The sequence below is a fragment of the Prosopis cineraria genome, unplaced genomic scaffold (genome assembly GCF_029017545.1).
Source record: "Prosopis cineraria cultivar Desert tree isolate PC_DT_omini unplaced genomic scaffold, ASM2901754v1 PC13, whole genome shotgun sequence".
In the NCBI taxonomy this organism is placed as follows: domain Eukaryota; kingdom Viridiplantae; phylum Streptophyta; class Magnoliopsida; order Fabales; family Fabaceae; genus Prosopis; species Prosopis cineraria.
Window position 1 is genome coordinate 7360196 of NW_026555344.1, and position 71242 is coordinate 7431437.

Consider the following 71242-nt stretch of genomic DNA (forward strand, 5'->3'; position numbering starts at 1 on the left):
TGCTAAGATCCTAATAGTAAGCCTCATGGCATTTTAATTATGTATATTTTGTAGATAATTTTGCCAACTAGGATTTCTTATAATTTTTGACTACTTGCACTACTTATGAAATTGATTGAAATTGTGTATTTTATGTCTTGAGTTATATACAATGTGGTTGTAAAGTTTAAATAAGGTCAAAATGCTAGTGCAAGGAGGGAGTTGTGTAAATGAATAAATATGATGATTTATATGTAGATTTGTGAGAATTTAGCTTGTCTCATGTTTTTGTGATCACGAGATTGAGCATTGAAAAAGTAATATATGTGTTGTTTGGTTGTTGAGGTGTGTTGCACAAGTTCATTATAGTTTATTGAATATAATGTAAGGTTTAGTGTGAACTTTTGGCACTTGAATTGATGATTAAACACCTGAGTTGTGCAATATTGTTATAAAGGAGTGAGTTTTAAAATAGGTGTCCAACTTTTGACTAAAAAATAATTTGGTCATGAAATCAATGTCATTAGCTAGGGTTAGGAGAAAACTCTATGTAGACACTTAAATCATCTCAATCGAATATTGAACGAGAAACGAAGCACATTCTAAGTTAGCCCCAAGTGCTAACAGCAAATCTACTATCATGAATCATAAAATGTGTTGCAGTAAATGACACAGAGGCAATGAGTGGCAGCACATTTGCAATGAGCTTCAACGTACCCCTATCTTTTATGCTAGAATGTGATTTTTCTCAATAAATGCAGATGTTTTAGTTTACATTAGATTTTCATGCTTCTATATGTTTTGTTACAGCGTACCTCTATCTTCAGTGTACCTCTATCTTCAGTGTACCTCTATTTTCAATGTTGTGGCTAATTTCTTGTTTACCTCTTTGTTCATCTTCGATTATGGGCTAAGGTGGATCTTCTTCTTCTTCATTTATGGTTACAGTGGTAGGTGGTGAACTAGTGATCCCTTCTTCGTTTTAGGTTGGAGCAAATTTTTTTTAGGGCGAGAACATTTTAGTATTTTTCACATTTTAAATATTAATATTGAATAAAAATAATATCTCAATTCCATAGATATATCAAACATATTTTTAAAGCCTATATCCATTTTCATCTTCATCTCTATTTTCATTTCCTTTTTCATTGAAATCATTTCCGATGTACCAAATAGGACATAAGTTCTAAACTATTTGAAAATAAGATACCCATTTAGTTTGTCTTTTATATTTGTATGATCATTTTGTTGCAAAAATTTCTCTAATGGATGCTTCCCATCAATGATGAAACCCAAACTTGGTGTGGGTGCTCAACAAGTGCTCATCACTGTGATAAAATATGAATCATTTAAAATTTGATCTGAATAGTTCAAATTTAAACTATTATTATATATTTTTATTTTATATTTATTAAAATAAAAATTTATACAATAATTTTCATAATTTTTTTATTTTTAATATGGTCTAGATTTAATTTGAAAGGTACAATTTAATATTAAAATTTTTATAATTATTATATATTAATTATTTAGATGTACTCTACATAGTTCAAATTAGATTTAATTTGATGTCAATATACATCAATTATAAAAATTTTAATATTAAATAGAATTTTTTAAATTAAATCTAGACCATATTAAAAATTAAAAATTTGTTAAAACTATTTTATAATTTTTATAAATTTTTATTTTAATAAATATAATATAATATAAAATAATGATTTAAATTTGGATCATTCAAAGATCCCATCACAATAATGAGCATCCAAACCAATCCGATGAAACCCTATGATTAACCCATGATGTACTGGGCCCCGCAACAACATAGTTAAGTGGAGCTGCAAGAGAACAGAGCCAGGTTTTGTCCATGCCGCTGCTTTCCAATTTGACTCAGATTTCTTCTATCACCAATAATCACCACAAGAACAAACTCCATCTTTAAAATGATGATAGCGATTAACATCTCTCACAGAGATTTCCCTTTCTGAGATTTTTGATATGAACTTGATAGCAACATGACAGTCCTCACAAATCTTGAGATTTTTTGTTATCAAAATCCTTGCTCCTGGCGACGTGCTTATGAGTCCAAATGCAACAGCTAGCCTTTCACTGTGACTGCACACCATGTTAGTTTTCTCATCTTCCTCAACATCATGGAAGACAGATCCTGTATCAGGGACATACCCAGATTCTCTCATCAGTCCTTCTAGCCTCTTCAACTCTGCATATATTGCGCCAGAATTTGGATGTGAAACATCCCCAGAAAGAAATGAATGGACTTTGTTTTTCACTTCAATCCAGCTACAAGCGGTGCTTTTCTTTATTCCTTTATCAATCATTAAATTCCTTAATCTGGCAACTCCTTCCCACTTACCTGACTGAGCATACATGTTTGATAAAATCACATAGTGTCCAGCATCTTCAGGTTCAAGCTCAACTAACTTCTCCAGTGCCAGCTCTGCCAACTCCACATTCTTGTAGATCTTGCATGAGTTCAGCAGAGCACCCCACACACCAGAGTCTGGCATTACATTCATCTGTGTTATAAGATCATAAGCCTCACCCAGTTGACCACAGTGACCAAGAAGATCAACCATACATGTGTAATGTTGGACTGTGGGATTGATACAGTAATCTCTCACCATCATGTTGAAGAAGGCTCGCCCTTCATAAAGCAAGCCGCTTCGGCTGCAAGCTGCAAGAACACCAACAAAGGTTATGTGATCTGGGCGAGCCTCGTTCCTCATTTTCTCAAATAAGTCCAAAGCTTCAATGGCATGGCCATGCATAGCATAACCAGCAATAATGGCATTCCAAGATACAACCCTTTTCTCCCTTAGACGCTCGAACAAATTACGAGCGACTTTCACAGAACCACATTTTGCGTACATATCTAGTAAGGCAGTTTTGACTCTGTCATTGGAATGAAACCCATTTCTCCAACTAAATCCATGGATTTCCCTTCCATGAGGAAGACAGGCAGTATCAGCTGAAGATGAAATAACGGTGACAAGCGTTGCCTCAGTAGGTTTCACGCCTCTTGCCGCCATTTCAATGCACAGAGAGAGTGTTTCATCGGGCTGTCCATTTTGAGCATAAGCAGCCAGCATGGAATTCCATAACACTGCATCTCTAACAACAATTTTATCAAACACTTGACGTGCATCTCCCACACAGCCACATTTGGCATACATGTCAATAAGAGCAGCGCCTACAAACACGTCTGTCTCCCACCCAGTGCGTAACACACATTCATGAATATTCCTTCCATCCCCAATCGCAGAAAGTGCAGAGCATGCCTTTAAAACAAACGGAAAAGTAAAATTATCTGGCTTTAGCCCATGATCAAGAATCCGGTAGAAAAGCGAAATGGCAACATCGTAGGGCCCATTCCATGCATAGGCCCGAATCAGAATGTTCCACAGAAACAAATTCCCTTGAGGAATTCTGTCGAACAGTTGATGGGCATAGCGAAGAGAATTGCAAACAGAGTAGAGATTAACCAGTTTAGTAGCTAAACCTTGATCATAACCAATGCCCAATTGACACAATCGGGCATGTATCTGGATCCCAGGTCGAAACGCCTTGCCGGCAATGCAAGATTGAAGGAGAGACGCGTAATAGGAGGGTGGTAGCTGTAGTGGATGAGAAGAATCGACCTGGAGTTTATGAGTAGAAGGAGTCAGTAGAGGCTTCGGGTCGTTGGCGAATGAGTGGTAGGACGACTCTTGGAAGAAACATGGAGAAGAAAGAAAGAGATTGAGCAGAGAAGAGAACGGAGAGCGGGAAGTAGCGATTCTGTCGATCTTATTATGAATGGAGTAGAAAGTCATCTAATTTCTGTAAGAAACACCAAAGATTGATGATAACAATGAAGCCTTGGCCCTTGGTCATAGCGTCACCACTCACAAGCTCACGACCTGGGCCGCTGGGCGGGAAACGACTTTGACCGTGTCCCATTGTCGTATCAAACACGTACTCCTCCCAAACTTCATTCCCTTATTTTTATTTAATAAAAATCAATTAAATAAAATGAAAATGGCTTACAGAACGTAATATGAAAAGAACCATAAAATGAAAATAAAATGAAAATGAAAATGGCTTACGCAACATAAGTCTAAGGAACCATAAAATAATAATGGAAAATAAAATAAAATCTATCTTAGAAAACAATACAGCAAACACTGTCATTTCCTAATTTCCCATGGCTCTCTTATCCGTCCGGCTTCTCTGTGAAATAATGTCAACTACCATTATTATGCTTCGTTGGGAGGTTTTGGAGGAGAGGGCACCCTCACCTCCTCATTTAGTTACGAAATTTTGGAGGGAAGAGGAGCTAAAATAATCCTCTCCTCTCATATTGCTCCTTTTTAAATTAGAGTTTTTTGGAAGAAAGTTAATTTTTTTAATTATTTTATTTTTATCTATTTTTAGTAATTTGAGTATATCTATAGCTTAAAAAAAATTTCCTTTATATCAGATTATGTTTCACTTCCAAACTTCGACTAACCCCATTAGATTTTTTTAAAAAAAAAATTGCAATTCATCATATTTTATTATATATTTAAAAAGTTATTTATTTTTTTAATAAAAAATTGCTATTATTATAATTATTTGTTCAATTTTTTTATTCACATATTGACAATATGATAAGATGAGAGTAAATTTTTAACAAATCATGCAATTTAAATTGAAGTATAGAATTATTTTTTACAAGGAAGAATTAAAAAAATTTAATTAATATATAAAGATATAATAGTAAATTAGTTATTATCTCCCTTTCTAAATCAATCAAAGGATCATTAAAAATCCCTTCCCCACCCCCTTCCCCCTTTGCCTCCAACCAAACACACCATAAACTAAACCTTATATTTAAAACTAAAATATACTCCTTTGATCCAAATTAAAGACAATTTAATTTTATAACCTTTTTTTTAAAATAAGAATACAAACTTTTAAAACGCCATTCATTTAATTAATATAATTTTAAGTATGCATATTTAATCATTACATTATAATCACTTTAATTCTCTCTCCATATGAATGGTAATATTGGAGAACTATCATTCATCAAACTTAATTTTAGTTAAATTATCTTATATTTTAAAAATAAAATGCTTTCAAAATTGTCTTATTATTGAGGACGAAGGGAGTACAAGTAATTATTAGATTGAGGGGAAATAATTCCCCTTTTTAGGTAAAATTAATAATATAAAAAATATCAAATGATTACCTAAAAACTAAGAAATTGTTTGTTTTTTTTTTCACTTTTTCTACTCTTAAAATATATTAGAAGTGATATTATCCATAAATTCATAAATTATATATAAACAGCAATATAGTTAATAAAAGTTAAAGATCCAACCTTTTTTTATGGTTAAAAAGTACATTGGTGCTAACGAGATTGGGTCTAACAAAAATTAAAAGGCTAATGGTCTATCACAATATAATCAATTAATGTTTAAATTGTTATTTAAAGATTTATTCGTATTTAGTGTTTGTCGGTTTCTCAAACAAAATTAATTACTTTCAATAAGAAGGCATGTATGCGTAATAAAAAAATAAAATATATTAGTAACGTTTGAATATGTAAAAGCAATAACTCCATGTATATTAACAGGCAGGAAATCAGATTTTAGGTATTGACAATATGACAATTTAAAAATTAAAATCCATGGTTAGGGGCCGGAGAACTACTTACTCGTTCCCTTTAGAGTTATGAAGTATTTTTTTTAATATCATGATAAAAAATATGTATAAAAGGATTTTTATCTTTCAAAATGTAACTAACAAGATTTTTTTAGAAATGCCTTTCATTGAGATGTAATTAATAAAATTTTTCTAATTGAAAATTGAATTAGGATAAATATAAAAAGAATGTATTATTTTAAAAGCTAGGGCAGTAACTAACTTATTAAAATGTAAATTAATAAAAAAATGATATATAATTTTAAACAGATGTGGCGTAACTTTCTTTGACATTCTGATCTTGAAGAGGTCCCTTGGAGTTTTGGTTTGGTCATAAACATCACGTATCGTTCTCTCTTGCCTCTTATATTAATTTTTTTCTCATAACACCCTATTACTTGAAACATTTTTATCTCTACGCATTAAATTTTAATCATTAAATAATAAAAATACTTTTAAAAAATAGAAAAAACATAATTTTAGATTAATACATTTTGCTTGAGTTTTGCTATAACTCTCTCTATTTTTTTTTCATCTATAACTCACGACCCTACACTTTTGTAGAGACAATAACATTAATGGAGTTAATTATATTGATGTGAATTTTAATACCGCTAATTGTGTGGTGACATGTAACTTAATTGTTTGTGTGTTTTTTAACAACCAGAAAACCAAAAAAAAAAAAGGCCACATGTGCGAAATGAAAAGGCTGACTTGGAGCCTCTTTCCATGGGCAGAACAAAACGATGTGGATAAGAAAAGCAAAAGGACCCAGAGACACAAAGCCACGTCGACGCTGGAAAAGGGTGTCGGAGGACGCTGGAAAAGGCCACACCATGCGCTCACCTGAAGAAGAGCGAACCCCCCTGAACTGAAAGATGCTGAAAATGATGCCCAAAGAGACCCTCATGAAATGAAGCCCGAGAAACGTTGAATTGAATGATGCCATGACATTCATTCACGGTCTTGAAATGAAGCTCGAGCTGCAAGAAAGAAGGGGTCCTTTTGTTTTTCTTGTGCCCTAGGAAATAAGGGGCTTTTGAATCGTCTTGTTCTGCTCATTTTGTTCGCACATGTGGCCTTTTTTTACGTTTCTAGTTGTTAAAAAATACACATTAGCAACTTAATGACATGTCATCACATGATTAATAGCATTAGAGTCCGCATTAGCATAATTAACACTATTAGTGTCACTTCAACCTCTCTCCGAAAGTATAAGGACCTAAGATGCAGAGGAAGAAAAATGTGTAAACTTGAAATATCAAAAAAAAAAAATATAGGGGTTTATAATAAAATTTGAATAAAATGTAAGAATCTAAAATTGTGCTGACTATCTTCACATATAACGGTCCGCGAGAGATGGTATTTTCAAAATCATATTGCAATTTCTTGTAATCTCCGTATGTCATTTTTCAGTTTCGAACAACTTTTACTTAAGTAGGTAATAAAAACAATCAATTTGAATTTAAATTCAGCAAATGGCCCAAATTTATTTACTCAACAAATATTTGAACTGTACTTATCAAAATTTTCATTAACACTTAAAATTATCGAGATACATTTTTTTAAAAAAAAATTAAAACAACTCTCATGATGTTGCTCCCAAAATTTGAGGGTGCCTTTTAAGTATTATAGAACAAAGTATCTGATTTTCATATATATTCAATTAAATCAAACAAGTATTATATCATACCATGTGTAAATGAGTGGATTTGTGTCACAGTGACTAAATCCACTCATTTTATGATGGCACTTTCTGAGTTTTGAAGTGCCTTCTCATGTATGGATAAAATTATGGGCAAAGGACAAATATAGACACAAACACCTACACAAAGTTATGCCCACATGATATGATGGAGAATATCCATGCATCCTTTGTTCCTCTTATGGCAGTGGCATCACACTTGTAATGAAAGTACAGTGCAGAGGAAGTAGAAAGAAGAAGAAGATGATGAATAAGACAACATACAGTACGTGGATTCCAGAGTAGGCAGACTGTACCATAACAAATAATCGAAGCTACATACACTCACGCACATGTATATGGGATCATTGGGGTCATCATATATATATATATATATATATAGTATACACAACCTACGGTTAATTCTAACGTGGTACATTAAGCGTATTTACTGTCCATCAGCAAAATTTAAGGACGTCTGTGAGTGTACTGTTTGGAGTTAGCTTGTTCCATAAGACTACATCTACTCTTCAAAACTAACTTTCATCCCAGAGTTCGTTGAGAGAGGGCTTCAAGTTATATTGTTGTATCTTTATTTCTAATATTTTCTACATACACTAGAAGGCCTCGCATAAAGTTGAAAATTAAATCTCAAAATTAAGCTCAGTTGGAGATCCTACAAGTATTCAAATCTTTCTCACTTTATATCCATATTTTTTTTCCATCAAGCCATATAAAAAATTATGTCTTTTTTTTATAAAAAAAAAACTGGGTTTTTCTCTAAGATTTCCATGTACTTCTGATCACATTGCTTCAATTCTTGTTACCATGTCAGTGACCGCCAGTAGTATCCGTACATACATACGTATAAATAACGCTTTAAAATTTTGAAATATATACTTAAATATATATCCATTATCCATGGTATCGTTTTTCTCACACACACACATATAGAGATGGAGATAGTATATATCAAATGCCCGGTGAAGCAACACTAACACTTGTTATTTCCTGAGATTTCGAGGTGTGAACGTGTGCTACTATAGTTCAATGAAATATGCGTGTCGTTTTTAAATTTACTGGTATGGCTTGTGGGGTTTGGATCAATCTCTTCCCTACTCTCTTTTAATACATTTTTTTATACTCAATCATATCCATTCAATTCATTACTTTTTTGATTTAATTGTATGAGATAGCTAATTATGATATTAAAATAAATGCTAAAATGTGAAAAAACTATCTTGAACTTTGAAGCAATTACATATGACCTGATCACCTTACAATAACCTCTCCTTTAGTTTTAAAACATATACTTTAATCCAATTGTTAAAACCATTAGGGATATTTCATTTAAGATTCTAAAATACTTATTATTTATTTGTAATTATGTTGAAAATTTTAAAATTATTAATTCGCCCTTAAATCTAATTGTTTTCTCTCTCTCTTAATTTAAAAAACTTTTAATAATTAAGTATATAGATATTTAAATAAAGAACTTTAAAATTATATTAAGTACATGACTAATTTTTAGACAATATTTATATTTAAATTTTAAAACAAGGTATTTTGGTATGAAAAATATAACTTAACGGTCAACTAACGGTTTGGTGAATGAAAAATAAAACATGAAAATAGAGGGGGTGTTTGTATTTTATAATTACTCACACCAAGAAAGGTTTGTATAAGTTTTAAAAATAAAATAGAAGTATATGTAATTAAAGTGAAATGGAGGAGAAGTTAAAGTATTTTACTCTTAACTCTACTATGTTATTAATAGAGTTTGCCTCAAATATTAATTAATAAAAATAAAGGTTATGGGGTTAATTTTAAACATTTAAAGTTGAGGAGATCATGTGCAACTATCTCAAAATTCAGAGAGTTTTATACATTTTAGCCTAAAATAAATAGATTATTCAATATCATTACTTAAATGCTTTTGAAAATAAGTTCATGATAATCATTAAATGAATAGTACACTTATTTTAATTTCATAATTAGCAATCTAACACTATGAAATCAAATGAATAATTAAATGGATGGATGTGATTGGGTATGGAGGGATATATTGAGGTAAAGTATGAAGAGAATTCAAATCCATGATTTGTGAAATTTATCATTTAATTTTTTAAAAAGTGATTAATTAATTCCACAACTCACACACACTTAAGTGCCAAAGCAAGGTTGATCCCTAGATCTTAAATTTATAAGAAGGTGACATTATCGCTAAGACAATTTGCCATTAGCATTTAATATTTTATTCAACTTCTATATCAGGCGACAGAATTAATTAATTTAAATTAAATCCTAATCAGTTTCAGAGCACCAACAAAGGTTTTTAGTTTTTCAATGGTAAAATATCAAGTCAAACAATTTTAAAAATTTGCAAGTTCAGTTTTTAATTTTACAATTTTGTTATAATTAATTTACAACTTTTCAAATTTTAACAAAGTTAAAGGACAATAATATTTATTAAGTCTTTATTTTTCAACATTAAAGATGAACTTTTGTATGTCTTGTTAAAATTTAAAAAATAAGTTAGAAATACATTATAATAAAATTACAAAATTGGGAACCAAGCTTACAAATTCCTAAAAATGTTATATTTAATATTTTTCAATATTAAATATGAACATTTATATTCTATATTAAAATTTTAAAAAAATTTCAAATTTGGACTAAAGATATTAACTTAATATTTTTCAACTGAAAAATCAAGGAACTTTGCTGGTATTTTTGAAATTGGTGGGAACTTAGATTGAATTATTTAATCCCCATGGCACTTAACTATCATTCTCCCTTCTCTATCAGATGCTCCTTTGGACCAAAATATTAAACATTGATAATGAATTTACTGTTATAAAAAAATATTAGTTGAAATCTTAATTTCTTTAAAAAATCCAAATCTTTTCAATTTTATTCTCATTAAATATCCTCTATAAGTATTTTGTTAATGATAGTTAAAATTTGAATGCATCATTTTTTAAAAAAGAGTGCTAATAAATGAAATAGGGACATAGTTAAAAATAATTATAAAATAACCTAATACCCTATATTTTGGACTAAGTAAGATTTATAAAAATATCTTATATTGTGTTGCAGAGAGAGTATGTTTAAGAATAATTTACTCTCCAAAATAGTTTAAAGTTTAAACCATTTGGTTACACATATTCCAAATTTTACATATTTATGATTTATTTTTTAATTTTCAGATGTGGGATCTCTTCTTTGCCTCTCTAATAATTATGTGGTGAATTGCCATTTCGGTGCATCACGATCAAAATTTTGACAATTTCATTAAGATGTATATCTAGGGTTTTGGATTTAGTAAGTGACATAAATCTACTCATTTAGCAAATATTTTAATTAAAGCTATTATATTCCATCAATACATGAAAATTATTAAGATATATTTTTATTTAAATATTTAAAACAATTCTTACGGTCAAAATATTTTTTACATACACTGTCCTTTTCAAGAATTTAAAATTTAGTATTTTCTAAATATTATGTGATAAAATTCCCGGACAATCGTTTGAATAAATTGATTATTGTCATCATGTAATGTGAGATATTTAGTTGGATAAGTAGTGGATTTAGGCTACACAGAATCCAAATCCCGCATATGCGTGCGTACATTCTTGCATTTATTAAGTGACGTAGATGAATATGCGCTGCCTGCAATCTCACTTTCGTACGTGACTCCGCCTTCACTCCATATATTCTGTTTTTTTTTTTGGGTAATCACTCCATGTATTCTTATCATAAAGAACTACAACCAACTCTACGTTGATCAAAAAATATAATTAAAATTAATTTATACTTTTAAAGTTTTAAAATTATCCTTAATGACGTTTATTAGTAAAAAATTGTCTAGTTAGCCAGGAAAATATCAAATCAAAGAACATTTGGAAAAAAAAGTTAAATAATTTAGACAAAAACAATTGTACTATTAAAAACCATGGAAAATATATTGTAGTATACTAATTAGTAATTAATAATAGCAAGGTTTGGGATTTAAATTCAGTAAGGTTGCATTCGGATGAGTCAATTTAAGTTAAAAATTTAAATTTAAAATCTCATATTTAAAATTTATAAATTCTAAATTCTTTATTTGAATGATATAAAAAATTTTAAATTATAATACTAAAATCTTTTCTTTGAATTTAAGTAAAATTTTATATTTTATATTTTATATTTGAATTTAAAAAAAAACTTGAATAAACTAATCAAAGTCATCGGTTTGAATGGCCAACTTCCATCAAGATTAGACAGTCAAGGCGACTAAGACAGTCAGTAGCATCGGCGATGATTGAGATAGGACGATGACTTTCACTAGGATCGAATCAACATGATGACGAGGGCCAAATGACTAACTTCCACCGGGATTAGGCCGATGGTAACTAGATAGCTGACTTCTATTGAGACTGAACCGACATCAACAATTAAGATTGGACGGCTAACTTTCACTGATATCAGACCAAGGGCAATCACTAGGACTAGGCGACCGACTTCTATCAAGATGGGACCTAGTGGAAGTTAGCCATCTGATCCTGATAGTAGCCATCAATTTGATCCCAATAGAAGTTGACCGTCCAGTCCTTGTCGTTGCCTTCAATTCGATCTCAGTGGTTGCTGTTAGTTTGATCCTCGTGGAAGTTAATTGTTTGATCCCAATTAGTATCGTCGATTTAGTCTCAATAGAAGTTGGCTATTCGATCCCATAGTCACCATTACTATCGGTCTGGTCTCGCTCAATAGTGATAGCTTGTCTTCGTCAACTTCAGCGATATGATCCATTTATTGCTGGTGTTTTTGTGGATCTAGGTCAATTATAAAAAAAAAATTGAGTTAGGATTTGAAATAATGGGGTTTAGAAAGGATTTTAAATATAAAAAGATTAAGATAGAACTTGAAAAATCATCTAAATATTAAATTTGGTTCAAATTTAAATTCAAATCCAAATTTAATATATATTATATATCAAGTATAGCATAAGTGACTTGATAATCATTCATGAATGTCTTAATTACAGCTAGTGATTTGATCAATATTTAAAAATTATGAAGATGTATCTCTCTTCAAAAATTAAAAATAATCCTCACCATCATGACATTATTCACATATGTTTTCTCTAAAAATTTAAAATGTAATACTTTATAAATATTATATAATAAAATACCTAACAGTTATTAGATTAGATCGAAAATTTATTATCATGTCACGCGCGCGAGTCATGGTTGGGTGATGAGCAGTGGATTTAAGCCCATTATCAAATCAAAATCCAAGGTTTTGGCTGTTCTCTGGTTGATTCATTACGTTCGCGATTACCTTTGCTCTTCGTTTAACCAACCACTCACGGAATTAAATAATCAATTTCATATTTTAATTAATAATAGATATATTACTGTACTCTATTAGTCTAATGCATCATTTTTTTCAACACCCGTGTGATCGATTCTGAAAATAGAAAAGATACAATTTGTCAAGATATAAGCTGAGTTTGTTATAAAAGATGTGAAGTCAGCTTATTATAATTAATTAAGATGGATTCAAGCTTTTAAAATAAAATTAAAAAACATTAAAAAACTCAAAGTACTCTGTTCGGTTTATTGTTTTCTCTTGTTCTTCTGATTTTTTCCCCTCTTGCCTTTTGTTGTCAGAGGAAAAAAATTAATATTTACTAGTCCAAAAATTAAACAATAGAAAAAGGAGTGACAGTTAATTTCTTTGGTTCGATTAATGATTTAATTTGTTATTAGGTTCGTGTTGGATCATGTGCTTGGAGTTATCTACCCTTCCTAACCACCAAACCGGAAAAATCTGGAGGATAATGCAAAAAGATTTAACTACCTTTTTTAATCTTTTTATTTTTTAAAATAAAAATTTATAAAATTTTAAATAAATATGTTTATTATTAACATGTACTATTCATATTTAATCAAATGAGTCCAAATTTAATATTAATTTTTATAAATTGACTATACAAATTTAAACTGTATTGTTCAAATTTAAAATTTTAAACTTATTATACTACTAGATTCAAAACAATTCAGAGTAAATTTACATTGTTAATTTATAAAAATTATAAAAAAATTAATATTAAATTTAAATTGATCTCATTAAATATGAATAGTATATGTTAATAATAAAATATATTTGTTTAAATTTTATAAATTTTTATTTAAAAAAAATAAAATAATAGTTAAATCTAGACTGTCCAAATTAATGATTCAGGGGTGATGAGCACATGGTGTTCATCACTCCTGATGAGCACTGAATGTGCTCCCATTAGCTTTCACACGCACACATGCATATTCTTATTTATGATAATAGTTTTAATCTATTATACTATTTTACAAAACGAAAGACTGATAGAAAATTTAATTTCTTGTCATCTGACAAATAAAAATTAAAATAACTAGTTTAATAAAATTTTGGAGGGTGGAGGAGGGTTCCTACGTCAAGACAATTTACACCCATTAATACAATTTCTACATTTTCTAATTCCACATGCTCCTTTAGTTATGCCACAAATTAATTAATTAATCATATCTTTTTATTTCAAGATTCTGATCGTAAATCGATATATCCATATTAATACAAAAGATTATGATTTAGTGTATTATGACCATTTTTCGAAAATCTATTCAAACAAGTTTTCGCTTTCACGTTTAAGTTTCTTTATCGTTTTTTTTTTTTTTGGCATGAATGTTCTAGTTTCTTTGTCAATACAAGCCTAAAGCTTAAAGGCTTTATTTAAATAAAGGTTTAAATTTTAAAAATTAATTTTTTTAATTAATCAAGTTTAAGGGCCTGACCTTAATAAGTTCTATGAAAAAGGACTTAGGCTCGAGTGACCGAGTGACTTTTTAAGCTCCGATAAGTCAAGTTTTCTTACACACACACATAAATATATTTGACTGATAATGACATAATTTGGTTTATATTTATTGTAGTGATGAAGAAGTTGTAGAAATAATTAACATTATATATTCACCTTCATCTTCAACAAGTGAACCTATATCTAATGATCTATATTTATTTTTAAATAATGATGAGGATGATTAAATTTACATTAATGAAGATTAGAAATCTTCATCTTAAATTTAAAATTTTAAATCTTTGTCAAATTTTATGTTGATGATTTTATGTGAGACTTTAGTTTATGTAGTGTTGAATTTTCAATATTTTATTTAAATTAAAATGTTAGATTTTTTTTTGGGAAAGAAGGCTTAAGAGTAGCCCTGAACCCTGTAAATAAAGACCAAGCTTCAGAATTAAATCAAATTTTAGGTATTTAGGCTTTAAGGCTGGAGCTTTTAAGGGCTGAGCTCATAAAAGACTAGGTTCATAAGGACTAAGCCCGCTTTAATTCTTGGAGTCGGCTTCTCTCCTTTGAGAGAAGCCTCCTTTGCCTCTATTTTGAGGTAGAGAAAAATCTATATCGTCCAAATTTAATATTTTTATTTTTATTTTTATTATATTTTTAAATTAAAATGTATAAAAATTTTAAATTTTTTTAATAACTATAGTTATTAATTTGACGGTCTAATTTTAATAAATGATTTAAAATTAATTTTAAATTATTTTAATAAATTTACTGTTCTGTTTAGAATATATTTACACTGTCTAAAATATATCTGAAAAGTTAATTTAAATTTTTTATATTTAATTTTAAAATATTATATTAATATGAACTTTTTAAATTGATTATTATATTTATTAAAAATTTAGAATTTTTATACATTTTTAATTCAAAAATATAACATCAATAAAAATTAAAAATTAAATCTGGACCGTTCACATTAAATTTAGACGGTTCAGATTTCTCTGCCTCAAAGGAGAGGCAGAAGAGGCTTCTCTCAAAGGAGAGAAGCCAACTCCTTATTCTCACCTCTATGCAAGCCTCTCAAATAATGTAGTAATTATCATGCAGTAAAAGATTATTGTCTCTTATTAATTTCCTGAAGTCAATACCTAATTCCTAATTTATTTATCTATCTAACATAAAATTTACAAAAAAAAAATAATATTATTCATTAGCCATGGTATAACTCATCTTAAACTCTATAAGTACGGAATACATACCGCCAACAATTTACTTTGCTTTTATAGTTGCTTTGCCCTATATATATATATATATATATATATATATTTGGTGCTCCTCACCAATTTTTTTCTTGGTGGATGTGATTATTTTTAATTAACTAGTGCGTTTGAAAAAAAAAAAAAAACTAGTGTGAATCATGTGCATTGCGTGAAGGTGAGAAATGAGTTATACTATTTATAAATAATTTTATTTTAATTTTTTTATAATTTTATATGATACATTGCTAGATTTATAAAGGGTCTAATTAATTATTTAAAGCTTGTAATTGGATAATATTTGAAGGGAAAACATTTGAATGACATATAAAAATTTAGTCTCAAACTAAACTAAAACAACAAAAAATATGATACCTTCAGAATATGAAGTACGGTGCTAAGTGGCGTGAAGTAAACTTAAAAGATAAGAATTAACGAAACTTAAACTATAAATATATTAGACTAAAAGAGAATACAGTGAAATTAACCCATTTTTGTTAATAAAGATTTGTCCATAATCTATCATATGTGTATTCAAATCTTATCGTTTATGTAAAAACATTATTAATGGGTGAATCTATCATATGTGTTTTCAAATCTTATCGTTTATGTAAAAACATTATTAAGGGGTGACCAAGTAAGTTACATCATATAAATTTAGAGAAAAAATAAATTTACAAACAAATTTAAAAAAATTGGTGTATAATTCATCATGCTAAGTCTTAAGGATGTTCATAAAAATAATTACTTTTCATGAGATGAGATAGGACTAAAACACCCCTGTCCTATGTCTCATCATAAAAATAATCAAAATTAAATTTTTATCACATGTCTCATTTGGTTTTGAAAGTCATCTTGTTCTATTAGGAATCGAGATAAGACTAAAACATCCCAATAAAGCTAACAATATGGGAGAAGACCTCAGATAAATAACATTTATTAAAATTTTAAATCACATAATTTATTAAATTTAAATTAAAACAATACAAGTACATAAATTGCAATACTTTAAAGGCAATTATTGAATTATATTAATCATAAGTACAAGTGTATAGTTTAAAATTAAGTATACATGAGGCATGATATATTATGATAGCAATTAAAAATTGATTTTTATACTATAAAAGCGATAATAACGAACAAACCAAGTATAATATTAAATAATTGTTCTTCTTCTTTATTGAAATATATTAAGTTATAACTCTTTCATGATATAAACAAAAATTATAAAATATATAAATATAAAAATAAATTATATTAATATATTGTACAGAAAAAGATTACTCTATAGTGGTTACCTTGTGGAATTGCTTGAAATTATAATTAATATGAGTATAAATTAATTAATATAATTAATACATTTAATATATATTTTTAAAATAAAAAATAATATATAAAAATATATAATATCAGGACGGACGCATGAGCACAATTTTATACTTGATTTTGTCTCGAATTCCTTTCTCATCCCTGTTCAACAAAGTTCAGTTCAAAATTCTGAATAATATCCATCCTGAATGAAACTAATTTTTTATACCCATCCTGATATAATTGAAATAGAGTGGGGCTGATCCAAATGGATAAAAGCTCAAACATCTGATTCTGATCCCTCATTAAACCCGCAATACGTAATAAAATTTTAAAATACCCACGATCAAAACGAGGACTTCGTGAATCTCAAATTTTAAAAATACCCACGATCAAAACGAGGACTTCGTGAATCTCATATGTGAATAGGCTTGCAATAACTGAATAGGCCCACTAGCTGAACACAATCGGTCACGACCACCAAAAAAAAAAAAAAAGAAAAGAAAAGAAACTTCCAACGGAGCAAAGGTAAGGGTTTTTGGATTTGGTATAGTGAAACAGTCAAAATCCAGCTTTACTCAATAAATATTATAATTACCGCAATTGAAAGATTTGATACAGATATAACCGTATGAGCCTCTTTAGCATCATTATGAGAATTTGATTCTGGTGTATACGAAGGGCATTGTTTGGAAAAGGATAATTCTTTTTAAATGATATTTAAATTTTTCAAAAAATAAATCTCATAGTTACTAATTGTGAGGATACCTTGGAAAGCTAACAAAAAAAATAAAATTAACGCCATTGAATTTATCAACACAGCCAGAAAATTATTAAGATGTATTTTTCTACAAAAATTCAAATAAATTATCATGATCTAAATACTTTTCATGTGTACTGTCCCTTCTAAAAATAAGATTTAGGGTTTTTTTTAAATACTATATGACAATATTTTTCTGACAACTCCTTGATTAAGTCGTGCCTGTGGAACAATTGAGTTTGATGAATTTGTTTACTTGCTGAATCCAAATTCAAATTCTATACTCTTGATAATGTTACTTATGCTTCTATTGTGATTGATTTGATCCCGACAAATATAAAAAATTATTAGATTATTAGATACTGTTGGTGTTGACATTTAATATTTATACTACGTTATTTATTTTTTAATTTAAACTATTAAATTGGAGCTTAATTTCTGAATTAAAACTATTTTTTTATACCCATAATACTAATTTATTGTTCAATACTTATTCTTTCTCCATTTTATCAGTTCCCAAAATGAAAAACTCAAAAATATAAATATAAACCTTTTAAATCGATCAACTATAATTCAAGAAAAATTAAAGTCTTCATGATAAAATAAATGTAAATATATAATATAATATAATTATAAAATATAACTTTGTTCGATTACATTCACTCTTCATGTATATTAATTATACATGTAACAAAGATAATCAATATGTATGTCAAAATTTAATTGTTATCCGATGGTTTCATCACTATTGTATTCAATTGACCTTTTGCTAATAAGAATTCCCTATAATTAATCTTTTTGTGATATTAGCCTTTCAATAAAAATATTAATGATACGAGTATTTATTAACTTAAAAAAAAGGAATTCACAATTTTAAAAGATTAGCTAATTGGGGTAGAAGATTCTTTTTTTTTTTAAAAAAATTATAAACTTTCATTTATCTTTTGAGGTTTCTTGATGTGAGGCTCATGTGTAATATATATATATATATATATAAAATAATTTTTCTCAACAAGTACATTATGTTTAAAACATTACAGTTTTACTTGTCAATAAAGTATATAGTAAAAAATTTATAAAGTTTTAATTAAAAAAATTTACATATTAGACATCTATTTTGTGACATATGTTGCCCATTGAGGCAGTCCTATCATTTAATAAACAAAACATAGTATTAATTTTTTTGGTCAAATAAACAAAAAAAAATAAATTAATATAAGAGCATGCACAACAGATTTTGTAGGATAAGTCAGCCGCCCCAACAAACTGTATAACACAACGGTAGCTGAGTGAGTTGTATGCTGAGTACCATTTACAGACCCCCTACCTGTCTAACAGTCAAACCCGACCTGCCCTACCTGTCTCCCAATATATCTATAAACCCACAAAACTAATAATAATTAATTTTAAAAATCAGATAATTAAAAAACGTGCCAACAGGGAAACGGGAATGATTAAAAATCCAGGCGAGTTCCTTCCGTTTGTTTTTATATTCTTTAATCTTTATCCTTTAATTACGAACCAGTCCCTACATCTCTCTCTCTCTCTCTCTCTCTCTCTCTCTATTACACACGCATTTTCACTTCGCTCTTCTTCCTCTCCAATCCTTCCTTACTCTCCTAACTACGACATCAGAACTAACTGAACATGTCCAACGATCCTCAACGCTACTTTCCCTCTCCTGCTCTCTCCCTCAGTCTTGTAAACATATACTTCCTTCTTCTTCCTTCCCACTGTATATGTATACATATATGTTTCCATATATCATACAAATTTGACTCTGCATATTTTAGCAGCGTTTTTTATCATGTCTCTCTCTCTCTTTTGATTTTTTTCTTTTCATTTGATTTGGATCGGAAGGCGGGCATCTTTCGTCGCAGTGATGCGGTGGTGCGGCGGTCGAGCAACCCTGAGGAGGAAGAGACCGGGGAGGAGGGCAGCGGCGGAGGAGGGGGCCGGAAAAAGAGGAAGAGATATCATAGGCATACTGCTGATCAGATCAGAGAAATGGAAGCGTACGTAAACTTCTATACATGCTCTCTATGTCTCTTTACTAATACAGCATATTAGCTTGTGTGTGTACGTCCTCCTCTTGTAATTCTTGCTTCTTAGTGTGATCGTTGAGTGAGATTGCTGCAAATATTAATAATCAGGTCGGTTTGATCCAATTAATTATAATGTCAATTAATTAATTATGGGCTGCCTGGCAGATTAATCGATGATAGGTCTTCCATATAGTCACATAATTTGCAAGCGGTCGTACTGCTTCGATTTTAAAATAAGTTGTTGACACACACACCACAGCATATTGGCTTTAAGTCATCAATGATTCAAGTTTGAAATTGGACAAAATTAGCATAAAATATGGTGAAATTTGTTTTTATTATAATTAAGTCAACAGTGATCTTTTGTTTTTTGACAGAAAGGTAGATTGTGTGTGTGTCTGCGCTTGTAGGAGTCATGTATATTATGTTATATAAAATTAGTTGGTTTGTTTTCTCCGGTGGGCATGTGAGGAGGTAGTTTTTGTATTCATTGACCTTTTATATCCAAATAAAGAACAAAAAGAAATTAAAAAACAAAGACTCTTGGACCACGTACTGCTCTACAGCAGAAGAATTTAAAATTAAAGTTAATAATAAATACATAAATCTGCAGCATATAGAAGCTGACATGGATATGAATGTGCTTTGTATAACGTACGTTGGTGCAGGCTGTTTAAAGACTCGCCACATCCTGATGAGAAGCAGAGACAACAACTCAGCAAGCAGTTAGGCCTCGCTCCTTCGCAAGTCAAGTTTTGGTTCCAAAATCGTCGAACCCAAATCAAGGTTAATCAATTCATTATTACTAATCCGTCCATTTAAATAAAATTTAATTAATTTCACCACACACACACACACACACCAGTGGTTAATGGTAGCTGGCTAGGGAATAGCCGATCAATATCCACAGACCAATCATATATTCAACTTACCGCACAGTATACATATTACGTAATTTTTTTCAGGAAAGCTTGCAATTACTTAACAAATTATGCATTACTTAATGTGATGGGAAGAATTAACAAGGCAATTAGAGGTAACTAATGACTAAGAATCGTGCAGGCTATACAAGAGCGTCATGAGAATTTATTGCTAAAGTCAGAAATGGATAAACTGAGAGAGGAAAATGAGGGCCTGAGAGGGGTCATAAACAAAGCTTGTTGCCCCAACTGTGGCGTGGCTACCATTTCCTCAGATGCTGCCATGCCTCCTGAAGAACATCAACTACGTGTAGAAAATGCCAAACTCAAAGCTGAGGTTTGTTTACTTCATCTACTTCTCATACCTCCTTCTTAATTATACACACACATAGATATAATCTTGAGGAGCGTCTATAGACAGATGCTAAGAATCATATGGACGCAGTTACATTTTTCAGTAGATTTATTAGATTTATGTCCCATATTTATTCTGTGTGTGTATATATGAAAAATTATTTATTTATTCTCTAAATTTTGATTCAATTGTACTTTAATTAGATCCCAAACTTTAGTTCGGTACAACCTAATTCAATAGTTTTGATTTAGTTATAATTTAGTTTTTATAATTTTAATAATTTTAAAAATTAATTTCTACTTTAAAGAAAGGACAACTTTAGTTTTTTATAGTTTTATTTTCTAAATAGAGGGATTAATATTTTAAAGTTTGAAAGAATGTCAATAAATGATCTCGAAAGAAATTTAATTTTTTATAAGAATTTTTAACAAAAAATATTAACAAATTGACAAGTAAAATTATTATTTTAACAATATTCTATCTGTTCAAAGTTCTTGTAAAATATTAAATTCTTTTAGAGATCTTTCATTGATACTTTCTTATTTTATTTTAAATGTTAAAATATGGAGATCAGATTGTATTGAATTATAGCAAATATTAAGTTTTAAATGGGTCAAAACTATATCTAGGTCACACTGAGTAAAAATTCAAGACCTGGATTATAACCAATTAAATCTATGACCCATTGGCAACACTTTTCATTAGATTTAGATTTGTCCCCATTCGTGTGTGCGCGTGCGTACGCATTACCCTTAACACAAATGATGCGTGAGACTTGAGACTTAATAATGAGTGGTATATATAGATCGAGAAGCTTCGAACAGCAATAGCGAAATGCCCACCGGGGTCGACAATGTCAGCTTCGAGCTCAGTGGGAATTGAGCAAATAGAGAACAGAAACTTTTGGAAATTTACAGTGGAATATTTGGACTCGACAAGACGAGGATCATGGAACTAGTTAACCAAGCAATGGAAGAGCTGGTGAAGATGGCCACTTTGGACGAACCACTTTGGGTTCGTAGCGTTGAGACGGTCGTCAAATACTTAATTACGATGAATATGTAAAACACTTCAACTCGAACACTCGACAAACAACAACAACAACAACATGGAAGGCCTACATCGTCAAAGAGACTCCATCGAAGCCTCTAGAGAACTGGGGTTGTTTTTCTGGATCTCCCTCGTCTTCTTCAAATCTTCTTGGACGTGGTACGTATATCCAAAGACTCGAGAAAACTATAACGTTGTAACTACATACTTGTTATAATTTTATGTTATAACTTTACAAGATATATATGTTGTATGCACTATTTATTTGCAGAATCAATGGAAGGAAATGTTTCCGTGCTTAATATCGAAGGCAGCTCTGTTGATGTTATTTGTAATGGTGAAGGTGCTAACAGAAATGGGGCGGTGCAACTGGTGAGAAAATTTTAATTTATAATAATAATAATAATAATGAATGGTTTACTTATTGGGTGCTGTAAGTAATTATTACTCCTTCTGATTCGTAATATAATGCAAATTTTATAAGCTTTTTTTTCCACAAAACTTTTGAATTTTTTTGAATCTTTAATACAAAATAAAGTTAAAGTAATTAATTATTTTTTTCTAATTTTTCCCTTGTTTATTTATTATAGCCTAAACTCCTAGAAAACAGTTTAATAAGAAGGCAGGCAATATTAAAAAGTTACATTTTTTAAAACAATTTCAAGAATATCTCCATTTTTAATAAATGTGAAGTTAGTTAACTTTAATTTGCCTTATACTAAAGAGGTGAGGGAGCATAATGCATATTTAAGAAAACGTCTCATTTAATTACTTCAAGATCGTATGCAGCCATTTCAATAAAGTAATATAAGAGCATCGATCAAGTAAGACTCGGGGTGTTGTTTGCTGCCCATTTCTACTGTCCCGATGCCCAAAATCTAAGTTTCATTTCAGCTTCCCCCAAACGAAGGGCTGGGATTTTGGATATTACAGGGCGGCAGGCACTATAAATCTGCTTACACACGCTATATTATAATACATGAATACGTGAATATATCATATGTGTGGTTTGTTTTATTTATAGTAAAAAACACTAATATATAATGTATTGATGAGACGAGTGCAGATGTTCAGCGAGGTGCAAATGCTGACACCTATGGTGGGGAGTAGAGAAGTGTATTTTGTGAGGTATTGCAAGCAACTAAAGGAAGAAGAGTGGGCCATCGTTGATGTATCCATAGACAAAGTGCAGGACAGTACTGAGGCTTCTCTCCTCAATTGCAGAAAACGTCCCTCAGGCTGCATTATTCAAGATACTTCCAATGGCCACTGCAAGGTATATATTACATGCATATATATATATAACGTACAAAACTGTATTGTTAAATTGCCAACAGTGCAATTAATGAGGAGGTGTATTGAATTATTCTGACGAAGGAAACGTACATTGGTGTCGTTAGGTAACATGGGTGGAGCACATGGAATGCGAGAAGAGCACAGTCCACACAATGTACCGAAACATCGTCAACAGTGGGCTGGCCTTCGGGGCAAGACGCTGGCTCGCCACTCTACAACTCCAATGCCAACGCCTTGTCTTCTTCATGGCCACCAACGTCCCCGTGAAGGATTCTTTTGGTCAGTTATTAAGCAGCGAAATGAGATCACATCTTAACTTTAAAATCAAGACTTGGCTTTATAATTAGCTATATATATGGAATGTAGGTGTTGGGACGATAGCTGGGAGGAAGAGCGTGTTGAGGTTGGGTCAGAGAATGACGAGAAGTTTCTGTCACGCGGTAGGGGCATCAAGCTTCCATTCATGGACCAAGTTTAGCGGTGAGAACGGGGAAGACATAAAGGTGAGTTCCAGGAAGAACTTGAATGACAGAGGAGAGCCTCTTGGGGTGATATTGTGTGCTGTTTCTTGCGCATGGCTTCCTGTCTCACCTAATCTTCTCCTCGATTTCTTGAGGGACGAAACTCGACGTACTCAGGTTCTTACCTACCACACTACTACTGACCAGGTCAAAATTTAAAATTTTTATTTTACGTAAATTAAAATAATAGAAATTAAAATGCAGTCAAAACTATTAGATCAAATGATTATTTTTTTAAAAAAATTAGTTTAGTATTTGGTGAATTCTAGCATTTGGGGGATCACACGATTCATCTTACGTTTATCCTTGTTATAGTGGGATGTGAGAACTGGTGGTGAGCACGTCCAGAATATTGTGCACTTGGCCAAAGCAAAAGATCGAGGCAACGCCGTAACCATCCAGGTTGGCTATTTTCTTTGTTTTTCCTAAATTATTATTATTTAAATAAGCACAAACGAAACCCAGGTAAAAGCTACCCAATTTTCATCTAATGTTTGCAAAATCATAAAGTATTTTTTTTAGCAAAATTATCCGTATCAATGAAGTTCATTAAATACAGTTTATAATTTTAATTTTGTATAAATTTTTAAAAATACAGAGAGGGAAATAAATTTATTTAAGGAATGAAATAATAAGGGATAGTATTAGAATAATTAGCATTCATGAAAGATTTTCTTTTCAAAAGGGAAAACACAATAATGGACACTATAGCTTGATCTGATTTTGCTTTTAGTCTCGATAGTTTTTTTAATACTTTTATTTTTTATAATTTCAGCAAAATTAATTGACGTTTATTCCCTAGATCTCCAATGATATTAAATTACATGAACTATGAGGATTAAAAATATTAAAAAGAAATTTCAGGGATTAAAAGCAATAGAGACTAATAATTGTGTTTTTCCTCCTCAAAATATCTTGTATTTGAAATTTCAAATTAACTCCAAAAATATTTTATAAAATTGGAACCCACGGAGTGTATATCAACATATAAAGAGGTCAGATGGTTGACTATGAGGAGTGTGTGTCTCATTCAAGTTAATTGGGCCCATCCACTGTTCTTGTCTCTCAACCAGAACACATTGATGCGTAGGAACCAAAGATCAGCTCTAGTTTTCCAAACTACGTACGTAAATGCTACAGTAGTCTAAAACGCGCCTTCAAAACATGCATGTTTCTATATATATATATATATATAATATAACAAAGAGCTACATATATAAACATCGGATATTTACCACATTTTTATATAGGCAGTAAAATCAAAAGACGATAGCAACAGCACGTGGATTTTGCAAGACAGCAGCATGAGTACATACGAATCGACGGTAGTGTATGCTCCGGTGGACATGGCTCGCTTGCAGTCAGTGATCGCAGGCTGCGACTCAAGCGACGTCCCGATTCTGCCGTCAGGCTTCTCCGTCGTTCCCGACGGCCTGGAGGCCATACGCCCATTGATGATCACTTCTCGATCAACGCCTGAAGAAGACGACGAAGAAAAGGTCACAGAAGGAGGGTCTCTGCTCACCATCGCCTTCCAGGTCCTCGTCAGCACTTCTCCTTCTGCTAAACTAACCCAGGAGTCTGTTGACTCAGTTAACACCGTCATGTCTTGTACTTTGAGAAATATCAGAACCAGTTTACAGTGTGAGGATACTTAGTTTAATTATGATATCCAATATATAGGTTATTTTTCACGTTTGAGCTGTGTGTGTGTGTGTATATAGGGAGAGAGAGTTTAGAAGAAGTGGCTTGTTTTAAATTCTCCACTTTTCATGGGGTTTGATTCATTTGTTATTCGTTCATTTGAAGTTTGGGTTTGCAGTAAATAATATGAATATACTTGTATCTGGATTTCCATATATACAACGATAGACAAATAATTAACGGTGTCTTACAATATCAAGGGATTTATGATGTATATTTTTCCATGTCCAGATTTATGCCAATTATTGAAAATAATGCTTGGTTGGTTGTGTTTGTTTAATTGTTTTGGGGATTTTTTTTTTTGGTGTGTGTAAATGCATGCAGTCTCTACCTCCCTCGTTATCTATATATTTTGTTTCATTAATGAGATATATCGAGTTAAAATAAAGATTAATGATTTAAATTTGAATAAGTTGAATTAAATAAAATGAGTGTGTCTGTATACCTATTGACGTTCTAGTATCTAATTAATCTGTTTAATTAACTTGTCATTTGGAGGTTTTATGATACCTGCCAAACTTGAAAAAACAAAGCACGGAATATTTATCTTGCATAAAACACATTGAAATCCTCAATTTCTAAGATGGATTTTACAGTAAATATATCCAAGTTTTACTTAAGATAATTAATTACCAACAGGTTGATTGACGATTGAGTTTAGTTATTAATAGATTTAAGAGTAATTAATTGTACAGAGCAGGATTTTAAAGTTATTTTTTCATTTAATTAATTATCATGGAATTTATGAAAATTAAAAAACCTGCAATTAATAAAAATAATCCTTTATTTACAAGTATTTAATAATTAATTAATTAATTTGCACTTATTCCTATAATTTAGTTTTTCATGCAGCTTTAACAAGTAACAAATGGCATCACAAAAGGAAAATGGAGAAACCACCTTTAATTTTACTCCCAAATTCAAATTTAATTATAAAATTGATCCATAAATTTTAAATTAATTTTCAAATGATCAAATGACCACCTAGTAGTAGGAAAAGGTTTGTCGTTGTTGTTTCAAATAATCAAATAAAATGAAAGCACGTTGAATCTAATTAACTTTTTGAATATAAAACACTATTTGAGAAAAAAATCTGTAACTTTAATTTTAACTAAGCCAAAAAATGACAATAAGAAATAAATGAAGTGGCTTTGAAGAAGTTAGCACTTAATTCAGTATAATTGTCGTTTTTCAGAGGAAATCACTTCAGTTGTCAAGCAACAAGTATAGATCATAAATATTTAGACAGATCCCACCAATAACTTATTCTCCAAATTTAGTATTTATAATGTAATTGGCTAAAATTGGAGCATGGGTTGTCTCTACTTCCTTTCTCTCTATTTCTCCTCCATTCAATCTCTAAAATGGTGCAGTTTTGATCATAAAAAGTATAGAAAAAAAAGAATAGAAAGCAACTAAAAGAAAGAACCTTGGTCTTGTTAAGCCTGACATTTCTCCTCTCACCTTTCCCTGCACACGGTCTAAATTAAATGTTATTGTTATTGGTTTTATTTTCATTTTATATTTATTAAAATAAAAAATTATATATTATAATTTGTTTTTTATATATTTATTCCATTAAACTTGTACTTTCAACAATCAACAACAAGTATTTATATGTGTTTTGATAACAACTCATTTGAATTAACAACAATTTATTTATGTTTTAATGAGTTGGAAAAACGAAAAAAGACAAGCTTAACCATATAAATGCTAGTTTTTTATCAACAAATATCTATTCAAATTTTCATAACAATTTATTTAAAATTAACAATAATTTATTAGATTTTAACAAAAAAATTGATAGGATAAATTTAATTATACAAGTATTAACCATGTATTAATAAATATTCATTTAGTTTTTATAACAATATATTTGTGATTAAAATAATGCATTCATCTTAGTAAGTAAAATGTTTAAAACTTTAAAGCTTTCAATTTTAACTGATCATCTTAAATTAATAAATAATATTAATAAAATAATTATTTTTTAAAATTAATAAACACACTGTTTTGTTACAGCGTAAAAGTAGCTTAAAAGCTCAAGTTATTACATGTAAATGTGTATATATATTACCATATATGATGAAATAGGCTTAGTTTAAAAACTATATTGAATTTTTAAAATCTCATTTTCCTTTACTAATATAAATATGCTACACCTGCCGTGCACTTTGAGTGATATTTTCCCAACAAGTAACGGAGAAGCTGGCGATAGGCTTATCCAATTCCGAACCACGTGGCAGAGCGTTAATGAATTCCCAAATCTGCGAGTGACGTGGCATTTTCTGGCCAAGTAATAATATATTCTCATTCTCACTGCAGCACCCAAACAGGGAAGAAGAGGAGAAATAATAGCGAGTTAGTGACCATGGCTTCTCTGGCAACCTTAGCTTCCATCCAACCAGCTTCTGTCAAAGGCCTCGCCGGAAGTTCACTTTCTGGAACTAAGCTCTCTATCAAGCCCTCCCGCCAGAGTCTTAGACCTAGAAATTTCAGGTTTCATACTACATTTTCTCTGCTTTTGTTTTTTTAAAGTTCATATGAAATTGAAATATTACAATTAATTTAGCTTCAAGAATGTTTTATTATTTATCGGATTCTGATTCTGATTGCAAGTTCGTGTGTAACTCAATAGGAGTGGAGCTGTGGTGGCCAAGTATGGTGACAAGAGTGTGTACTTTGATTTAGAGGATATTGGCAACACTACAGGGCAGTGGGATTTGTATGGATCTGATGCACCTTCTCCTTACAACCCTCTTCAGGTTTGTCTCTTTAATTTCTTCTTTTCCAAGCTATGGAGTATGGAGACATTGGCGAAAACTTGAACATTGACAGTTTCGAACTTGGAAACACCAAACTTAAGAATTTGAATCAAAAAAGATCTCCATAGTGAACAAATATGCATATGATACAAGATGAAAGTGGTAGTTTAGAAGAATTTTGTTAACCTTAGTTCGGATGGTTTGCTGATTGACAATATGAGATTATCTTGACTGGAGACAGAAGATCAGCGTGATGTGTCAAGCGTATATATGTAGGATATCTGATATGTTTCTTGCTGTGATTTGTCTCACAAATTAGAAATTCTACAGTTATGCAGTCTTGTGAGAGAGTAATACATAAGGGGGCGAGACTTTGTATTTGTGTGTGTACATGAGACTTACTTTCTCAATTTATATTCACCATTTTTCTGTCTCTCTCAAATATAGTCACAAAGGATCTGATAAGGGTCGAATATGTCACTTGGTTGCTTGCTATCTTGTTGGGTATTTATGTGTATGCATCCATAGCTATTTTGAATGGTAGGCGGGTCAAGCCATGTTAATAAATTAATCTAGGTGAGAAATTATTTTTCTGCATGTCCATATATTGCTGGCATATGTCACTAGTAGGAGAAATTCTTGGGTAATCACCAACTACTTCCCAAGATAAATATTCTAAATCCTGAAGCGGCAACCTTGTGAACATTCAGAGGTAAGGTCTTGCAATTTTATGAACACATCAGAGGTGAGGTCCATGAGAAGTTACTAACATGTCAAGTTATGCCTCCTTGGTTGTAGTTAGATTATGTATCTAGGAACTTGCTAACATGCGAAGGCATGGCTTTTCATTTTCACTGAGTCTTTGTTAGGTGTCATCTTTCAATTTGATCATTTCACCATCCACCTCAACGAATCAAAGATTACACAACATGTGAGTCTAATTCGTTGACATGGATTTGCAGAGCAAGTTCTTCGAGACATTTGCTGCTCCATTCACAAAGAGGGGATTGTTGCTCAAGTTCTTGATATTGGGAGGTGGCTCTACTCTCGCATACTATAGTGCCACAGCTACAGGTGACGTTCTTCCAATCAAGAAGGGCCCGCAACTTCCCCCTAAGCTTGGTCCACGTGGCAAGATCTAAGCTAGTTTCAGAATTACATGTTTTTAGTTTCCTTCTTCTGGTTGAATTTTATCTGTTTTTATAATGTGTATTTATGTCCAACTTTGCTATTCAAAGATGTTAATTTCCATTTTAACCTAATGGCATTGCTCTGATTTTTAATTGAATCAGCGACCTGTTAGTTTGGACTATTTGATTGTGATTTTAGTCTTAATTCAGAGTTGAGGTATGTCTAGGAGCAAATCGGGCGACTTACGCCTTTTGAAGGAAGACTCTGTACTTATTAGCCAGAGTAAAGAGGCTTTAAACGATAAGTTGTGTCCGTGCCAAATTAGAAACTCGTATTAGAGACACTAAGACTAAACCTTCAGGTTCTGGCAAACATTTTATATTTTATAGCCACTTACCCAACTTTTGTTTCTTACTCATTGTTTTCACTTCGTGCGGGGCTCATAAACATGGCAAACAATCAGTATTGGATATAAAATATAAAATCTACATTATTCACAATTAATGAATGAACAATGCAACCTTTTCTTTTCAAACCCCTTGTATATCTAGTTTTGTCAAAGTTGTGTGTTAGACAGCTTGGCCTATATAATGTCTTTAGCTGAAGTATTCTAACATAATACAGGACAGAAAGGGATTTAAAAAAAAAAAAAAAAGAAGGACTTTGTGAAATCATCAGAAATCACAATTTCGTAGCTACCAGACTACAAATCCTTCTTATGTAAGAGGATATCATAGCTGACAATGCCTCAGACCCGACGACTTTGCTTGTTCAATCCTATGTACAAAAAAATTAACAAGGAATAATCAAGTCTTCGTCACATCCCATACTTGTTTTTCCCTGTCATCTTCTTCTCCTCTCTCAGGCAACTGTTCGTCTATTATAAATTTCCAAATTTTCGTTCTCTCTCTTCCCCTAATCGTTAGTGGCGAGACGTTGGACTTCTCACACCTCCCAAATTCTCAAGGTAGGACACTTTCTTGGTGGCTATGTTGGGAAGCTTTTGATTCTTTGCATCAAGGTCCTTGATGAAGTCTTCAGAAACCTGTGACTCCTTCTTCATCTCGGAGTCACCTTGATCAGCTTCCCATCCCATAAAATCTAATAGTGTCATTGAACCAGGTGTTTCTGTACCACTCTTTTCTGTCTCTTCTTTAGGAGTTCCAAACTTATCTGATTTTGCAACTAGCGGTGAATTTCTGCTAACGCTTCTTCTTCCTGATTGTGATGGAACTTGAGTTTGCTGATCTGCATGGAGTACATCTTCTATTCTTGATAGTACTGTAAATGCCAAACTTTCCAGAATTCTTGAATAGCTTTCTAGAACAGCTTGCCCTACATCCTGCCAAGGCAATAAACACATAATTAAATTTAGCCTTCTTTTAAGAAGCTTAGACACTGACATGCATAAGTGTAAGTATCTTCTAGAGTTCTTAATTATGAAGAGTTCTTTTTTCTCTCATTCAATCCTTCTTCCTTTTTCTCTCTGAACTTTTTAAGAACTTTACTATCAAAACTTCTAGAGCATCTAGACTCTATAGAAAGGAGAGGGGATGGAACTAGGTTCTACCATTTAGGTTCTCAGCTACATATATGTTGCATTTAGTAAACATCAATGTTTAGTAAAAATTATGCATCTGGCCCTTCAAATTCTATGCTTGCCTCTCATAATTATTAAAATTTATAAATTTCGCCTCCCTTAAAGTTTTTTCTTGGTTGGGTCCCTGGAAAGGAGACCCGTGTAACATAAAGCAGAAAACGGGGAATAGAACTGAAGATGCCAACAGAACATGCTCTTACCCCATTGTATTGGATTTTACTTATGTCTAATGCAGACTGAGGGATCCCGGGGAAACGATGCTTTAGGAGAAGTAAGATAGTTTCTGCTCTCTCTTCAAAAAGTTCTCTTTTTTCTAGACTCACAGCTGAACTCCAAGATGATTTGCTATCTTTCTGGATCATCTTCCTCTTCCAAATCACTATAGATGCCTCCATTCTGTTCTTGAGATCTAGAATCTTGTGTTCTGATGATAAGTCAATTCCCATTAGGAATTGGTCAGGATCAAAAAATTCATCAGTGATGCTCCGGTAGATTGAGTCCCCTAGACTTGCTCTCCCATTCTGTAAAATGAAAATTAGAAAAGATTGCGGGGATTTCAGGAAGAGATGTAAACATTGATCTTACCTTTGGTAGGGATTCGATATAACTTTCAGGAATCTCCATTTCTGATAGAACTTGAGCATTTATGGCCATTGCGGCTTTGAGTACTTGATTCACACAATCTTTCTGATACTGCAGAAATTTTCTTGCACCGTCAGATAAACCCTCTGGTGGAACCTTAACTGAAGGTAACCACCACTTATCATCATTTTTTGACCTATCCCCATTGTCAGCATCTCTTGATACATAATAGAACTCCTGTTGTTCTTTGAAGTTGTCTAGGCAATCCTGCTCATAATAATTATCGATAATGTTATTATCGAACATAATCAACCTGAGAGGGATGAATATGAGCATAGTGAGTTTTGAGGTCTTACAATAAGCATTGCATCTAGCTTGCGCAAGGCAGGGATATTCATGTGGAGATCTGTCCGCTGTCGTGTTGTCATGATCTGTTTCAATCGAAGTTTTTGGTGATATAGCCAGTGACATTGTGAGGGGGGCCCCGGGGGGGGGGGAGGGGGAGGGGAGAGAGAGAGAGATACCTCCATGTTTGAACCATCCTTGGATTTTTGTTGTGAAGGAACCATCTCAACAATGTAATCAGTAACTGATAGAAGCCAATCGATTTCCTTTCTCCATTTTGCTTTTCTTTCTGCTGGCATTGGCTCTAGGCGTTTTTGTTCACCGAAAATGGAAGCTGCATTCTCAGAAAAGAATATTAAATAGTACAATGAATCTGAATGTTCTTGCTATCAATCACTCTTACAGATCATGACACGCGAACCTCTCTATCCCAAAAAATTGAATTGGAGAAAATTAAATTTAACGTACCTGCAAGGTTTGTGAATGCGTTTGACAAGGCCAAAGCAGAAGAAACACCCTTTCCTCCACCAGACATATCCTCACCTAATAGTAGTTTTGCAAATCTCTCCTTCATCTGTTCCATTTCTGAATTAAATCGAACCATAAATGTTCAAGTTATAGGCTGATTCGGTGCTGTTTATCCACATGATTTGAAAAACAAGGAAGATGAAAGATAATATATGCATAAAGACTAAAACTTGTGCATTGACCTTGAAGAAGCTTTTCTCTGACTTCTTTGATTGCTTGTTCATCTCTGGCTTTTTGTGATCTGTGAACCCTATCTAATGCATTCCTAATTTGGTTATCTGAACTATCATTTGAAGATTTTGATCCTTGACTTCTAGATGATGCTTCGTCTGTAGTCTCCAAAATGCTAGCACTCTCAACACTTAGACTCTTTGCATGCCTCCCAGGGAGGTCAAACATACCTTTGAAATTGAAGAGCTTGGACCTGTAAGTTTCCTGCTCTTCTGAACGACCCATTTTCTTAAAATCTTCACCAAGGAAGACACTTCAAGGGACGACGACGCTGAATTAGGAAGAACAGAACATGTGGTTTCGGAGACCTGTTTGGAAGATAGTAGGAGAAGGAAGGGAGGAAGGAAGAAAGAATAACTTTTTCTTTTTTTAATTTTCTGGGTCGTTTCCTGAGAGAGAAGAGGAAAATTCAGAGGAGAAGCTAGAGTTTGCAATGAAAACCCAATATTTTTTTAGGAGATTGTGTGTGAAGAATTTGACAGAAAGTGTGGAGGTGATTGTCTCATGGAATTTTTCCTTATTTTTGAGTCAAGGGTTTAATAGAACGTGGGGTGCATGTTGTAAGAAAGGAGATGGGTTTAAGAGCGAGAAAAAACAGAAATTTGCATTATTTTTTTGTGTCTAAGGAGGAATCTGTTTTACTTAACATGTTGGATGGCTGGCGTTCTAATTTGAAGGTCAATGGTTGCTGAAGACCAGGGAAGACAGATGTGTATTTCTACGCATTTCCAAACCAACCAAAAAAAAAAAAAGGTTTATATCTCAACATTATGTTGTGTTCAATTAAAACAGCGTGTCCATATGTAAAATTTAATAACAAACACCTAAAAAGTGAAAACCAGAATCACAGTAAGTTTTTGGACATGCTAACCCCCAAGAAATGGACGATGCTTGGCCATCAGTTAAAAAGAAAAAAAAAACTAAAAGATATTTCATTTTCAAATCCAAAATATTCTGTTGGTTTTGCACTAAGGTGAGGGAATCTTGGGACCAATATCGTGGATTGTGGTTTGGCCACAGAAACGAGATTCTGTTACTAGATTTGATTATTCTTAGAGGATGCTATTTTTTGAGGAGGTGAAGCAAACTGCCACATGCCACTTGTCTTCAGGAATCTGAATTAGTCTCTTGTCTTCCTAAAAATCCTAATTCCTACTGGCCAAAAAAAAAAAAATCCTAATTAGTGAGAATAATATAAAATAAAATAGATCGCGTTTCAATTATTTTTTATCTTGATTTTTTTTAAAATAGTGGATTTCTGGAAGAATTGTAATTTTTTTAATTTGTCAGTTCCTTGTCAACAAAAGAAATGATCTTGAAGACTTAAACTAAGAAATTCTAAATCAAGGCAAAAGTAACAACCCTAGGTCAAATTAGTTGGGTGCTATTTGGATAATTAATAATTAATAATACATGTTTATAGACTTGTAGCAATATTGTAGTTTTTTTTTTTGTTGGTGGTACAGAGATAAATCATGAACTGTTTGAGTCGTACTTAGAAGGACATTGTCCTTAAGAACTATTCCGGCATAGCAGGATAACCGACCGGCAATTCTTCAAAATTAAACAAGCACTTCCTGCACAATGTAAGGGCACAAAACAGCAGTACTAACAGAAGAAACTCAGATGAAGAGAAGTCGGAGGAAGAAGAGAATGCCTCAAAAGCTCAAGAGGCTGGCAAGCTGTTCAGTCCGAATGCATGCCTATATATCGGCCAGATCTTGGATTCGAACATTAGACATTCAATCACTGGAGTAAAGGCTCAGTTACACTCTCATAAAATAAGTTTAAGCATCTGTTTGGAAACGTTGGGGGTTACACGAATGTAAAACACCTTTAAGCTCTTGCTTGAAAACGTTGGGGAGACAAATACGTTTAGTAAATTAATTTGGTTAATGGCCAAAAAATGGTCATGGTTTGATTTTAAACTCCAAACAGCCAAAAACTGAGATTTTTCGATAAGCTAAAAATAATTAATTATTTATTTATTTTGCAAAAATAATCCGATAAAGGAACCCAATGCCTCTTGAACTCGCACACAGGGGGCAAATCAGTTGATTTCAACTACAATTACCTAGAGTTGGCCTATTTCGTGCACACGAGCTCACTTCTCTTTTAAATTCATTTTACTAACCCACTTCATTCCTTAGTATTTATAAACTAGGAAAATTCTTCATTTAAGTAATGTAGGACTTTTGACACACATACTTTTGACACACACACTAACGCTGGGAGCACAGGCGAGCCCAGTCCTTAAGTTCTTGAGCCTTAAAACCCAATTTTTTATTTTGAGCCTCATTTCTCAAGCTCGGCCTTTATGTGAAGGGCTTAAGGTCAGGCCCACAAACTATTTTTTAAAAAATAAAGAAATTAAAATAAAATTAAACATTATAAATTAATTAAAATATTTTGAAATTAAAAAAATTAAAACCCTCATAATTTTTTTAGAAATTAAACAACACACATTTAGAAATCTAGTAATAAAATTTAAATCTTGGTTAAAAACAGTTCATTTTTTATAAATACACAAATATGATAATTATAAAAAATAAAAAATATCAAAAATTTTATACTATACACTGATATTTATTAAATTATATTAAATTAATTTTAAAATAAATTAAAATTAATAATAATATAATGCGTGTAGGATTAGAAAGCAGGTCATTAGCTTCAAACACGTATTCCACCAAAGAAAATAATAATACTAATAATATAACAAGGCTTGAAGGGCTGTCCCTGCCCGAGTTTGAGCTCTTTTTTATAGAACTTATCAGGGTCAAGCCTTTAAATTTGATTACTTTAAAAAAAATTTATTTTTAAAGCCCGAACACTTATTTAAATAGGACCTCCAAGCTCGGCCCTTCAGGTCGACCCTTATTTCTAACTCTAACACACACAACAGTTTTATCTATGGTTGTGCAAATATTAAATTAAAACTCCAATTGTGTTCAATTCATTACTTTGAAATATTCATAAAGAGGAATTCAAAGAATTGGCATATAATATTTAGGCCAGATCACCTCAAAATGATCTTATCATCAAGAAAGAAAGAAACAAATTTGTGTTACAGCAGAGTAATATATAAAATTGATAAATGGAGCCGAGGAGAATCAGCAATGATACAAAAAAATTATTTCTATCAAGGCAAATCGAACCAGTCATTAAAATTAAACCAGAAGTTGAAGGATTAATAAATAAAATTGTAATGAAATTATAGTCATACCAATCAATAATGAACAAAACATTTTATTAAACGTTAAACAATTTATTGGTTTAATAGTTCCAGAGTTTTCAATGCTATGATTTCTTTGGAGACAACGAAGGATCAGTAATGACACAAAAAATTCCTGTGTTTTTATGCTCTATGTATCTCTCTTGTCGCCTCCCTGCTGGTGCGGATAACGACGATCAATCAACTGTCTCGCAATATTCTCAATCACGTGTTGGGAGTGGCTTTGTTGAAACTCGCACTGTCATGGCTGATCTTTTGCTTGCAATTTGCAAACTTGGAGGCTCACTTTCTGGGCAAACGACCGATAACTTCTTTGATTTGATTCATGGTTGCAGTACATGTCTCGGATTCTGAAATGATTCCCTCCATTCAATCATCTATCTCTGTATTGGTAAAATAACTAGTTGCTTGTTATGATGTTAAGTACCCCGAATTTAGATGCTGTTTGACACTCAGCTCCAAATTTGTTGAAGAAAGAGCATTAACCAGACATGAAATTTGCATTTCGTGAGAATTTAAAATCCTAAGTGATTGAGCAATTGATGAGCGTGTGGAAATGAGAAATTGCTATATGTAGATCCACATAGAGAGATAGGGAATACGAGGGAGAAGAAGGAGTAAAGAGAAGGATTTTCAACAATGATGATCGATGGAGACGAGTGGAAAAGTTTACAGAGAAGTTTGTCGTGCAGCTGAGATATGAGAGAGAAGGTAATAATTGCCCCCAAATTTTTTAAAAAAAAAGGTTTAGTAGTCACGTTCTTCTATCAACAGCTACCCCACTCGTCGAGATCGTCCTCTGCAAAACCATTTCCTAAACCCTAAACCTAACCGGAGAATGGAATCCATCGGTGTTCTAATGCCCCACCCAACTTTCCCTTACTTAGAGGAACAGCTCGACAGGCGGTTCAAGCTATTCCGCCTCTGGAACAATCCGAATAAGATCCAGTTCAGCAACGACAATGCTATTGCCAACTCCATACGCGCCGTCGTTGTGAACTCCGTCGACGGTGCCGATGCCGATCTGATCGGCGCGTTTCCGAATCTTGAGATCGTGTCTTGCTATGGTGTAGGGGTCGATAAGATCGACAGGAGCAAGTGCGCCGAGAAGGGCATTCGGGTCACCAACACTCCGGATGTGATAACCGATGAGGCGGCAGATTTGGCCGTTGGGTTGATTTTGGCTCTCTTGAGGAGGCTGTGTGTGTGTGATCAGTATGTCAGAAGCGGAAAATGGAAGCGAGGCGACTTCAACCTCACCAGTAAGGTAATGCAATGAAAGCATCTGAAATTCTGACAAAAATTGTTCATGAAATCTTCGGCTTTTCGACTTTGTTTCATTTTTAATCCTTCTTCTTCTTCCTTCAGAAGTACTCCTACTTAAACATCGAGAGTGATTGTGATGAACTTATCTCCTTACCATAATTTGACATATAAATTATAATGAAGCAGCAAGAGCTGAAAATCTCGGACACTGGTAGGTTCTGATATAAGAACTAATTCGACAACTCAAGGTCATCAAATCACTCGTAGCCTAATCCTATTATCACCTAAGAAGATTCATAATTCAAGACAGATCATGCATGTTTACTTGAAGTAATTAGGTGGTAAATGGTTTTGTGCAAATCTAATTGAGGACTTGTTCTTTATACTATAATCTCCATTCTCCACCACCTTTAATTTCTCTGTTCATATCTCTTCTGGCATTTCTCTGGTAAAACAGTGGGCGTTGTTGGATTGGGAAGGATTGGCAAGGCAGTTGCAAAGAGGGCTGAAGCATTTGACTGTAAAATATGCTACCATTCAAGAACTGTAAAACCAGAGTCCAAATACAGGTTCTAACACAGATTTTCAGATCCATTCTCATTAACCCATGACTACTGGTTCCTTCCTGAGAAGCACCAAATGCAGGGTGCATATCGTATGGGACACGTGTCTGATATGAATGCATTTTTTTTTTTTAAAGTATCTGTGCTTCATAGGTTTCCTCTTTATACAAGACTAAGAACAAGCTATGTAACTGCTGTAACTTTTGTTGTGTCAGATACTATCCAAGCCTTGTGGAGTTAGCATCCAACTGTGACATCCTCGTCGTGGCGTGCTCGCTTACGAAGGAAACCGAACACATCATCAATGGTGAAGTGATGAATGCGCTTGGTCCCAAGGGTGTTTTGATCAATGTTGGAAGAGGGAAGCATGTTGATGAAGCAGAGCTGGTATGTGCACTGCTTGAAGGTCGCTTGGGTGGAGCTGCACTTGATGTGTTTCAAGATGAGCCTAATGTTCCTGAGAAGCTGTTTGAGTTAGAAAATGTTGTTCTTACACCTCATATAGGAAGTGCCACTATGGAAACGCGCACTGCTATGGCTGATCTTGTCATTGGAAATTTGGAGGCTCACTTTCTGGACAAACCTCTTTTAACTCCATTCCTTTAATTCATGCAATTAATTAACCGTGTCCAATGTGACATCCTAAAAACAAAAATTTTGAAACACAAAATATAAGTTGGTCCAGTTTCAGAAGGGCATAATATAATCGTTATTATCCATCTAGAGACTAGTATTTATCTTAGATCTCTTGCTTAAGATTAACTTTTGTGAAACTTGCTTAATTATGAAATAATATGATCACCTGCAGTCCTGCACCACTTGAGTTTCTGTTTTGTATCTGTGTGTACACATTTATCTGAATTTCCAATCCAAATTTTTTGAAATTTGATTAAAACAGAAATAGAGTCCACACTTTCGCCCAAAAGATTGTCTTTGTTGTAACCACATTAATCACCTGTAAACATGATCTTAGAAAAGACCAGGAATTGATAAAGAATTTTTCAAATTAACTGAAAATAATACAAATGAATAGATTGAATTAATATATATATATATATATATATAATATTAAAATATAGCGCATATATATGTATAGTATATAAATCAAGCTATTATAACTTGGAAGGAAAAATTAAGGAATAAATTATTATCCGTTCAAGAAAGTATTTAAAAATTTAAATCTTTTTTAATAACCAATTAAAATTGGCCGCATTCCTAACTTAAACTTGCAGTTGGAGTTTGAATCTTATATGTAACACCATTACTTCTCAATATTTAAGGAGACAATCTCTGAAAAGTATCATTTTAAATATTTTTTTATTTCAATATTTCAAGTGTAAATGTATAACTTTAACAATGAATTATTATTTTAGAGCCATTGAGTATCTTATTTTATAAACTGATGTAAAGAAAATTCTCAACCACTCTATCTATTTAAAAATATAAAATATTTTTAATCGAATCTCACTTTCTAATAAGATAGTTACCTAATTTTAAATTAACACTATCTTTTTATATTTATCCTTATTAAACACTCTATAATAAATATAAAGTCACCATTAATATGAGTACTTTAAAAAAATAATAATAATTACATCTTAAAAAATTTAAAATATTTTATATTTTTTAATATTTAATTTTTAAAAAATATTTTATATTTTTAAGCAAAAAGAGTATAAAAAATTAAACACCCTGCATCTATCATTTACTTTTCACAAATAAACATTGATTTCCAAACTAACGGAACTCACACAAACGCCCAGCACCTTTGACTTTCATCTACTTCACACGCTATTTCTCTCTCTTCCCATATTTCATCTTCTCTCTCTAACTTTATCTTCAATCTCAGCTCTTCAACTTCTCTCTCTAGTCTGATGAGCCGCTTTCGTGATACTGATACATCGATAACCAGTTTGTCGAGGTTTTTGGATGTTGTTCCTGCCTGCCTGCCGTGTATCCTATTTGCTTGAACTTCACATTCTTGGGTCTAAGCTATGTAGTAGGAATTAGGGGTAAAGATCTGAGAAGACTAATCCACCACTGCGGGAAACTTCAACCATTATGGGTGAATCTAATAAGCTGCAAAATCTTTTTTTTCCTTTCGTTAACTAAACTCTATTTTGGTGAATGCTCTAATGATTTTTGTATGCAGATACTGGATTGCATTGGAGACAAAGGACTAGGTGTTGTAGCTGCTACCTGCGAAGATTTGCGAGAATTGAGAGTTTTTCCAAGTGAACCCTTTAGGGTTGGGTCTGGATTTGTGACGGAAAACGGACTTGTTATATACTTATATACATCAATGGGTTATTGCTCAAAGCTTCATTCACTGCTTTACTTCTACCAACAGACAACTAATGCCGCCCTCACAACCGTCGTTTGAAGAAAGAGGATCCAAATTGTATCAAAAAAAAAAAGAGGATCCAATAAACTTGTTTGTCTCTTCAAACAACCGTTAGCTTCAACTCAATTGAAGGTGCCAGATGTATCATTTTTCATAGTTGATGAAAAAAGATACTTAGTGGTTATTAGAAAAAAATTTATGTTTAATTTTTCACCTTTAATAATGTTTCACAAAGCCATTTTCATAATAATTTGTTCCATTGTTTATTAAAAAAACTATATCCATAATAAATCACTTCTGCTTTTTTATTTGTATAAAAAGGGAAATTATCATTCAAGAGTTGCTGAGGTAATTTAATATTAAATAAAAATTAAAACATTTTGAAATATCATTACAAGGCCAACAAATTGATTTAAAAATAATTATAAATGAAAAAACTATAATACCCTGCTTCTCTTTTTCTTTTTTCAAACTTATTAATTAGCCAATAATTTTTTATTAAATATGAATATGTACTTATTGAAACATAATCTATACTTGTTCCTTTTTACAATTAGACTCTTTTAAATTCTTAAATTTGTTAGTTAGAGAATGGCTTTTTATTAAATGTAAATGAATATTTATTAATTAACTAATGACTATTTTATTAAAATATGATCTACGTTTGTTCTTTCCCATAACCAAACTTGACTTTCATATTTTTTAATTTACCAATTAGCTAATAACTTCTTGTCAGATACAAATGTTTATTTGACAATTAATGAATAAGTACTTGTTAACTAAAAAAAAAGCAATAATATTATATTTTTTATTTAAAATTATTTTTAAATCAGTTCTCTATCCTTATTTTAATTTTTTTGTCTTTATTTAATATTAAATATGTGGTACTTGAATGATTTTTTTTTTAAAATTTATAATTAAAAAGTTTTATGACCTTACCTTTATTTTCCTTTGCAAATCAAATAAAAAAGAAGAAGGAAAAAAAAAAACTACCAATTGAAATTGGGAGGGGCCCTTTCTCTCTCTCTTCTCTCTACTTCTCTGATTTTTTACCGTTCATTTCGTTTTACTAAATAATTTTGTAATTATAGAATTAATAAAAAGTGGAGATTGAAGAAGTAGGGAGGGGGAAAAAGGGGAAATGCCCCTCCCCCAACCATATTCGAGTTCCTCGTCCTTACATCATCACAATTCACACAGCACGGCTACTCTACTCTCCAATGGAATCCATTGGGGTGCTTATGACCTGTCCAATGCTCAGTTACCTCGAAGAAGAACTCGAAAGGCGCTTCAAGCTCTTCAAACTCTGGAACTATCCCTCATTCCCTTATTTTGCACTGTCAAACTCAACTTCAATTCGTGCAGTCGTCGGAGATACTAAAATCGGTGCCGACGCCCAGATGATCGATTCGTTACCAAATTTGGAGATTGTCTCCACTTACAGTGTGGGTTTGGACAAGATTGACTTGGCAAAATGCAAGGAAAGAGGCATTAGGGTCACCAACACGCCCGATGTGTTGACGGACGACGTTGCGGATCTTGCCATTGGATTGGCTTTGGCGGTATTGAGACGGATTTGTGAGGGTGATCGGTTCGTGAAGAATGGCTTGTGGAAGAAAGATGATTTCGAACTTGGTGTAAAGGTTTGCCCATTTCCCTCTTCTTGTCTGAAGTTGCCGCAATAGCAATGGTAATTCGTTTGCCTCTCAAATTATAGTTTAGTCTTTTGTTTTTGTGAAAGAAACGCGCCTGAGATTATAGGTTCATGGCAGATTGATAGCTTTTCTATTCAAATTTTGTGGAACAAATTAACTCATTATTTCCATATTCAAGTACATTGTCATTTTGATTGGAAGATGAGACATTATCGTTCCCTCATTCAAAGATTGTATTTTGGTATTATTATACTATGTTTTGTTTCTAATCAAATTTTTGCATGGTAAACGCATATTAAGTCTTCTCGAGGGATCCCTAGACATCAAGGGGATATTGACAGGACAACTAAAAAAAGAAAAACTCAATGCATGCATGCTCCTGAATGCCTTGGACTATTTCTCAAGTTTTCCTGACCTAATCTTAATATGGTGCTTCTGATCTAAATTAGCTAGCAATGAGGGAGGATGAGGAGTTACTAGCTTCTCAACATCTTCTACATATCGTAGTGAATAATGTTGTGCATTTCAGTTCAGTGGTAAAGCAGTTGGAATTATTGGTTTGGGAAGGATTGGTTCAGCAATAGCAAAGAGAGCTGCAGCTTTTGGGTGCCCAGTCAGTTACCATTCAAGAACTGAAAAACCAGACACAGGATATAAGTACTACTCTAATATCTTAGACTTGGCAGCCAATTCTGAAATCCTTATTGTCGCCTGTGCTCTTACCAAAGAGACCCATCACATTGTTAATTGCCAAGTTATTGGTGCATTGGGATCGAAAGGCATACTCATCAATATTGGGCGAGGGAAACACGTTGATGAACCTGAGCTTGTGCGTGCACTGACTGAAGGAAGACTGGCTGGGGCAGGGCTTGATGTGTTTGAAGATGAACCAGAAGTGCCTGAGCAGTTATTTGGCCTTGAAAATGTTGTGCTCTTGCCTCATGTTGGGACCGACACCATCGAAACTTGCAAGGCAATGGCAGACCTAGTGATCCAAAACTTAGAGGCACATTTCCTTGACAAGCCACTTCTGAGTCCTGTTATTTGATTAAGGTCTGTGACTCTAATCTCTAAAATTTGATATATGTTTCCCTTTCCAACACTTAATCATACTGGAAATCAGTTATGACTAGTGTTTCTGGAGATTGGCATATATCACTCTTAAAAGTCAAGAACTTTGATAGAACATGGATGTAGGCAAAATTTATGTTTAGGTTCCTGACTGAGTTTGAGCAGTCAGGTTCACCTGCATCAGTACGATGAATTGATATTTTTCACAGCTTAGCACTAAAGTATTGAAGAATTTGATTGCTGATATATGTTTTTTTTTTAAAAAAAAACCTTTATTATTCGCTGCATATTTCCATTATGGTATACTGACTTCGCACCCATTTGAAGCATGTTTGTCAATGAATATATTCTGAAGGATTTCTCTGTGTATGGGCAACTGCGTGGTGAAACCGATTTCTTACCTGGAACATTATTTTATTATTAGAATTATTTGTTTAGGATTATTTGCTTTATTTGCTATTCCTGACAATTCCTCCAAACGAACTTTCCGCATAAGGGGGCAACAATTATTTTCATGGCATTCAAATTGGAAGTGGCTGATGAGGATTTTGATGCAGTCAGGTTCACTGTCACATTTTGAATTTATTTATCCCAATTTTTTGGCCAGGGTAATTTTTATTGGACTTAGAAAGCGGTTGTGATCTAAATTATATTTTTCTATTTTGAAGAATCATAATTTTTTCATTCATCCTTCTTCTATCATCAAATCTTATCTTTGCTTTCTATCATCTAATTGAAGTACAGCTACAGTCACGGTTACGCTTGCACAGTATATTCATTTTCATGCTTTAGAAAGGCAGAATACATTATAAAGTACCCATCATTAATCTGTATATATATAAGAGATGGATAATTCATCAACGTATGTTGTTCTAAGGGTGTTCAAAACCAATGATATCGAACTGAATTGACATAAACTGATCAAAATTGATTATAAATGAGGTTTGGTTTTTATTTTTATTTTTATTTTTGGGCAAAACGAATTATTCTAGTTTGGTTCATGTTTTTGTTTCCTAAAATTTGAACCAAACTAAATGAAGTTATATTATCTTTATTTTATATATTTTTGTAAATTTGTTTAAATATTTTTATTTTTTCTAAATTTAGTTATCTTTAAATTGATGGTTCAAAATATGTTACGATTAGTTAAATATTATTTATATTTTTTGATATATTTCTTAAGATGAACTTGTTTATAATTAGTTAAATATTGTCTACTACAATTAAGAAAAATGCTATTATATGTATTTGACAATAAAAGGTTATTGTTAGTAGTATCTTTCTGCAAACTGCAAAAATTAACGCTCAAATGCTATCATAAATTCATAATAAACATACTTTAATTAAGTGCTAGTGAATTAAAATTATATAATTCAATAGATGCTTGTAGTTTCATCAGTTTATCATAATTAATAATTTGAAGAATTATATATATGATCACTTTACTATTAGTATTTTTATATTGTTAAGAATATTTAGAGAAAAATAAAAATAAAAAATCTTATCAACTAGTAAGGGGCTATATATATGCATCCTACAAAGAAAAATGACATACTCATACTAAGTGTAAGTTATTAAAAAAAAAGGAAAAAATCAAATAAATATATTGAAGTTTGATCAAGATTTTAACTAACCCAAATCAAACGTAAAAACAAAATTAAATCAAATCAATTTTTTAAAAATCGATCAAGTTTTATTTATGAGTAAATTAACTGATTTGATTTGGTTTAATTTTTGTTTAAAATTGAATCAAACCAAACTCATAAACCTTCCTATGTTGTTCTATGAAAATCACATGAATTTTGAATATGCAGTTGTTCGGCCCAGCAAATCTTCAAAACGCTGAAAGATCTGTGTCAGTATGTGCATGCGTCATTACTCAAAAGAAGCCAGAGAAAGTAACCCAGGCTGGCTCCAAAGAACAGAGACAAAGGGTAGAATGAGACATTCCAAGTAGGAAATTACTGTAAGGGGCCAAAATTCTTGTCTTTCTCTCCATTTTTTTTGGACCAACTCTTTTTCTCCATTCGCTTTTAATTATTTCCCTCCCTCTCCTTGATGATCCAACTAACTCTTTTGTTGTTGTTTCTTTTTTTCCCCTTCCTCTTTTCTAAGTTATTATTGTAGTGGTGACTTGATACTATGACTGTGAATATTTTAATTTAAGCTGACATCAGCTTTTATTGACGGTTGTTTTACAATATACTTTAATTTATTTGTAAGAAATATTTAAATGATGCAAAAGAAAGATTTCGTGCAATAAAAATCTTCTGTTGATGTAGTGCTGATATTCATATTCTCCTTCATCCACCCTACAAAAAAGGGACTGACATTCAGCCAAAAAAAAAAGGGACTGACATCATATCACGTTGATTTGTTCCCTTTGAGGATAAGGCCATAAATAATTATGACATATTGGATTATTCCCATATCTGTCGTCTATATATGTTGTTATTGGGTGGACACAATTTTAAATTGTACTAATACATGTTCTTTTTTCACTAAATTATAATATATTAGCAGTGGAATCTTTAGTGGCAGTATATATATTTGAGCCACAAAAGCTTAACTTGCCAATCGATTTATTATTTTGGATAGCGTTAATGAAATAGTTTAATTTTTTTTATTTAAAACGTGGCCCCGGAGGATCTTGCCCCAACTATATTTTTTAACTTGAAAAATGTCATCCTTATGTGACACTTGTCTAATTTCACACTCACAGTAATATTAAATAACCCACATAATCTTATTCTTATTTCATGTTTCATTAAATTCCTATATAATTTGCTCATTTAAACATAAAATATGCTGAATTCTTTTAACTTGTTAAATTGTGCAACTCCAGTTGAGTTGACTTATGCATTAAGTAATTTGTTACGTTTATGATTTGGTTATTTATTAACTTTTTTATTAATGAGTAGTCAAGTTGCTCTTTTCTTCATACATTTCTTAATTGAAGAGATTATATCATATATCAATTATTAGTATGACATTTCATTTGGTTAAGTTTTAGCCAAAGAAAAAGATGTTAACTTAATTTTATTAAAAAAAAAGATGTTATTCCCTCTATTAAAAAATATAAGGCATTTTTAATTGAATCTCGCTCCCAATAAAGTAGTTATCTACTTTTAAACTAACCTTACTTTTTTATATTTACTCTTATTAAACACCCTATACTAAATCTAAAGTCATTTATAAATAAGGATACTTTTAAAATAAAATAATGATTATACTTCAAAAAACTAAAAATTCTTTAAATATTTGAATATCTAACTCCACAAAAAATACTTTATATTTTTTAAAAGGAATGAGTAACTTAAGCTGTAGCTTGATTTAGGGCTATGCAAAAGTCCTACAATCTTGTCTGATATAGTCCAATTTAAGATAGTCCTGTCCTATTTGATCCTTATAAACATTGGTCCTTTAGGATCAAAAAGACTAAAAAAATAAAACTATTTTTTTGGATTGGACTGGATAGGAGATTAGGCATTTGGATCACTTGATTTAGTCTAGTCCTACTAATTTATTTAACATAATTCTAATTAATTTATTTTTGACAAATGCTTCAAGTGTAATTTACACTAAGGAGATAATTGTATGAAGATCTGTTGAATTTATTTTAAAATTATTATTGTAATGTAGTGTTGTTAAAGTTTTTTTTAGTGTTGTTTTTGTTGAAATTATAAATTTAAATTATTTAAATTGTGAATGAAATATTTTTTGTCTTGTTGAAAATTATTTTGGATTTATTATGATTATAAATGATCTTATTATCTTAATTAAATTTATTAAGTTGAAATAGATTATTACCTCTCATAGAGGAAAAAGTTAAAAAGAAAAAAGATAACTGATTATTGAACTAATAGGACCAATCTTTCAGTCTTATAAATCAAGTTCAGTCCTGTTAATCTTTATGTTATCACTAAACAAGATTGAACTACGGGTTGCCTAACTCAATCCTTTTCATAAAAAAGATCAAACTTTGAGTTAGGTTTGTTTAACTCAGTCATTTTCATGAAAGAGATCAAACTTTAAGTTAGGCTGAAATTCAGTATTGTCTGATCCTTTGTGTCGCTCTATCTTGACTTATGAGTTAAAACCATGCTTCTCACTCTAAAAGAGAGAATGACAATTAAATTAAAAAAATAAATTAAGTATATGTTTCTGATTAAAAATTAATTATATTTAGGTCTTGATCAAGGTACTGAAAACTAAACCGGCCATTGAACCGATCAAGGTTGGGGGTTAGGGGTCAAGGGTTCAACCGCGGGTCAACCCGGATTCAAACCGGACATAATAAAATAATATAATTTAAATAAAAACAAATTCTCTAAGACTTAATATCTTATGTAATATCATATATAAGTCCATGATAATCATCAAAACATCATTAAAAACACAACATTTAAAATATTCATCCTTACAATCCTTTAATCATCAAAAAGTCTAAAGCTAATAATAATCAATACCAAAATCCTCATTAATTTCATTCAAATCTGCGGGAGTAAGGATTGAAACATTAGGAGATGATTGAGAGAAACCAGAACCACTTCCAACATCATCATTCAAATATGGATGCTCTGAAATATTCATATCTTCTTCACCTATTGATGACAAAAATTAACATTAATCATTGTGTAAAAAATAATTATATATTAATATAGATAGACATGTTAGTAAGTATGAACCTTCATTATTTCTCTCAGAAGTTGATGAAGCTACAACATTCTCATTATGCATAGCACTTTCTAAATTAATGACATCATCAGCATCAAACTCTGGAGCTGGCTCTTGTTCCTCTTCAGCAATCCAAAAGTCCAATTTGTCAATAGATTCATAATCAATTGGATCAAAACTTATCTTTTTCTTCAATTGGCTCCTTTAATGAGATCAAAACAATCAAATATAAGTATATATCTACCATGAGATAGTAATAAAATTTTTATTTATGAAAAACATTCATAACTTTTATTTTTATTACCTATTCTTCAATCGTAGATTGTAGTTTGTAAAGACTAAATCATTTAGTCTTTGATGTTCCAATCTATTTCTTCTTTTGGTATGGATGCGTTCAAACAAGCTCCAATTTCTCTCACAACCAGAAGAGGAAGAAGTTTGGCTAAGAATACGCATTGCAAGATTTTGCAACTCTGGAACAGAACTTCCATAAAAAGACCACCATTCATCTGCAAATAAAAGACAATTAGTTATATGTTATATGATAAATAAAATTACCATGATCATATTAAATATTAACACTTACAAGGATCTAGCTTATGTGCTGCTCTATGACATGAAGTTTTATCAAAAGATTCTTTACGGTCACGATACAAGCTCAACTGCTTCATCATCACAATATAATCAACATCTTCATTTTCAGTTGACTCAAACACTGAAAGCATAGCATCCATTAACCTTCTTTTATGAACAAAGTCATCATCATACAAGAAGGCAGGGTTCAACAAATATGCTGTTGCATGAAGATTAGTCTTCAAGTGCTTATCCCATCAGGCTTGGATTATATCTGTGTAAGGCTTGTATTGGTCTTTCTTATTGGTGAAGACTGCCTTAATTGCTTTTTTTGCCCTTTGCATGCCTTCATAAACATAAGGCAAAGAAGGCTTCTCATCTGAATCAACAATTCTCAACAACTTTATAAGAGGAGACACAATCTTCACAACTTCAAGACATTTATTCCAAAACCAATTATCTAATATGATGGCACTAACAATTATTCCAGCTTCGGTCCTTGATAATTTGTGATTCACAAAATGCTTATCAGTGATTAAAGCTTGTAAGTCATGCTTGTGCATATATATGCTATGCAATGTGATAAATGTTGTAGCAAACCTTGTCGCACCAGGACGCACAATTTCTTTCCAACCCTTTCTTTTCCTAAGCCATGACAGGAAGATCATATGATTATAAACAAACACAGTGATCTTTGATGCCTTTGTTGCAAGTTGTAACACATGAGACATACTTGCAATGTCTTTCAAAGTAAGATTCAAGCAATGAGCAGCACAAGGTGACCAATAAATACTTTTATATTTCTCTTTAATCAACTTGCCACATGCTACATAATTAGCAGCATTATCAGTCACCACATGTACAATATTTTTTAGACCAACCCACTCAATCACTTCAGAAAACAATGAGAATAAAGTCTTGGCATCTTTTACTAAATCAAAAGCATCAACAGATTTTACAAATACTATGCCATGTGTAGAATAGACAAGAAAATTTATCAAAGTTCGTTGCCTCACATCTGTCCAACCATCAGCCATGAGTGTACATCCATAAGTTTTCCATTTAGATCGATGACTCTCAATAAGTAGCTGACATTCTTTTTTCCAATCATTCAACAAGTTAACTCTAAATTCATAAGCATTAGGACCCTTAAACCCTGGCCCAATTGAAGCAATAGAATCCATAGCTTTTTGAAAGAATGGGCAATCTAATGCATTAAATGGAATGCAATTGATGATAGCCCATTCAAAAATGGCCATTTTTGCACTGTGTTGTGCTTCTTTAGTTGCAAATGCACTCTTAATACCTGGTTGGGAACCTGGAGTTGTCCTAGAGGCAAAATAATTTTCAACCGGCATAGTAGGAGGTTTTTTTTTACTGGCACTACTCTCAGGGATTAACTTAGATAGAGCAGGTGCATTGGGTTCATTAGCATTCCTCCATGTCTGCTTGCACATCGACAAGTGTTCTCTTCTTCCACTTTTTAATGATTCTTGCATTTGATAACGAACATCAAAAGGAACTTTACTACAAGAAACTGCATTTCCACTTATACCAGCAAGATGATGCTTCAATCTATTTATTCCTCCTCCTTTATAACTCAATGCACAATAAAGACATGTATACACATTTTTGTTGTCTTCTTTTCTTAAAGCAACATGTGCCCATGCAGGATCTTTTTTCCCGCGAACTGATGGAGTTCCAGATGTGGAGTCATTATGGCTAGCAAGGGTGGGATTGTTGGAATTGGGAGTAGGATTGTTGGAATTGGAGGTAGGATTCTCAGTTCCATCATTACTAAAATTACTTCCAATATCCATATTATAACTTTAATCTGCAAGCTATGATAATTTCAACATAAACAAACATCTAATGCAAAAAAAAAAACCAGAGCAGCCGGAGCAATCATAGCAACCAGAAATCCAGAATACAGTACACAAATAAGAGTAACATAAAGCTCGAATTAATTTTCAACAACCAGAGCAAATCAGCATACATACAAAAACGTTTATTGATTGACCACTCTCTCTGAAGGCACAACTCTAAAAAAAAAAAGCAAAATCAGTTTAGTGATCATGTACTCAGCATACCCCTTCCCTTTTCCACTATGCTCCCTGCATATCTTCCTAAGGAATGCATATATGTAATCAACAGCTATTTTGTATGTATGTATGCTGAATCACGTTTATTGCAACTTCTAACTACTGTCTTTTTGCAAGATCCAAAGAGCTGAAGAAGACAACTGTAATAGAATGCTACTAAAGGAATACTATATATATTTTAAGCAGTTGCAATTATGTAAACGTTAAAATGACAAAGAAAAGTGAAAACAAAGACCCACAAGGGAAAATTTCAGTTGAACTTGAAATTTAAAAGAGCCAAGAGAAAATCATTCAACACAAATCCGTGTAATGCAGAATAAATTCAAACAACAAACATCAGAATTTGGTGATTGCATCCAAAATCTGTGGCTCGTTTATTGAGAAAACCAGTAAATCGCAAGAGATTTTGTCGCATAAAAATGTTATAATTACCTGAGTATTAGCAGAGATGGCTTCTCAATTCTCACAGACCGAAGGAGGCGGATCCGAGCACAAACTGTGATGCCATATCAGTGGATGAAAAGAAAATCAGATAGACACAGAGACAAGCAAAGAAGCTGATGAACATCCTGGGTATTCTTGCGAAAGGTTAGGGCTGATGAGACGAGATTCAGCCAGAGATGAGACGGTATTTACCTGTTTAGCATCCAGATTCAGCCAAAGATGAGACCAGACGAGGGAAAACCGATGAACTTCGGACTGGGACAACGTGAACTGCGTTCGACCTTCGGATTCCTATCAAGCTATCAGCTATGGCTTCACCTTTCGCCACGAGATTGAGACGCAGAGGCAGTGAGGCACAGTCGCATAGAGCCACAGACTTAGGAGTTAGGATGGCCGCCTGATTTCTTTTTTTAATAGGATGACCCCAAAACGACGTCGTTTTGGGGGTTAGTTACTTCAAAAAATAATAACCGGCCAACCTGCTCGACCGGGGGGTTGGGCGGTTTTACCCGAGTTAAAACCGGGTCACCCGGTTTAACCCGGGTCACATGAGGCCACTTTGGCCATATGAACCGGACCGGACTGGTCTCCGGTTTGCCGGGTCACCGGTCGGACCGGCCGGTCCGGTCCGGTTTTTAATACCATGGTCTTGATAAAAAAATTTTTAAAATAAGTTGGTAAGTATTAATATAAATAATTATAAATTCACGAATTTTAATTTTAAATAATACATTTAAATTTTAATTGTGACTTTGAATTGAGATTCTTTGAAACAATATTTGCAACACTTTTTTTTTAACATTATCAAGATTTAATTGTCATTAATTTTTTTTTCTTCTAAGACTTCGTCGTCACTGTCAATTCCAATAACAAACAGTAAAGTTAAATAGACACCGACAAACACTGTTGGACCCATATGTGACTAGGTAGTTTGTCATATTCCCGTCTCGGAAAATTTAATCATACGCCTCATATTCAGTTTAATCTATTTATTAAAGAAGTTGAAGTTATATTCATACGTTTAATTAGGATTATTTAAATTAAATAGGTTAAATTTATTTTTTTAAGATTCAATTTATAAATTTAATAGACCAGCCTATTTACTTACACATATATATTATGTAATATATCACACAGATATTAGTTTTAACTATTTAATTTTTAATTAATATTTTTTATTTTTAATTATGTTTTCAATCATATTAGATATATATATTAATTTTAATATTATTATTTTATTATTGTATTATAATTGGCAAGTACTTTTAATCATTATATATTATAATTGATAAATTAATTTATATATTGTATACTAATAATTTTAAAATATATTTAAAGTATTTAAAATTAAAGTGTGGGCTTATTTAAAATATTTATTTTTAAGTAAGTTTTTAAATAAATTTTTAGATCAATTTAAATTTTAGATAAACTTAAACTTAAATCGTGAAAAAAAATTTTATGTAGATTTCGGATGAAACACGGGCTTCTAATTTATTGTAAAAATTTAAGCTTAATTCACAAAAGTCTAACTCGATGTAATATATTTTCACCCCTATTTCTAAACTATGCCACTCATAGAAAGGAGAATTTCTTTCTTAATAAAGGAAAGGCATTTTTCATGCATTAAACACACTTAAAAGAAGCTGCCGACACTCGTCAGCCGACCTCCTCTGTTTCTGTCTGTTTGTGATGTTCCGGTCACTTCTCTCTCACTAATCATCATCCCTCACTTTCTTTACTCCTCACCAGCCTCTTATCTTCTTCATTGGGCTTTCATTCCAACTTGAAAAAGAAAAGGAAACTCCCACTTCTTCTTGTTCTTCATTCCATGCACTCATGCGCAGTAACACAGTGAGACACAAAGACTAAAGCACAGAACTTTCTGGGTTTCGTTTTCTGGGTTTTATTCATTTTGTTCAAAACCGTTGAAAAAAATTTCTGGGTACCACTCAATTTCCGTGCAACTTCCAAAGTCAACTCCTTTTTCTTGAAATATTATATGTTCTCTACCTGGGGTTTTAGTTGAAATCCCCATCATCATCATCATCATCATCATGCTTTCGGCGAAATCAGAATCAGATATTACCAGTTTGGTATCTTCTTCACCTTCAAGGTCTCCCAAGAGACCTGTGTACTACGTGCAGAGCCCTTCAAGGGACTCTCACGATGGTGACAAGTCGTCGTCAATGCAGGCGACTCCTATATCCAATAGCCCCGTAGAGTCTCCTTCGCACCCTTCTTTTGGGAGGCATTCAAGGAACTCGTCGGCGAGCAGATTTTCTGGGATTTTCAGGTCATCTTCAGGGAGAAAAGGAGGAAGCAGAAAGAGAAACGACAAGGGATGGCCTGAGTGTAATGTGATTATGGAAGAAGGTGAGTATGATGAGCTCAAGGAATTGGCCTTCACCAGACGTGTCCAGGCTCTGATTGCTCTGTTCAGCTTTGTCGCTCTCTTCAGTGTATTCTGCTTGATCATTTGGGGTGCCAGCAGACCTTTCAAGACAGAGGTTACCGTCAAGGTCAGTCATAATTCTAATGAACATCTTCAACCTGATCACCAGAATTTATGGTTACAATGGATTCTCCGCATTTTCATAGTTAGAATTTACTGTTTCTTTTTACTGAACCTGTCTATAAACTAAGTATAAAGTCTTACGTGCTAAGTAGATAAAGTTATTGAAGCAATTCAAGGTATCTCAGAGACGGATGAAGGGGAAAACTAGGAATTGTGTTTACTTGTTAGTCTTAAAATTTCTGGTTTTAAAAAGCAGCCCTGTTAAATTAAGATGCACTGTGATGTTTGCAGAGCTTGGCAGTACATAATCTGTATGTTGGGGAGGGTTCAGACTTCACAGGAGTGCCAACAAAGTTGCTCACTGTAAATGGATCATTGAGAATAAATGTGTACAACCCTGCCACGTTTTTTGGAATCCATGTCTATTCCTCTCCCATCAATCTAGTCTTCTCTGATATCACTGTTGCTTCTGGTCAGGTCAGTAACATCATCTATATTGATTTACGATATGAATGAATCCTGAAACTTGCTTCTTATCAAGACCAAGGGCTGAGACAGCATTTAACCATGAACAAGTTGGAGATTAAAAGGGCATATATACTACAAAACTTTCATAAATATTGCAGGGCAAGAAATACATGTACTAAGAAATTTAAAAAAAATTTAGGAGGTCATGATCCCTATTGATTCCCTCTTCCCGATCAAGAGGATTCAGTTGAAGCAATATGTTCCCTCCACACCATAATATAGAAGATTGTTTGAAAGTCTTGTTTGATCTAAAATATATGGCATGATGTAGTTCTTACAATTATTTTTCTAACTATTTTCCTACTTCATTTATTATTATTTTTTTAAAAAAAATGATAGATTGGAGCTTCAATTATGACTATTAAGGTACTTGTATAATCTATAGGACATTTAATGAGGGTATAATTAAAAAGATGTAAAAATTTTTAGGAGATTATATTTTTTAAAACCGTGGAGTGATGACTAATACCCTAAAATAAGATCCAGAGGGAGCAACCTAATTGTATGTACCTAACCTAATGGTTCTTGTGTTTGGATGCAGTTAAAGAAGTATTATCAGCCCAGAAAAAGTAAGAGAGTTGTATCAGTGAACTTGGAAGGGAACAAGGTTCCACTATACGGGGCAGGATCAACAATCACAGCGTCCCAAACAGGGGTTGATGTTCCACTCACACTCAAGTTTGAGATTCGTTCAAGAGGGAATGTGGTTGGCAAGCTTGTGAGGACCAAGCACTACAAGCAAATCACCTGCCCACTGCTCCTTAACTCTTCCAGATCCAAACCCATTAAGTTCAAGAAGAATTCTTGCACCTATCATTGACTTCAATTTATGTTGTGAGCTGTGTTGTGCAGCGTTGTGAGTTGTAAGCCTTTTGTGCAAATAAACGAGCTGTGAAATACGCATGAGCATGAAATGCAGGAGCTGTATGTGATTTGATTGCTGATGAGGAAGTCATTTATGCTCTTTAGCTTTTGGTTATAAAAAATGGCAGGCAATGAGAGACCCACCTTTAATAATTTAGAGACCATCGTTTCCTCAAAAAAGGAACTTATAAATTCGATCCCGTGGCCACTGAAAAAGACTTTGACAAATGAAAAGTGGGGATCTTAACCATTTTTTGCCTATAGAAAGTGTAACACTTCACGTTCGTTTTTTCCCCCAGTTTCAGTCCCTGCAAAATTGCATTGGAGATGTTAGATATAGTTTAGGTGCTTCAGCTTAACAGTTAGTAAACAATTGGGAAAGATTATAAAATTCATAAATATGACCGTAATGATCCTAAGGAGGAAGAGGGAGTGTGCTTCGATAAGTTACTGTGTGATACTCTCAATTAGACCGTGCATGTGAATGGGAAGCCAGCCGAAGACGAGAAAACAAATGGGTGATAACTCCCTAGGTGTTAAAAGGAGGCCGCATATTAATTTAGAATTTTAAAATTTAAATTTATGAGTATTTTTATTTTATTATGCACGTTGTATCTTTAAATTTTTCAATATCTTTTGGTTATTATAATATTTTTTTAATTATTGTAATCTTATATATTTTATTTTATTTAATTGATATATTTATGCTTATATAAGTAGAAGTAACCTCAATTGTATTTCATACACTAAAATGAAAAAGGTTCTTAATTTTTTTTTTTCTTATTTTTTATTATAGTTTTCTCTCTTCTCTCATCCTTTCAATATATATTTTTATAACATATTATTAGCACAATTGCTTTAGTCTTGGCATTGCTGTTTCGTGGGTGCCCTTATGATTTTTGAATTAGATATTAATTCTCATGTCAATAATCATCTCTGATAAGGATGAGGGAGAACAAATCTCTATCATCCATGCACTCTTGTTATTTTATCTGTTATCTATTTATTGAATTTTTTTGTTCAATTATTTTCTACCTCCTTCAATTATCAAATAATTACATGCTATATGTGCCACATCAAAAATTATGAAGCATAATTTAATTTTAGAATAGTGGATTATAAAATTATCCACACATAATATAGAGTGAATTTTGACTTTATTTACATGTAAATATAATATAAAGTGAATTCTTAAGATATCCACAAAACTTAAAGTGAATTTGTAAATAATATATCACATGATGTATATCTAAATTCAATTATTTAGTTGTTTATTTATATATTTAATTCTTTATTTTTAATTCATTGTACCATGAATATTATCTACTTATAAGATAAAGTAGATCCTGAAGTTATGTACAATTAAAATAATTTATTTATTTAAATTTTTTGAATCTTGAAACTATTCATATAAAATATAAAATAAGTCTTGAATTTACCTATATCTAAAATAATTAATTATTTCATCTATATTATTCTATGATCGAGAATTTTAACCACCAAAACCTCAATTCGTCTAACAATAACCTTACATTGCCGACGTTACCCATATATATATATATATATATATATATACCGCTTTATTCTTCTAAGTTTTCATATATATATATATATATATATATATAAGCCTGGGCAAATTTGATAGGAGATTCGTAATCGTAGAAATATGCGCTTGTGACAGTGATTTATTATTTTATCCAAATTATTTTATTTTGGAGACATCAAGTGGTTATATATTTAACGTCTATAACAACTTAGCATAGTTATGGTCTGATTTTATTTTCTTTCTCCGTTGATTTTTTTTTTTCAAATAATTTATTTTTTTATTTTAAAAAATAAGACAACTTATATTAAAAATATCAAATGAGTACAAATAAAAGGGCCTCCAGAACAAAAACTGGAAGCCCATTGAAAAAGTCTGGCACACAAAACTAAACTAAAGAAAGCCGAGGCAGAAGACAGGCAACCAAATGGACGACAAATAGAAAGCATAAAGAGTGCTCAGGAATGGAAGGAAAGGAGAAGGGGGTAAGAGCAATGAAAAAATATTACATCTTAATTCAAAACTTTAAGGATCAAGTACATGAGTCTTTGTTCTTTAATTTTATATTATTTATTAAGTTCAACTTTATTTAATGTGGAACTTTTCACATCTATTAAGTTTACTCATATTTGAACAACTTAATAATCTCTCCTCAAATGTGAGCCCACAAATTCCCCATATCAAAGAAACTCTAAACACCAAGTTCTTGTTTTTTAAAGGCCAGCCTAATTTTTGGACTTCAAACGGCATAGTGCACACACGTCCTTACTGTAGCTATGGCCAGTCCCATTTTTAGGCATCAAATGTGTGCGCAATGACAGGCTTACAGGTCCTAAATGAAATTGGACTCTGCTATCACTTGTTAGAAATGCAGTATTGTCATTGAATTTAGTGTTGCTGAAGGAGTTAATAATGTTTTCTGTGATAATCAAAGTATTGTTCATTTAATTAAAAATGACGGGTATCACTTAAAGACTAAGCACATAGACATTAGACATCACTTTATTAAAGATATTGTCACAATTGATGAAATTATTGTGAAGAAAATTCATTCATCTCAAAATCTAGCAGTCGCAGACACACTTGTAAAGTTTATTCTTGATATTAAGTTCGAGTATTGTTTAGGCTTAGTTTGTATTTGCAGGACTTGATTGCCCTTTAAAATTATTTGGCAACTACGAACATTACTCAATTTAAGTCAAGGAAAAATTAGTTGAGATTATGACTCAAATTTTCATAATCCTTTGTAATTATATTTATATATTATCTTAATGTAAATCTATTATATTTCTATTTGATATTTTAAAAGATATTTATTATTAGATAAGATAATATTTTAGCTGACGAGAAACTTTATATATATATATATATATATATCTTGCCTCTTCATCTCCCAAAAAAATTTATTGTAATTCTTATTTTTTATAAAATTACTCGCTCTTTGCTCATGGATTTTTTATCCTTTATATTGAGAGTTTTTTCACGTTAAATTTCTTACAGCTTCATTTTTATTTTTTTTAACTTCTCTGTAATTTTTACTTATTTTATCCTATTTATTTCTATTAATTATTTACTCACTTCCTAACAACTTTTCACCTCACCTTAACACTTGGATAACCTAGAAATCATCGAACTTACAAACACAATCACAAAACAAATGACCACAAATGACCAATAATAAACAAAGACATAGAAGCTAGACAACGAAAGATGAGTGCAATGCAAAATGTTACAACGCCTGATGTTGGACCTCCACGATGCTACATTCCATGAAGGTGCTCTTTAGAATCATCCACTAAGATGAGGCTTTGTGGTGAAAACCTTGTTAAATTTAGATGTATGAGCATATTCTATTTCATACTTGATAAACAGGGCAAAATTACATTTATGCAAGAGAGTGTCAGGCGAGATTATAGAAGCAATTGTAGCTGAAACAAACCCAAGATCAGTTAATGAAGAGTTATTTGACAGCATAGAGGCTAGAGAGTCAGTGTGGTGTAGTTTACAAGCACATGGAATGAAGCCATTGAGGACTAAGTAGGAAGGGTTTATGTTTGGCTCCTTCACATTCCTTAGAAATTTTGTCCTAAGGTATGGAATAAGTCGTCATAAAGCATCCTGACATTCATATGAAGGTGGGAAATATTGACAACCATTTAGCTCCAAGGTAATATGAAAGAAAGCTTAGCAACAAAGAATGTTGTAAAACCTTCGAATCCATGTAAAACATGGCGTATGAGTGAAAGTGAAAAATGAAGCAGGAGAAGGAGTGGTGAAAGGAGAAGTTAAAAGTGTAGTTAAACCAACAAAAGCCTCAGTTAAATTTTTTTATTGATGTAAGACGGTGTTATTGGAGTGATACATGGCAAGAAGAAGAAATCATTGACACTTGTGTAGATGTAGGTAAAAAATCTTGATCAGATGGTGATTCATGACGATCCTGAAGAAACTTAGACCTTTTAACTAGGATTAAATCTGAGTCGGTTATAGTGGAATCCAATATCATCCTTCTTTAACAATGAAGCATGAAATAGCCACCGTGCAACTTGACACTTGTCTTCCCTATTCGATGGAGAGCCTTATGATCCATAATAGGTAGAAGACCTTGCATAGAAGAAATATGCAAACCGCTATGTGGAATTAAAAAGGGAGATGTGGAACATTGATGAACTTAAGGCTTGGCTTTTACATCTTTGAACTTACTTGAATTAGGTCTGAAATTATAGCCTTTAAAAGCACTCCCTTCAATCTATTAGTGGTTAAATTACAGGACCCATTAAATGCAAAGTTCATCGACTTGGATCCACTAACACGAACAAACATTGAACCCAAAGAAGCATATCTAAGACAACACCGAGCAATATGACCCACTTTGAAACATTGAGAACAAAAGCGACCAACATGTTCTAACATGAATAAGGCATCCACTAAAGTATCATTCAGCAACCTTAAATCATTAAATCAAGAAAACACCGGTGTGAACTCAGACAATAAAAACCTTAACATGAAGTCCATAGTGATTATAAGCACAAGAACGATCAAAATGTAAGAAAACTCCAAAAACATTACTAAGAAACTGAGCGGTAGATTCAGTGTCATAATCCAAAGGAACACCACAAACAGAAATCCAAACCGAAAAAGTGTTAAAAAGTTACTCTGGCAATTGGCATATTTGATACCTAAGGATGAACAACTAAAGTAAAGCCCTGAAGTAACCAAACTCCTCAATTTAAAACAACTGCTAAATCTGCTTCATGTTGAAAATAAATAACAAAGTAGTTTTGTCTCTATTGAACAACCTGAATAACTTGTCAAAGTTGCTAATGGATGTTGATTAATGATTGCAACTTCAAAGCATGAAGAAGACAATGATCAATAACCTTAAAAAAAATAGTGTTTTTGCTAGAAAATTCATTAGGACTCCCTAATTGCTAGCATGTACATCATTCCAAAGAAAGCATACCAAAACAAGAAGAAAAAAGATCACCAAACTAGTAACCAAAAATGCAATGAGAGAGATTTTTCAATAAGTTGAACGGTCGTAAGAAACACGAGCATTGGCAATAATAGACACCGCTAAAAGAGATATAAGTTCCTCTCCCCATTAAATGGTATTTTCAAATACTTTTTATTTTTATTTGAATATGTGTTATGACCAACATATAATATATATATATATATATATATATTTGTAAAGCAAGTAGTGTCAAGATATTTATATTCACCTTATATATAAATAAGGCCTTTTTTATTTTAGTTTTATCTGGTTCTCCACAATATTCTTGCAATAAAATGATTAATAGCCATATTATTTTATAACTGATCAATTTATGGCCAGTCATTATAAATTATATGGCCAAATATGTCATATTTAATTTTTTGATTACATAGCCATGAGCCACATTTGATTTTATGATTACCTCACTTGAAGTCATAGTCAATTTTGTTATTGTATGGCCAAAAATTATCTCAATTTTGATTGTGATTATTATGTGAAAAGATAATTTTATGCCTCTAATGATTAATATGAACTTTGTGAAATTTTGATGGGCATCTTGATTATTAATTCAATTGGTTTTACTACTACATCCTTGAAGGCTAATAGTTCAAAAGAATTGCCAGGTCTAAAAGATTACTTTTTAATAATCCTAAAGATTATAATCAATAGAATTTATGTTATAAAAAATATGGCCTGTTGCCATATAGACACAATGTTTATTATTTATTGAACTTGATGAATGTCAATGTTGGTTGTGATTATTATGCCTTAAAGTACCATGAGGTGTTGAGAAAATATCAATGAATGGCTATGAGAAGCCATTATAATATTATAATAATAAATTTATGAATATACACACACATAGAGGAGCTAAAGATTTTGATTGTGCAAAATCTACCATAGTTCAATAAATGTTTAAATAAAGTTAGAAGTAGATGTTAGATAAGATACTTCTTCTTCTTGTTTATTTTTAAATGAAGCAAAATGATGTTTCTATAAGAAACAATGGATCTAGAAGGCTTGTATTACATGGTTTGTTATTCCAAAATAAGGGAAAGATAATAAATAGTTAGAAATAAAAAGTGAATGAATGAATTCTCTATATAACACATAGATCCTTATATATATGAACCAAAAGATCATAAAATATTGCATTCATTAAATATTAGAAAATAACTGCCGAAAGTAAATATTAACATAGAGGAGAATTACTAATTTCATATTCTAGTTGACAATGTTCCAAAGTACAAAGAAATAAAAAATTAAGCTATGCCTAAAGCATGAAAGGAAAATTGATTCCAAAGATAAAAAATCTTATACAAAGAGAACGAAAGAGCATATAATCAAGATGATCATATTAAGAAGGCCAACATTCAAGATGAAGCCAAGACATAATTAATTTTAAGTCCCTAGAAGAGAATCCTGATAGCAATAGTGATGTCTTGAGAAGTTATGTCAATGTAAGAATGATGGAATCAAAAAAAAGTTGTCAACAACACTTTAAATGTGGATGAAAAACTACAATCAAATGAAAATATTGATAGAATGTCAATAAAAGGCTGATTAGACTTAGAAAAACGAATGCAATACAAGTAAAATTGCATTCACTTGTTCAGGGTATGAAAGTTATGAACTTATAGTTTTAGCACCTGAAGTGCGATATTATACATGAGTATTTATGAGGAAGAGAAATATGAAATGTCACATGCAAAGCTTAAATTTCAATATAAGAATATTATACAATGATTCAAAATATTTATTGATATATTTTCTTATGGTGGATAAAATGATTTTTTTCAACATGTTATTAGTTTGATAGTATAGAATTTTGATATGCATCTAATAAATGCTAGCTTATTTATATGGCTACCTATACAATAATATTTGCTTAAAAATCTCAAAAGGATCCAAGATGGAAGTTTATAAAGATTCTCAAGAAAATTTTCTTTGTCATTATATTTGTTCATATATATATATATATATATTGATTTGCATAAAAAATTGATTTATTAGTATTATTGAATATTCTAAAGAGTTTACAAAGCGTTTGATTGTCAAAAAAATATGTTAAGATATCGGGAGATTAGATGTGAATTGAAATCATTTTTGAGTAAGAGAATAATAAAATATGATCCTAAAGCACCATATATGAATGCTTTCATAACATAATTTATGGTATTGCATTGGTTTGCAATGAAATTATGTATTTGATATCATCTGCCTGAGAAATTATGTGTGATTGCATTACTAAACTTATTTAAGATCAAAATCAATTGATTGTGTGTATGTGTTATACATGTTTAGTTTAAACCACACAAGTTGACCTTCAAGAAGTTATATATTTGTGAGAATACAAGTGTATGTATCATGATTGTTCATTATAAACTTTTATTATTATTTACACAAAATATACAACAAGTGAAAAATTAGTTTATATCCAGAAGATATGTATAGAAAAAAAATGTTTCAAGATATTACATGAAAACAATGATTTTTGTATAGTCCAACTGAAAGAGAACATCAACCTACAAAGGCATTGATGACAACAACATTCAAGAAATTCGCACACAAGTTTATGATATAATGACTCAAGAATAAGGAGTGATATCATCATAAGGGGATGCAAAAAGGTATGCTGTACTCTTTTTTTTCTTAACCAAGATTTTATCACTAGGTTTTTCTAGTAAGATTTTTAATGAGGTAATTTTAATAAATATGGAGACATGATGTACTCTTTTTTTCTTCACTAAGTTTTTGTCCCATTGTATTTTTTTTTTCATAAGGTTTTAATCAAGTGCAATATTTGGACATCCAAAGGGAGGTGTTATGAATATTAAAAGATTTTGTGGATGCCCATATCTTTAAATTCTCTAATATCTTTCGATTATCATAATATCTTTTAGTTATTATTATATTATATATTTTATTTTATTTAATTAATATATTCATACTTATAAATCGAAAACTTTTAAATTGTAATCCACAGACTGAAATGGGAAAGTTCTCAATTCTCCCATTCTTTTACTTCCTTATTATAGTTTTCTCTCTTCTCTCATCCTCTCAATATATATTTTCATAACAATATATTATTTATTGGGCGAGACTTATGTATATAGCCTTATATATTTAATATATCAAGACATGAGAATCTAATATGTTAATAATATTAATAATAAGAATTTGTTATAAAATAAATAATCTATAGAAAATACTAACGTCTTGATTTAATTAAAAACAAGAATATTAAATATATAAGACTAAATATATAAGTTTTTTCCTTAGTTATTTGGCTCAACTTTATTGACTTAAGATTTCTCACATTAACTTAAATTCACTCACACATTAATTTAAATTCACTTACACTAGAACATCTTAACATAGTGACTAAACAGTTTTTCATAACTTCTAATAAATAATTAAGGAAAAATTACCCATAAAGACTTCACCATCAAATTAATTGTTGACAAGGCATTAAAAGTTTTGAAAAATAAGGTCCTTCGGTGGCATAAAATAGAAGGAAATAATGATCAAAATACCCTCATTGAATTAAAACGAAAATTCTGAGCACTTGAATCTCGTCTTTACACGTGAGCTCTCCCCCATTGAACCACCGCTTGAATCATTACCCCAAAGCTTCCCTAGCTGTGTTGAACCAAGTTTGCAATTTTGTTACATTAGTTTCCTTAGTATTCAATGATGATCGTGAATTGGTGTGTCATTTCTGCTTTTTCTATGCGGCTGTGAGTTATCTAATTTTGTTAGATTAGTTACCTAATTTTTTATTAAAAAAACTTGATTTTTGAATACCTATGGGGCCAAAGTAACAATTTACTTTCTTTTCTCTGTCTTTCTTTTTTTTGGGGAGGGACACACACAAGTATCTTTCAATTGAAGACAATAATAATCGAGGCATTATTAAGTATTAAATGTAGGCACATCTCTCATTAGAGATTCAAATTTTAATTTATCACGTTATAAATAATTAATCTCTTCTACTAAATTCAACTCATTTATGGCAACAATTAGATTTTAAAAACGCATTTTTTTTATAAAATTTCAAAAATGCTTAAAAATCCAAGATTTTGGGCCTTGATGGCCCAATTTATATATATGATGCGAGTGGACATTGTTTATAAAGCAGAACTTGTGTCAGAGGCCCATTTCTTGAAAGACGCGTCTCCTTTTACTTCTGTGATCTAAACTAAATCTAACCATCTAGAAAACAAAATGCAATATGTCAATGCTGCTGTGGCATAGTGATATGAAAATTTTCTTATAATTGACAGTCCCAAGTTATTATTGTCCGTCCTTGTAATTTTTTTTTAAAAATGCAAAGCAAAATCCCCCTGCTTACCGACATAGTTCAACAGCAACCTTCATCTGATAATGACAATCTGACAAGTTAAAAATCATTTTGTTGGGCGTTAAAAGTAGAATCAGTTTCACAAGAAGTTATCCAACCAGCCATAAATAGAAATTTTGAAATAAACTTCATCGATCAGCAGCAATTAAACAAGAATTATATTCTAACATGTGGAAAAAAAATTATCAAATATTTTAAGGTTGCAAAGGTCATTAATACTTTGATAAATGAATTACAAAAGAATAAAGCAAACAAAATATTACTCATTAAATTATTATTTTTTTACACTTTAATTTAATTTGTCAACAAACAGATGGATTGCTGTTATAAGAGAGTATAAATAACATGTGCTATTACAGCACAAACCAACTCTGCTCTCTACGAGGAGCAGAATAAATCTAAAATTGAAATTACAGTTTGTAAAAAATTATATCACCACATAGCTAGAAACACCAGAAGCTACCATGAAAAACTCTCAAAATATTTTAACTGGAGGAGGTGCAGAGACTATCAAAACCCATGTACTCATGCTTCTCAATCTCCTCGATAATATCTGCTATGTCCACACCACCTGTTCATATATCACATTCAAACACTAATTAATTAATTAATTAATAATAAACATGATGCAAAATAAAAAGACTTCAAAAAATATGAAAATAATAATTATATTAAATAGCGAGAAACAATGACAAATACTTGCCTAGTGATATTGCACTGACAAAAATCGTGAAGGCCAAGATGAAAATGATCAAAGAAGCTCTCCCTAATACTACTATGAGCTTTTTCACCAAATATTGTCCCAAAACTGCAGCTACAATGGCTATACCCACAAAATAAAGAGCTGCAAAAGGTAGCTTTTCTTTTTAGTATGATGAACACGTGAAAATAGATTATGTTATGCGTGTGTGTGTGTGTGTGTGTACAGACACACTTACTGTAAGGAATAGGAAAACGTTTTAGGAGGTAATATTCCACCACTGACATTGATGCAGAAAATGTCATGGCAAAAGTGGATGTGGCACTTGATACCTGCATATATAAAATTATTTCTTTTTATGTGTTGTTTTTTTTTTCAATATTTCAATAAATATTATAATATTCTGTGTGTTGATGATTAAATACCTGAGGATTGATTCCAAGGTCAATGAAAAGAGGGCCAAGAATGAAGCCACCACCAAGGCCAAGCAAGCCACCAACAATGCCAGCAGCAAGGCCAAGGGCACAACAGAAGATTAGTTGATGAGCTGTCCATTCTGGTTGGGGACCTTCGTTTGATTCTATTGCTCTCTTCCCTTTGTACAGTAACACTGCCTGGTATGATGTCACTGACACCGCCACTGGTATCTGATCATTTATTCACTATCACATATACATCCTCTTCATTAACATTTCATCAATAAAAAGTGAGCTCTGGTCTCTTGATTGGTTCTAGAATTACTATAAAAAATAAGGAGTGACTGCCCAAAAACGGGAGAGAATGAATGAGAAAAAATAGAAGCCATTCTTCTTTATTTATTTTATATTAGTTATCATGTTTAACTTTATTCGATATAAAACTCCTCATTTTTGCTTAAATCCACTAATACTTAGACAGCTTAACAATTACATTGAATATTGACTAATGTATAACTATGCAAGTCATCAAGTTGATCATGACTAAAATGGTGGTAAAACTATCTTTTAATTAACATATGGATTGATATCTCAAATCAACTCCACTCCAGTCTAACTCGAGAATTTATCGAAGTCCAAACTAATTTGGGGTAAATCAAGTAGAGCTACAGAAGGTGATGAAGCTTTACCACCAAATATTTAACACGTTGCATTCTCAAGACTCAAATAAGTCAAGAGTTCTATAGTTTAACTGGTACAATTTCGTATATTAATCGAGCCAGATGTTTAGCAGTAGATCGTTGGTTGTGTTAGCAAATTAAATCTTTCTACCAGCTAAGCTCAGCTAAGCAAGTTGGTCGTTAAAGTGAGTCATAGTTTGATAATAGGATAAGGGATATATGTATATATGTATATATATACCTGTAGCACATTCAATACCCAATATGCCGCCGAACACGTTACAGTGTAATTCTGTTGCAAAAACACAAATCATGATAATAAATTAGCATGCATTATATGGCATTATGCCGTATATGCATGTAACAAAAAATGCACATGGAATATATATATATATATACACACACACACAGAGAGAGGAGTTGGAGTTAGGGTAGGTATCAACTTTTCCAATTTGTATGGCGAGTATGATGGCCCAAACAGCGAAAAGAAGTGCTAGTTCCTTCCATCGAACGTTCTTCATAATAGGAACCTGCATGAAATTTACCATACACGTGTACGTACATGCCATTATTCTCTTAAACAATTAATTATAGCTTAATTGATATATATATATATATATATATATATATATCACTGAGCAACGACGTCGACTCTCTGTGTACTTAAATTCTGACCGTTTCTTTCTTTGATTCTGTGGTTTCTCTGGGATCTTCATTGCTTGAACCTGATGATGGAAGGGCCTCATATCCTCCCTCTTCATTCCTCTCAGTACTCTCTAATAATTAATCACAATTCACAAGTGAAATTTAACCTATGATTATATTTCTTCCATTAAAAAATATAAGAAACATTTTTTTGAATTAGATGTTTAATAAAATGGGAAGCATTTTTAGTTTTTTAATATGTAATTAATGAGTTAATATTCAAAATTACCCTTAATAAATAAATTAAACAACCCTTCATATTTAAGTGAGACACTATATCAAGGGGTGTAATTCGATAAAAAATGTTTTATATTTTTTAATAAAAAAAGTATAAATATTAACTTTCATGCATTTATCTATTTTGTAAAATCATTTTTATAAATATAAGGACTAGAACCAGCTGATTGCAGAGATTATCTTCTCCTAAATACTGAAAATAAATGATAGAATTTTTTTTTCTCAACTAAATTGCTATATGCATAAAGAATTGGGATTCTATCCTAATAATTGGACAGTTAAAATCTTAAACTTGTTAAAAAATATTTGGTTTCCCAATTTTACCTTTCACTAAAATTAATGACCGCGTACAATTAAATATGTCTAGAAATTATAACTTGGTAAAATTAAGAATGAATAATATTAAAAAAATTTATTATCACGTCTTTGCCTTGTATTAATATGACTTTAAAACTTTGACCTATAATTAGAACAGGAGAAATTACTTAATTACCATTCAATAATAGCGCCTGTCTAGCAGCAGTCTCCTGAAATCATAATAAAGAATGCATCAAAATAAAGTTCCAATAAAAACATAAAAAAGAATTAATATCATGAACAGTACTGTGTGCGCATATGTATAAATATATATATATATATATATATATATGACTGAGGTGGAAGATGAGGAATTACCTTCTTAAGAATGGTTTCTTTTTTCCAGGTCTCAACACCCTTAAAGAAAGCTTTAGTTGAAATGACTGTTGAATATACCCAGACATACATAACATAATATTATAAAGCATGCATAAAAATGCATGAACGAATAAAATGATGAGTGCGGTTGAGAAATGAAATGAAGGGTTTAATAATAACTAAGAACATGATATGATATAAAGTATAATTAATAATCAAGATTGTGGTTAGTTGGAGTATATATACCAAGGAAAATGATAATTAACAAAACAGCAATCATCCACTCAGCTAAAATGACATTCAAAATAACTCCAAGGCTGATTCCAAGCACCAACATTGGCTGAAAAAGAAGAGCCAAATCATAGTCTATCATAGGCAGTTCCTTTGTTGGGTGTCTTTGCTTCAGATTGTAAAACACTGTTGCTCCTGCTCCTCCCGTTATCATGCCTTCATTACACACAAAACACAACTAGTCCAGATATAAATATATAAATAATAAAATTGAGGAAAAATATCATCTAAGGACTGCTGCAATGCTCGAATTGTTTGATTGATATTTATATGATTAGATTTTTTTTCTTCAATTCTTTTATATATTTTTCAGTTAATGATGTAGACTAAAAAAAACATTAAAAAGTATGTTTCTTCAATTTTAAATTTTGATCATAATTTTTCTCATCAAATTTAATAAATTTAAATTTTTAAAAATTTAAAACGAATAGCTAGCTAACCCTACTGAATGTATTTGATTCTTTGTATATTATATAAATGAAAAATAGAAAACTATCTTGGTAAAAGATATACTGTATGATGTATCTTATATTTTGTGACAAGAAAAATTAATACATTTTTGTCAACAAATTAATGCATTGGATATTTCAATTTTACATAAAAATAAAGGAATTGTTCTATAATTTAAATATCATTCACAAGGAAGAAGATAATAATATATTTCAACACAAATAAAAAAAATAATTTCTAGGAATTATTCCCAAACATACTCAAATGATTTCTTCCCATATTCATATATGGTATATGTATAATAAACTTATCTTGCTGTAGTTAAGAAAGAAAAATTCACTTAAAAAAAAAGAAACGAAAATTCAAACTATAATGTAATGTTTAATTATGTAGAAATTATTATTATTTTGATTTTATAATTATAAATGTCTTACTTTAAGATCGTGAAATTTTTCTGTTAAAAAAATCAAGAAAAACTTAAATATTATTTTCATTTAATTTAAAACACAAAGGAATGTTGGTAAAACAAGAAGTCAACAACAAATGACAAATCTCATAGTACATTGATCTAGCTACCTCCCCGTTAACATTTGGGTGCCATGTGTCGGTGTTGAGGTTTGCACGCTCTCACACGTTCGAAGAGACATTAACAGGATTGCTCTAGCTGCCTCCCCGAGAACGACTTGGAGGTAAGGAGAAATATTATACTTTGTCTTATTCTTTTTATAAATCCTATTTTAAAATTTTTTTTGATTATTTACATAATTTATACTCTTTATTGAAAAATATAAAATATTTTTAATAAAATCTTACTTCTCAATAAAGTAGTTATTTATTTTTAAATTAATCCTATTTTTTATATTTATTTTTATTTAATAGGGTGTTTGACCCTAAAAAAAATAAAGTAATCTATTTAATAGGAACACTTAAAAAAAAAATAATGATTACATTTTGAGAGATTTAAAGTACTTTATAGTTTTTAACATCAAACTTTTTAAAAAATACTTTATATTTTTTAATAAAATGAGTATATATATTTGTTAATTTTTAATACCCTCTAATAATTTCTAAAAATAAATTCTATATTTTAATTTTCAAAAAAACTCTGTTAACACATCAAAATACTCTTTTTTAAAAGTATAAGAACAAAATTTAAATATAATTTATTTTTAAAAAAGGTTATTATTCTAACTCACTCACCTTAATTTTGGTGAATGAGTTAAGACAGAGGAAAGTACTTTAAATTTGATGTTTTGTTACCAAGCAAAGTACGGAAACAGCGAAGAAGTGTTAGAATCTTCTTACATTTAGAGATAGCAGTAGCTGATTTTGCATCAAATCCAATAATCAATTTAAGCATTGGCACGAATATGCCTCCCCCACCAACTCCACCAACCGTTCCAAACGCTGCTCCTAGGAACCCTACTATGGTTCCTACCACAATTCTCCATCCAAATTTCATTTCCTGCAAAAACCCATCATCTTTTCTCCTTCTTCTTCTTCATTCAACTCATATACATTTTAAACCCAATCAAACAACGCAACTGAACTGGAAATATACTTACAGGCCATGTGTGTTGGTATCCCAACCGTGATGGTGACAAGTTGAATACTTTCTCAAGAATAAAATTAGCTTCAACCTCCTTCTTCATCTCGTTGCTTGTTGAACTTGATGCCTGGTTTCGGTTTTGATGAGCTGAAATGGAGGTTGAGACTAAAATCAGGATCACTATCAACCGTGTAGCCCACCTGTTTAATGTATTGTCGGCCATTTGGTCTCTGCAGTTTCTTAAAACCCCAGAAAGAAAAGAAACGAAGAAGAAGCTTTTGGTGGACTTGATGAAACCAAAATCTTATTTTGATCTTGGATTTTACTTCGAAACCATCGGCACACTCAAACCCAGAAAAGGCCTCGAGTAATGCTTCGAGTTAGATTGTGAAGTTGGTTCAGAAGTAGAAAACTCAGATCAGGCTATGATTTATGATCACCTCTCTCTCTCTCTCTCTCTCTCTCTCTCTCTCTCACTCACACAGCTGTTTGTCAAGCAAGTTTCATTTTCTCATTTAATGTGTATGTTCTTGGCGGTACACGGGTGTGTTGTACTCCGAGTCTCAGGTACGTATACTGATTATGTATCAGTAATTAATTTACTATTTAAAAAATTCGGTGATATCTTGATTTGTTTTAACAAAAAATCATGTCTTCATTTCTATCTTTATTAAATATTCTATAAAAGTCTTTTAACAATGATAATAAAAATTTTAATATATATATTATCTTTTAAAAAATAATAACAAATAAAGTGAGGATATAGTTAAAATAGATAAATATAAAAACTTTTGAATGACTAATATTTTATATTTGGATTCACGTAAAATTTTAAAACATATACTATATTATAGTTTGGCTGAAATATCTCTCCATTTCCGAGTATAACAACAAAGCAAGGGTAGTGCTGTGAAAAATCTCAGACCCAAAATGGAGGGTAGTAGCTACGGCTGTCAGTAGAGTCGGTAATTAGGGTCGAGCCCGACAGGCTAACCCAAACTAGCTTAAAAAATTTTAAGGCCGAGTATTAAAAAAGAGATGTTTTTTCATGTTCAGGCTGGCCCGAATAGGCCTAAAAAAATTCGAGCCAAGCCCGATCGGGTTCGGGCTTAGCCCGAATACCCGAATAAATTTTTTTATTTTTAAAAATATATAATATATAATAAATATTAATCAATTCTTTAATTTTTAGGTTATTTTATACTAAAATATCATATATTTGAGTCCTAGATATCATTTATGTATTAAAAATATATATTTTATATTTTTTTATAAAATAAAATAATTAATTTTAAAGTAAAAAAATAATTAAAAATAATTTTAAAAATAAAATTCGGGTATTCTGGCCGCCCGAAGCCCGAAAGAATTTGGGTATTTGGGCCGCCCGAAACATGAAGGAATTCGGGCCGGGCTTAGCCATTCGGGCTTTTTAAAAAATGGGCCTGTTCGAGCCGGGCTTATATAGGCCAAGCCCGAATAGGCCCGACCCGCCTGAATTCACAACTCTAACTGTCAGGTATATAGCTCCCAGTTTAGTTACCCATCCTTTATCTTCTTCCTTGGGAAGATTGGCTAGAAGCGTGAGACAAAGGGAAAATTTCAAGCTTGACCCCTTAACCAAATATAATGAATAAAGTTTAAAATTTTACTGTAGACCAAAAATAGTGAATTAAAATTAAAATGCAAACTAAAATTAAAATTAATGGTCATATTGAAATGG

At 31.6% G+C, this 71242-nt stretch overlaps 8 protein-coding genes, 1 long non-coding RNA gene and 1 pseudogene across 11 annotated transcripts; 4 read left to right on the forward strand and 6 right to left on the reverse strand.

Annotated features, from left to right (window-relative positions):
- Nucleotides 1–1689: 1689 nt before the first annotated feature.
- Nucleotides 1690–3924, reverse strand: LOC129291491 (putative pentatricopeptide repeat-containing protein At3g23330). 2 transcript variants are annotated; one of them, XM_054928865.1, is made up of 2 exons: nucleotides 3500–3678; nucleotides 1690–3278 (listed from the first exon to the last, which is right to left on the reverse strand). In XM_054928865.1, exons 1-2 carry the CDS (start codon nucleotides 3536–3538, stop codon nucleotides 1884–1886), a joined length of 1434 nt encoding a protein of 477 aa, XP_054784840.1. In that variant the 5' UTR covers nucleotides 3539–3678; the 3' UTR covers nucleotides 1690–1883. The 2 variants fall into 2 exon arrangements, with proteins under 2 accessions (XP_054784840.1, XP_054784839.1); XM_054928864.1 differs by having other exon boundaries at nucleotides 1690–3924.
- Nucleotides 3925–19070: 15146 nt separating this feature from the next.
- Nucleotides 19071–25536, forward strand: LOC129291259 (homeobox-leucine zipper protein GLABRA 2-like; annotated as a pseudogene).
- On the reverse strand, nucleotides 22700–23401 carry LOC129291261 (uncharacterized). Its single transcript, XR_008588655.1, has 2 exons — nucleotides 23261–23401; nucleotides 22700–23143 (listed from the first exon to the last, which is right to left on the reverse strand). It is a non-coding gene; the product is annotated as an uncharacterized LOC129291261 (long non-coding RNA).
- A 2183-nt stretch (nucleotides 25537–27719) lies between the features above and the next one.
- On the forward strand, nucleotides 27720–29448 carry LOC129291036 (photosystem I reaction center subunit VI, chloroplastic-like). Its single transcript, XM_054928137.1, has 3 exons — nucleotides 27720–27894; nucleotides 28034–28160; nucleotides 29123–29448. The coding sequence occupies exons 1-3, from the start codon at nucleotides 27767–27769 to the stop codon at nucleotides 29300–29302; spliced, it is 435 nt and encodes a 144-aa protein (XP_054784112.1). The 5' UTR covers nucleotides 27720–27766; the 3' UTR covers nucleotides 29303–29448.
- Nucleotides 29449–29764: 316 nt separating this feature from the next.
- Nucleotides 29765–33258, reverse strand: LOC129291035 (rop guanine nucleotide exchange factor 12). The gene is made up of 7 exons (XM_054928136.1): nucleotides 32529–33258; nucleotides 32287–32403; nucleotides 31998–32152; nucleotides 31830–31904; nucleotides 31477–31740; nucleotides 31092–31412; nucleotides 29765–30633 (listed from the first exon to the last, which is right to left on the reverse strand). Exons 1-7 carry the CDS (start codon nucleotides 32800–32802, stop codon nucleotides 30214–30216), a joined length of 1626 nt encoding a protein of 541 aa, XP_054784111.1. The 5' UTR covers nucleotides 32803–33258; the 3' UTR covers nucleotides 29765–30213.
- A 2591-nt stretch (nucleotides 33259–35849) lies between these two features.
- LOC129289839 (uncharacterized) lies at nucleotides 35850–43080 on the forward strand. The gene is made up of 7 exons (XM_054926604.1): nucleotides 35850–37079; nucleotides 37520–37647; nucleotides 37857–38241; nucleotides 39554–39706; nucleotides 39794–40018; nucleotides 41086–41628; nucleotides 42170–43080. Exons 1-7 carry the CDS (start codon nucleotides 36651–36653, stop codon nucleotides 42686–42688), a joined length of 2382 nt encoding a protein of 793 aa, XP_054782579.1. The 5' UTR covers nucleotides 35850–36650; the 3' UTR covers nucleotides 42689–43080.
- LOC129289840 (uncharacterized) lies at nucleotides 42851–48122 on the reverse strand. Its single transcript, XM_054926605.1, has 6 exons — nucleotides 47975–48122; nucleotides 47693–47897; nucleotides 47400–47590; nucleotides 47181–47315; nucleotides 42982–43112; nucleotides 42851–42886 (listed from the first exon to the last, which is right to left on the reverse strand). The coding sequence occupies exons 1-6, from the start codon at nucleotides 48120–48122 to the stop codon at nucleotides 42851–42853; spliced, it is 846 nt and encodes a 281-aa protein (XP_054782580.1).
- Nucleotides 48123–48218: 96 nt separating this feature from the next.
- On the reverse strand, nucleotides 48219–49781 carry LOC129289841 (uncharacterized). Its single transcript, XM_054926606.1, has one exon. It carries the CDS (start codon nucleotides 49779–49781, stop codon nucleotides 48219–48221), a length of 1563 nt encoding a protein of 520 aa, XP_054782581.1.
- Nucleotides 49782–52146: 2365 nt separating this feature from the next.
- LOC129290509 (uncharacterized) lies at nucleotides 52147–54518 on the forward strand. Its single transcript, XM_054927292.1, has 3 exons — nucleotides 52147–53026; nucleotides 53314–53499; nucleotides 54092–54518. The coding sequence occupies exons 1-3, from the start codon at nucleotides 52562–52564 to the stop codon at nucleotides 54368–54370; spliced, it is 930 nt and encodes a 309-aa protein (XP_054783267.1). The 5' UTR covers nucleotides 52147–52561; the 3' UTR covers nucleotides 54371–54518.
- A 9546-nt stretch (nucleotides 54519–64064) lies between these two features.
- Nucleotides 64065–69976, reverse strand: LOC129291486 (sulfite exporter TauE/SafE family protein 3-like). 2 transcript variants are annotated; one of them, XM_054928859.1, is made up of 12 exons: nucleotides 69539–69976; nucleotides 69279–69438; nucleotides 67479–67679; nucleotides 67233–67297; nucleotides 67051–67084; nucleotides 66291–66391; nucleotides 66059–66145; nucleotides 65857–65907; nucleotides 64945–65166; nucleotides 64758–64851; nucleotides 64523–64663; nucleotides 64065–64390 (listed from the first exon to the last, which is right to left on the reverse strand). In XM_054928859.1, the coding sequence occupies exons 1-12, from the start codon at nucleotides 69743–69745 to the stop codon at nucleotides 64305–64307; spliced, it is 1449 nt and encodes a 482-aa protein (XP_054784834.1). In that variant the 5' UTR covers nucleotides 69746–69976; the 3' UTR covers nucleotides 64065–64304. The 2 variants fall into 2 exon arrangements, with proteins under 2 accessions (XP_054784834.1, XP_054784835.1); XM_054928860.1 differs by lacking the exons at nucleotides 69279–69438; nucleotides 69539–69976 and adding an exon at nucleotides 68550–68752.
- Nucleotides 69977–71242: the final 1266 nt, after the last annotated feature.

Coding starts and splice junctions, on each gene's coding strand:
- LOC129291035 (XM_054928136.1), bottom strand. CDS start 32,802: ATGGGTCGTTCAGAAGAGCAGGAAACTTACAGGTCCAAGCTCTTCAAT. Junction 32,404..32,528: donor CAGAGAAAAGCTTCTTCAAG/GTCAATGCACAA, acceptor GATTTAATTCAG/AAATGGAACAGATGAAGGAG. Junction 32,153..32,286: donor CGCATTCACAAACCTTGCAG/GTACGTTAAATT, acceptor CTGAGAATGCAG/CTTCCATTTTCGGTGAACAA.
- LOC129291491 (XM_054928864.1), bottom strand. CDS start 3,812: ATGACTTTCTACTCCATTCATAATAAGATCGACAGAATCGCTACTTCC.
- LOC129289839 (XM_054926604.1), top strand. CDS start 36,651: ATGGAATCCATCGGTGTTCTAATGCCCCACCCAACTTTCCCTTACTTA. Junction 38,242..39,553: donor AACCTCTTTTAACTCCATTC/CTTTAATTCATG, acceptor ATCGATAACCAG/TTTGTCGAGGTTTTTGGATG. Junction 41,629..42,169: donor ATTTCGAACTTGGTGTAAAG/GTTTGCCCATTT, acceptor TGTGCATTTCAG/TTCAGTGGTAAAGCAGTTGG.
- LOC129291486 (XM_054928859.1), bottom strand. CDS start 69,745: ATGGCCGACAATACATTAAACAGGTGGGCTACACGGTTGATAGTGATC. Junction 66,146..66,290: donor CAGAATCAAAGAAAGAAACG/GTCAGAATTTAA, acceptor AATTTCATGCAG/GTTCCTATTATGAAGAACGT. Junction 65,167..65,856: donor GGGTATTGAATGTGCTACAG/GTATATATATAC, acceptor ATAAATGATCAG/ATACCAGTGGCGGTGTCAGT.
- LOC129289840 (XM_054926605.1), bottom strand. CDS start 48,122: ATGGATGCTATGCTTTCAGTGTTTGAGTCAACTGAAAATGAAGATGTT. Junction 47,316..47,399: donor TTCTGAGAGAAATAATGAAG/GTTCATACTTAC, acceptor TGTCATCAATAG/GTGAAGAAGATATGAATATT. Junction 43,113..47,180: donor TGAAATTAATGAGGATTTTG/GTATTGATTATT, acceptor ATAATGTTCCAG/GTAAGAAATCGGTTTCACCA.
- LOC129290509 (XM_054927292.1), top strand. CDS start 52,562: ATGCTTTCGGCGAAATCAGAATCAGATATTACCAGTTTGGTATCTTCT. Junction 53,027..53,313: donor AGACAGAGGTTACCGTCAAG/GTCAGTCATAAT, acceptor TGATGTTTGCAG/AGCTTGGCAGTACATAATCT. Junction 53,500..54,091: donor TCACTGTTGCTTCTGGTCAG/GTCAGTAACATC, acceptor GTTTGGATGCAG/TTAAAGAAGTATTATCAGCC.
- LOC129291036 (XM_054928137.1), top strand. CDS start 27,767: ATGGCTTCTCTGGCAACCTTAGCTTCCATCCAACCAGCTTCTGTCAAA. Junction 27,895..28,033: donor CTTAGACCTAGAAATTTCAG/GTTTCATACTAC, acceptor GTAACTCAATAG/GAGTGGAGCTGTGGTGGCCA. Junction 28,161..29,122: donor CTCCTTACAACCCTCTTCAG/GTTTGTCTCTTT, acceptor ATGGATTTGCAG/AGCAAGTTCTTCGAGACATT.
- LOC129289841 (XM_054926606.1), bottom strand. CDS start 49,781: ATGGATATTGGAAGTAATTTTAGTAATGATGGAACTGAGAATCCTACC.